This window comes from Corvus hawaiiensis, unplaced genomic scaffold (assembly GCF_020740725.1).
Source record: "Corvus hawaiiensis isolate bCorHaw1 unplaced genomic scaffold, bCorHaw1.pri.cur scaffold_236_ctg1, whole genome shotgun sequence".
In the NCBI taxonomy this organism is placed as follows: domain Eukaryota; kingdom Metazoa; phylum Chordata; class Aves; order Passeriformes; family Corvidae; genus Corvus; species Corvus hawaiiensis.
Window position 1 is genome coordinate 1 of NW_025963311.1, and position 54,625 is coordinate 54,625.

At 51.8% G+C, this 54,625-nt stretch overlaps 1 protein-coding gene and 2 long non-coding RNA genes across 5 annotated transcripts; all 3 read left to right on the top strand.

Annotated features, from left to right (window-relative positions):
- Positions 1-2,492: 2,492 nt before the first annotated feature.
- On the top strand, positions 2,493-45,071 carry LOC125320865 (E3 ubiquitin-protein ligase BRE1B-like; the record flags this gene model as incomplete). The annotated part of the gene is made up of 16 exons (XM_048293290.1): positions 2,493-2,693; positions 3,663-3,737; positions 6,306-6,425; positions 11,241-11,420; positions 18,381-18,516; positions 20,103-20,224; positions 23,308-23,367; positions 23,616-23,824; positions 25,085-25,202; positions 27,087-27,236; positions 31,926-32,138; positions 35,346-35,471; positions 37,549-37,689; positions 39,429-39,530; positions 41,960-42,184; positions 43,398-45,071. Coding segments are annotated over 15 exons (2,130 nt in total), but the record flags the coding sequence as incomplete, so codon positions are not given.
- LOC125320867 lies at positions 10,409-10,816 on the top strand. The gene is made up of 3 exons (XR_007201321.1): positions 10,409-10,524; positions 10,599-10,704; positions 10,778-10,816. It is a non-coding gene; the product is annotated as an uncharacterized LOC125320867 (long non-coding RNA).
- LOC125320866 lies at positions 35,680-36,830 on the top strand. 3 transcript variants are annotated; one of them, XR_007201319.1, is made up of 5 exons: positions 35,680-35,716; positions 36,024-36,118; positions 36,290-36,348; positions 36,503-36,533; positions 36,604-36,830. It is a non-coding gene; the product is annotated as an uncharacterized LOC125320866 (long non-coding RNA). The 3 variants fall into 3 exon arrangements; XR_007201320.1 differs by having other exon boundaries at positions 36,034-36,118; XR_007201318.1 differs by lacking the exon at positions 35,680-35,716 and having other exon boundaries at positions 35,988-36,118.
- Positions 45,072-54,625: the final 9,554 nt, after the last annotated feature.

Genomic DNA, 54,625 nt, shown 5'->3' on the forward strand with positions numbered 1-54,625 from the left:
TTTTGGGGGTGGATTTTGATGGATTTTGGGGTCATTTCATTGGTTTTTGGGGCAATTCCGTTGACTTTGGGGTCAAATTTTGGGGGGTCTTTTGGGATTTTTGGGCTTTTTTAACATTTTTGGGATTTTTTTTTTTTCTTTGTCCCTCCCGTGTTCCCAGAACCCCAAAATGCCAAATTTGGGCACTTTTGGGGTGGATTTTGGGGTCATTTCATTGATTTTTGCGCTGATTCCGTTGGGCTTGGGTCAAATTTTGGGGTTTCTTGGGGTTTTTTTTTGGGTTTCTTTGCCTTGTCCCTCCTCTGTCCCCAGAACCCCAAAATGCCGAATTTGGCTGTTTTGGGGTGGATTTTGATGGATTTTGGGGTCATTTCCTTGATTTTTGGGCCGATTTCATTGGGTTAGGGGTCAAATTTGGGGTGTTTTTTGGGGGTTTTTTTGAGTTGTTTTGGGGTTTCTTTCCCGTGCCCCTCCCCTGTCCTGGGAGGAGCCGGAGGGTGCCGAATTGGGGCCGTTTTGGGGTGGATTTCGATGGATTTTGGGGTCATTTCGCTGATTTTTGGGCCAATTCCGTTGGGTTAGGGGTCAAATTTTGGCAGTTTTGGGGTTTTTTGGAGTTTTTTGGTGTCGTCTTGGGGTTTCTTTGCCCTGTCCCTCCCCTGTGTCCCCAGAACCCCGAAACGCAGAATTGGGGCCGTTTTGGGGTGGATTTTGATGGATTTTGGGGTCATTTCATTGAATTTGGGGCCGATTCCGTTGCATTTGGGGTCAAATTTTGGGGTTTTTTTTGGGTTTCTTTGCCCTGTCCCTCCCCTGTCCCCAGAACCCCAAAATGCCGAATTTGGGCCGTTTTGGGGTGAATTTCGATGGATTTTGGGGTCATTTCATTGATTTTTGGGCCGATTCCGTTGCGTTCGGAGCTAAAATTTTGGGGGTTTTGGGCTTTTTTTAACCTTTTTGGGATTTTTTTTTTTCCTTCCTTTCTGTGTCCCCAGAACCCCAAAATGCCGAATTTGGGCAGCTTTGGGGTGGGTTTTGGGGTCATTTCATTGATTTTGCGCCGATTTCGTTACATTTGGGGGTCAAATTTTGGCGTTTTTTGGGTTGGTTTTTTTTCCCTGTCCCTCCCCTGTCCCCAGAACCCCAAAATGCAGAATTTGGGCCGTTTTGGGGTGGATTTTGATGGATTTTGGGGTCATTTCATTGGTTTTTGGGGCAATTCCGTTGACTTTGGGGTCAAATTTTGGGGGTCTTTTGGGATTTTTTGGGCTTTTTTAACATTTTTGGGATTTTTTTTTTTCTTTGTCCCTCCCGTGTTCCCAGAACCCCAAAATGCCAAATTTGGGCACTTTTGGGGTGGATTTTGGGGTCATTTCATTGATTTTTTGCGCTGATTCCGTTGGGCTTGGGGTCAAATTTTGGGGTTTCTTGGGGTTTTTTTTTGGGTTTCTTTGCCTTGTCCCTCCTCTGTCCCCAGAACCCCAAAATGCCGAATTTGGGCTGTTTTGGGGTGGATTTTGATGGATTTTGGGGTCATTTCCTTGATTTTTGGGCCGATTTCATTGGGTTAGGGGTCAAATTTGGGGTTTTTTTGGGGTTTTTTTGAGTTGTTTTGGGGTTTCTTTCCCGTGCCCCTCCCCTGTCCTGGGAGGAGCCGGAGGGTGCCGAATGGGGCCGTTTTGGGGTGGATTTCGATGGATTTTGGGGTCATTTCACTGATTTTTGGCCAATTCCGTTGGGTTAGGGGTCAAATTTTGGCAGTTTTGGGGTTTTTTGGAGTTTTCTTGGTGTCGTCTTGGGTTCTTTGCCCTGTCCCTCCCCTGTGTCCCCAGAACCCCGAAACGCAGAATTGGGGCCGTTTTGGGGTGGATTTTGATGGATTTTGGGGTCATTTCCTTGATTTTTGGGCCGATTTCATTGGGTTAGGGGTCAAATTTTGGCAGTTTTGGGGTTTTTTGGAGTTTCTTGGTGTCGTCTTGGGTTCTTTGCCCTGTTCCTTTCTTGTCCCCAGAGCCCCAAAATGCCGAATTTGGGCCGTTTTGGGGGTGAATTTCGATGGATTTTGGGGTCATTTCATTGAATTTGGGGCCAATTCCGTTGCATTTGGGGTCAAATTTTGGGGGGTTTTTTTGGGTTTCTTTTCTCTGTCCCTCCTGTGTGTCCCCAGAACCCCAAAATGCCGAATTTGGGCCGTTTTGGGGTGGATTTTGATGGATTTTGGGGTGATTTCGTTGATTTTTGGGGCGATTCCGTGGGCTTGGGGTCAAATTTTGGGTTTTTTTGGGCTTTTGGGGTTTTTTTGGGGATTTTTTTGCCCTGTCCTTGCCCTGTCCCAGGAGGAGCCGGAGGTGCCGAATTTGGGATGATTTGGGAGCAGATTCTGATGGATTTTGGGGTCATTTCGTTGATTTTTGGGCCAATCTCATTGGGCTTGGGGTCAAATTTTGGGGTTTTTGGGGGGATTTTTTTGTGCTTTTTTAATACTTTTGGGGGTTTTTTTTGCTCTGTCCCTCCCCGTGCCCGCCCCGTGCCCGCCCCGTGGGCAGCTGGCCGAGCTGCAGGACAAGGCCACGTCGGCCGAGACGAAGGTGCTGGAGATGGGCACCACCCTGGAGGGGCTGCAGTGGGACAGCGCCAAACTGCGCAAGCGCGAGGGGCGCCTCGACAGACACCTGGCCGAGGCCCTGGAGCAGGTGGGGGCACCCTGGGGGCACCTGGGCACACCTGGGATACACCTGGGGGCACCTGGGCGCACCTGGGGCACCTGGGATACACCTGGGATACACCTGGGGGCACCTGGGCATACCTGGGGGCACCTGGGATACACCTGGGATACACCTGGGATACACCTGGGCACATCTGGGATACACCTGGGATACACCTGGGCACATCTGGGGGCACCTGGGCACACCTGGGGATACACCTGGGATATACCTGGGCACCTCTCAGGGGCACCTGGGCACACCTGGGGTACACCTGGGGGCACCTGGGCACCTCTCGGGGGCACCTGGGCACACCGGAGATACGCCTGGGATACACCTGGGATACACCTGGGGGGGTCTGAGATACACCTGGGCACACCTGGGCACACCTGGGCACCTCTCGGGGCATCTGGGGACACCTGGGGGGGTCTGAGATACACCTGGGCACATCTGGGACACACCTGGGGGCACCTGGGCACCTCTCAGGGCACCCAGGGACACCTGGGGGGCACCTGAGATACACCTGGGAGGGGTCTGAGATATTGGGCACACCTGGGGCACACCTGGGCACCTCTCAAGGCACCTGGGGGCACCTGGGATACACCTGGGGTACACCTGGGGTACACCTGGGGGCACCCGGGGGGGTCTGAGGTACACCTGGGCACACCTGGGCACATCTGGGGGCACCTGGGGCACACCTGGGGGGCACCTGAGATTCATCTGGGGGCACCTGGGGGGGTCTGAGGTACACCTGGGCACACCTGGGACCCCATTTGAGGACACCTGGGGCAACCCTGGGCACACCTGGGCACACCTGAGGCTCACCTGGGCACATTTGGGGGCACCTGGGGGGGCACCTGGGGGGGCCTGCGATACACCTGGGCACACCTGGGGCTCACCTGTGCCCACCTGGGGCTCACCTGTGCCCACCTGTGCCCACCTGTGCCCACCTGTGCCCAGCTGACCTCGGGCTCGTACGGCTCCGGCAGCTCCGGGGGCTTCCAGGGGGGACAAATCACGCTGAGCATGCAGAAGGTACCGGGGGGGGTTTGGGGGCTTTTGGGGGGGATTTTGGAACTATTTTGGGGCATTTGGGGCATTTTGGGGGAATTTAGGGAGATTTGGGGCAATTTTGGGGCATTTTGGGGGCATTTTAGGGGAATTTGGGTGAGATTTGGGGGAAAAACTTGGAAGTATTTGGGGGGGGATTTGGGGCATCTTGGGGCGATTTGGGGGATTTTGGGGGGAAAATCCGGGGAATTTGGGGGGATTTGGGGAATTTTGGAGGCATTTTGGCAGAATTTGAGGGATTTGGGGGAGGTTTGGGTATTTTGTGGCATTTTGGGCAATTTTGGGGGGATTTTGGGAGGATTTGGGAGTTTTGGGAGGATTTTGGGGGAATTCTGGGGCATTTGGGGAGGATTTGGGGGAAAATTGGAACTATTCGGGGGGATTTGGGGCATTTTGGGGGGATTTTTGGGGAATTTTGGGGGGATTTTGGGGCATTTTGGGGGAATTTTGGGGGGATTTGGGGGATTTTGGGGGGGATTTTGGAGAAAATTTTGGGAATTTGGGGGGAATTTTGGGAGATTTTGGGGCATTTGGGGGGGATTTGGGAGGGATTTGGGAGATTTTTGAGAATTTAGGGGGAATTTTGGGGAGGTTTTGGGGGGATTTTGGGGGGGGTTGGGGATTTTTGGGGGGATTTGGGGCATTTTGGGGGGGGATTTGGGGGGATTTTGGAGAAAATTTTGGAAATTTGGGGGGATTTTGGGGGCATTGGGGGGATTTGGGGGATTTTGGGGGGAATTTGGGGGATTTTGGGGCACTTCGGGGAGATTTGGGGGAAAATTTGGAACTATTTGGGGGGATTTTGGGGGAGTTTGGGGTATTTTGGGCAATTTTGGGGAAGTTGGGAGAATTTTGGGGGGATTTGGGTGATTTTGGGGGGGATTGGGGAACATTTTGGGGGAGATTTTGGGGCGTTTGGGGGATTTTGGGGAATTCTGGGGGGATTTGGGGCATTTTGGGGGGATTTGGGGCATTTTGGGGGGATTTTGGGGGGTATTTGGGGGGATTTGAGGAGTTTGGGGGGTTTTGGGGGGTTTTGGGGGGGGATTTTGTAGATTTTTGGGAATTTGGGGGGGATCTGGGGGAGATTTGGGGCATTTGGAGGGGATTTTGGGCAATTTTGGGGGCATTTTAGGGGGATTGGGGGGAAAATTTGGATCTATTTGGGGGGATTTGGGGCATTTTAGGGGGCATTTTGGGGGCATTTTAGGACATCTTGGGCAATTTTGGGGGGATTTGGGGGCTTTTGGGCGGATACTGGGAATTTTGGGGGGATTTGGGGAGGATTTGGGGGGGCTTGGGGATTTGGGGGGATTTTGGGAATTTTTGGGGGGATTTGGGGTATTTTGGGGGGGACTGGGGGGGATTTTGTGGGGATTCGGGGAATTCTGAGGGGATTTTGGGGAGGATTTTGGGAGATTTTTGGGAATTTGGGGGGGATTTTGGGGAGATTTGGGAAGATTTTGGGCATTTGGGGAGGATTTTGGGGCATTTGGGGAGGATTTGGGGAATTTTGGGGGGATCTGGGGTGGATTTGGGGGATTTTTGGGGGGATTTTAGGGAGATCTGGGGGGATTTGGAGAGGATTTTGGGCAATTTTGGGGCATTTTTTGGCAATTTCTGGGTAACTTGGGGGATTGGGGGGCATTTTGGGGGATTTTTGGGGAATTTGGTGCATTTTGGGAGATTTTGGGGAGATTTGGGGCATTTTGGGGGGGCTTGGGGGGATTCTTGGGGGGATTTGGGATTTTTGGGGGGGATTTTGGGGAAAAATTTGGGGAATTTGGGGGGGGTTTTGGGGGATTTTGGGGGGACTTGGGGGATTTTGGGTCATTTTGGGGATTTTGGAGGAGATTTGGGGAGGATTTGGGGGATTTTGGGGTGGATCTGGGTGGATTTGGAGCGGATTGGGCCGGAATTTGGGCTGGAATTTGGGAGTTTTGGGGAAGTTTGGGAATTTTTGGGGAACCCCTTGGAACTTTTGGGGCGAATTCCGACATTTTTGGTCCATTTGTGCTCAGTTTGAGAAGCAAAACTCGAATTTGGGCTGGATTTGGGACAGATTTGGAGTCAAATTTTGGGGGGTTTGGGGGGTTTTTTGGCTTTTTTTGGGATTTTTTGGGAATCCCTGGAATCCTTTGGAATTTTCGGGTAAATTTTGACATTTTTGGGCCGTTTTTATTCAGTTTGAGAAGCAAAACTGGGATTTGGGCTGGATTTGGATGGATTTGGGCTGGATTTAGAGTGGAATTTTGGGATTTTTTGGGGAGATTTTTTGGGGGATTTTTTGGGAATTCCTGGAATCCCCTGGAATTTTTGGGGCCAATTCCACCATTTTTGGGCCATTTTTATTCAGTTTGAGAAACAAAACTGGGATTTGGGCTGGATTTGGATGGATTTGGGGCAGATTTGGAGTGGAATTTCGGGGATTTTGGGCAAATTTGGGGGTGTTTTTTGGAACTCTTCGGAATCCCTGGAACCCCCTGGAGTTTTTGGGGCGAATTCCGCCGTTTTTGGTGCCTTTGTGCTCAGTTTGAGATGCTGAACGCGGAGCTGGAGGGGAACCAGGACTTGGCCAACTCCCGCATGGCCGAGCTGGAGAAGCTGCAGCTGGAGCTGCAGGCGGCCGTCAGGGGCCAGGAGCGCCTCAAGGTCAGATTTGGGGACTTTTTGGGGCATTTTGGGACATTTGGGGACATTTGGGGACTTTTTGGGGCATTTTGGGGACATTTTGGGGTCATTTTGGGGTCATTTGGGGCCACGAGCAGCTCAAGGTGAGATTTGGGGACATTTTGGGGTCATTTGGGGGATATTTGGGGCCAGGAGAGACTGAAGGGGAGATTTTGGGGACATTTTGGGACATTTTGGGGACATTTTGGGGACATTTTGGGGTCAGGAGCGGCTCAAGGTGAGATTTGGGGACATTTTGGGTCATTTTGGGGCATTTTGGGGACATTTTGGGACAGTTTGGGGCCAGGAGCGGCTCAAGGTCAGATTTTGGGGACATTTTGGGACTTTTTGGGGACATTTTGGGGTCATTTGGGGCCAGGAACGGCTCAAGGTGAGATTTGGGGACATTTTGGGGACATTTTGGGACATTTTGGGGACATTTTGGGGTCATTTGGGGCCAGGAGCGGCTCAAGGTGAGATTTGGGGTCATTTTGGGGACATTTTGGGTCATTTTGGGACATTTTGGGACATTTTGGGGTCATTTTGGGGCATTTTGGAGACATTTTGGGACAGTTTGGGGCCAGGAGCGGCTCAAGGTCAGATTTTGGGGACATTTTGGGACTTTTTGGGGACATTTTGGGGTCATTTGGGGCCAGGAGCGGCTCAAGGTGAGATTTGGGGACATTTTGGGGACATTTTGGGACATTTTGGGGACATTTTGGGGTCATTTGGGGCCAGGAGCGGCTCAAGGTGAGATTTGGGGTCATTTTGGGGACATTTTGGGTCATTTTGGGACATTTTGGGACAGTTTGGGGTCATTTTGGGGCATTTTGGGGACATTTTGGGGCCAGTTGGGGCCAGGAGCAGCTCAAGGTGAGATTTGGGGACATTTTGGGACATTTTGGGACATTTTGGGGTCATTTGGGGCCAGGAGCAGCTCAAGGTGAGATTTGGGGACATTTTGGGGTCATTTTGGGGACATTTTGGGTCATTTTGGGACATTTTGGGACATTTGGGGCCATTTGGGGCCAGGAGCGGCTCAAGGTCAGATTTGGGGACATTTTGGGGCATTTTGGGGACATTTTGGGGCATTTTGGGGACATTTTGGGGCCAGTTGGGGCCAGGAGCGGCTCAAGGTGAGATTTGGGGACATTTTGGGACATTTTGGGGTCATTTGGGGCCAGGAGCGGCTCAAGGTGAGATTTGGGGACATTTTGGGACATTTTGGGATATTTTGGGGTCATTGGGGGCCAGGAGCAGCTCAAGGTGAGATTTGGGGACATTTTGGGGACTTTTTGGTGACGTTTTGGGACATTTTGGGGACATTTTGGGGCCAGGAGCGGCTCAAGGTGAGATTTGGGGACATTTTGGGACATTTTGGGACATTTTGGGGTCATTTGGGGCCAGGAGCAGCTCAAGGTGAGATTTGGGGACATTTTGGGGTCATTTTGGGGACATTTTGGGTCATTTTGGGACATTTTGGGGCCATTTGGGGCCATTTGGGGCCAGGAGCGGCTCAAGGTCAGATTTGGGGACATTTTGGGGCATTTTGGGGACATTTTGGGTCATTTTGGGACATTTTGGGACATTTGGGGCCATTTGGGGCCAGGAGCGGCTCAAGGTGAGATTTGGGGACATTTTGGGACATTTTGGGACATTTTGGGGACATTTTGGGGCCAGGAGCGGCTCAAGGTCAGATTTTGGGGACATTTTGGGACTTTTTGGGACATTTTGGGGTCATTTGGGGCCAGGAGCGGCTCAAGGTGAGATTTGGGGACATTTTGGGGACATTTTGGGACATTTTGGGGACATTTTGGGGTCATTTGGGGCCAGGAGCGGCTCAAGGTGAGATTTGGGGTCATTTTGGGGACATTTTGGGTCATTTTGGGACATTTTGGGACAGTTTGGGGTCATTTTGGGGCATTTTGGGGACATTTTGGGGTCAGTTGGGGCCAGGAGCAGCTCAAGGTGAGATTTGGGGACATTTTGGGACATTTTGGGACATTTTGGGACATATTGGGGTCATTTGGGGCCAGGAGCAGCTCAAGGTGAGATTTGGGGACATTTTGGGGTCATTTTGGGGACATTTTGGGTCATTTTGGGACATTTTGGGACATTTGGGGCCATTTGGGGCCAGGAGCGGCTCAAGGTCAGATTTGGGGACATTTTGGGGCATTTTGGGGACATTTTGGGGCATTTTGGGGACATTTTGGGGCCATTTGGGGCCAGGAGCGGCTCAAGGTGAGATTTGGGGACATTTTGGGACATTTTGGGGATATTTTGGGGTCATTGGGGGCCAGGAGCAGCTCAAGGTGAGATTTGGGGACATTTTGGGGACTTTTTGGTGACGTTTTGGGACATTTTGGGGACATTTTGGGGTCATTTTGGGGCCAGGAGCGGCTCAAGGTGAGATTTGGGGACATTTTGGGACATTTTGGGACATTTTGGGGACATTTTGGGGCCAGGAGCGGCTCAAGGTCAGACTTGGGGACATTTTGGGACATTTTGGGGCATTTTGGGGTCATTTTGGGGCCATTTGGGGACATTTGGGGCCGGGAGCAGCTCAAGGTGAGATTTGGGACATTTTGGGGCATTTTGGGGCATTTTGGGCCAGGAGTGGCTCAAGGTGACACCGGGGGACCTTGGGGGACACTGGGGGGGGCGGGGGGGGGGTGGGGATTCAGGGGTCACCCAGGTGTGCCCAGGTGTGCCCAGGTGTGCCCAGGTGTGCCCAGGTGTCACTCAGGGGTCACTCAGGTGTCACTCAGGGGTCACCCAGGGGTCACTCAGGTGTGCCCAGGTGTCACTCAGGTGTCACTCAGGGGTCACTCAGGGGTCACCCAGGGGTCACTCAGGTGTGCCCAGGTGTGCCCAGGTGTCACTCAGGGGTCACTCAGGGGTCACTCAGGGGTCACTCAGGTGTCACTCAGGGGTCACCCAGGGGTCACTCAGGTGTGCCCAGGTGTGCCCAGGTGTCACTCAGGGGTCACTCAGGGGTCACTCAGGGGTCACTCAGGGGTCACCCAGGGGTCACTCAGGGGTCACTCAGGTGTCACTCAGGTGTGCCCAGGTGTGCCCAGGTGTGCCCAGGTGTCACTCAGGGGTCACTCAGGTGTCACTCAGGTGTCACTCAGGGGTCACTCAGGTGTGCCCAGGTGTGCCCAGGTGTCACTCAGGGGTCACTCAGGTGTCACTCAGGTGTCACTCAGGGGTCACTCAGGTGTGCCCAGGTGTGCCCAGGTGTCACTCAGGGGTCACTCAGGTGTCACTCAGGGGTCACTCAGGTGTCACTCAGGTGTCACTCAGGTGTCACTCAGGGGTCACTCAAGTGTGCCCAGGTGTCACTCAGGTGTCACTCAGGTGTCACTCAGGTGCCCCCAGGTGCCCGCAGGTGACCCCAGGTGCCCCCGCACAGGTGGCGCTGCGCTCGCTGCCCGAGGAGGCGGTGAAGGAGGTGTCACTCAGGTGTCACTCAGGTGTGCCCAGGTGTCACTCAGGTGTCACTCAGGGGTCACTCAAGTGTGCCCAGGTGTCACTCAGGTGTCACTCAGGTGTCACTCAGGTGTCACTCAGGTGCCCGCAGGTGACCCCAGGTGCCCCCGCACAGGTGGCGCTGCGCTCGCTGCCCGAGGAGGCGGTGAAGGAGGTGTCACTCAGGTGTCACTCAGGTGTGCCCAGGTGTCACTCAGGTGTCACTCAGGTGTCTCTCAGGTGTCACTCGGGTCACTCAGGTGTCACTCAGGGGTCACTCAGGTGTCACCCAGGTGTGCCCAGGTGTGCCCAGGTGTCACTCAGGTGTGCCCAGCTGTCACTCAGGTGTCACTCAGGTGCCACTCAGGTGCCCCCAGGTGCCCGCAGGTGACCCCAGGTGCCCCCGCACAGGTGGCGCTGCGCTCGCTGCCCGAGGAGGCGGTGAAGGAGGTGTCACTCAGGTGTCACTCAGGTGTGCCCAGGTGTCACTCAGGTGTCACTCAGGTGTGCCCAGGTGTCACTCAGGTGTCACTCAGGTGTCTCTCAGGTGTCACTCGGGTCACTCAGGTGTCACTCAGGGGTCACTCAGGGGTCACTCAGGTGTGCCCAGGTGTGCTCAGGGGTCACTCAGGTGTGCCCAGCTGTCACTCAGGTGTCACTCAGGTGCCACTCAGGTGCCCCCAGGTGCCCGCAGGTGACCCCAGGTGCCCCCGCACAGGTGGCCCTGCGCTCGCTGCCCGAGGAGGCGGTGAAGGAGGGGTCACTCAGGTGTCACTCAGGTGTCACTCAGGTGCCCGCAGGTGACCCCAGGTGCCCCTGCACAGGTGGCGCTGCGCTCGCTGCCCGAGGAGGCGGTGAAGGAGGGGTCACTCAGCTGTCACTCAGGTGTCACTCAGGTGTGCCCAGGTGTCACTCAGCTGTCACTCAGGTGTCACTCAGGTGTCACTCAGGTGTCACTCAGGTGTGCCCAGGTGTCACTCAGCTGTCACTCAGGTGTCACTCAGGTGTCACTCAGGTGTTACTCAGGTGTGCCCAGCTGTCACTCAGGTGACCCCAGGTGCCCCCGCACAGGTGGCGCTGCGCTCGCTGCCCGAGGAGGCGGTGAAGGAGGTGTCACTCAGGTGTCACTCAGGTGTGCCCAGGTGTCACTCAGGTGTGCCCAGGTGTCACTCAGGTGTCACTCAGGTGTCTCTCAGGTGTCACTCAGGGGTCACTCAGGGGTCACTCAGGTGTGCCCAGGTGTGCCCAGCTGTCACTCAGGTGTCACTCAGCTGTCACTCAGGTGCCCCCAGGTGCCCGCAGGTGACCCCAGGTGCCCCCGCACAGGTGGCGCTGCGCTCGCTGCCCGAGGAGGCGGTGAAGGAGGCGCTGGAGTACAAGGTGCTGCAGTCGCAGTTCTCGCTGCTCTACCACGAGAGCCTGCAGGTGAAGACGCAGCTGGACGAGGCGCGGGCGCTGCTGCTGGCCACCAAGAACAGCCACCTGCGCCACATCGAGCACATGGAGGTCAGCCCGGGGCCGCCACGGGGTCAGCCCGGGGTCAGCCGAGGGGTTTGAGGGGTCACTGTGGGGTCAGCGAGGGGTTTGAGGGGTCTTTGAGGGGTTTGAGGGGGTCACTGTGGGGTCAGCGAGGGGTTTGAGGGGTCACTGTGGGGTTTAAGGGGTCATTGAGGGGTTTAAGGGGTCACTGAGGGGTTTAAGGGGTCACTGAGGGGTCAGCGAGGGGTCAGCGAGGAGTTTGAGGGGTCACTGAGGGGTTTGAGGGGTCAGCAAGGGGTCATTGAGGGGTCACTGTGGGGTTTAAGGGGTCATTGAGGGGTCAGCGAGGGGTTTGAGGGGTCACTGAGGGGTCGCTGTGGGGTCAATGAGGAGTTTGAGGGGTCAGCGAGGGGCCACTGTGGGGTTTAAGGGGTCACTGAGGGGTCAGCGAGGGGTTTGAGGGGTCATTGAGGGGTTTGAGGGGTCACTGTGGCGTTTAAGGGGTCATTGAGGGGTTTAAGGGGTTACTGAGGGGTTTGAGGGGTCAGCGAGGGGTTTGAGGGGTCACTGAGGGGTCGCTGAAGGGTCAGCAAGGAGCCAGCGAGGAGTTTGAGGGGTCACTGAGGGGTTTGAGGGGTCATTGAGGGGTTTGAGGGGTCACTGTGGGGTCAGCGAGGGGTTTGAGGGGTCATTGAGGGGTTTGAGGGGTCATTGAGGGGTTTGAGGGGTCACTGTGGGGTCAGCGAGGGGTTTGAGGGGTCTTTGAGGGGTTTGAGGGGTCACTGTGGGGTCAGCGAGGGGTTTGAGGGGTCACTGTGGGGTTTAAGGGGTCATTGAGGGGTTTGAGGGGTCACTGAGGGGTTTAAGGGGTCACTGAGGGGTCAGCGAGGGGTCAGCGAGGAGTTTGAGGGGTCACTGAGGGGTTTGAGGGGTCAGCAAGGGGTCATTGAGGGGTCACTGTGGGGTTTAAGGGGTCATTGAGGGGTCATTGAGGGGTTTGAGGGGTCACTGAGGGGTCGCTGTGGGGTCAATGAGGAGTTTGAGGGGTCAGCGAGGGGCCACTGTGGGGTTTAAGGGGTCACTGAGGGGTCAGCGAGGGGTTTGAGGGGTCATTGAGGGGTTTGAGGGGTCACTGTGGGGTTTAAGGGGTCATTGAGGGGTTTAAGGGGTTACTGAGGGGTTTGAGGGGTCAGCGAGGGGTTTGAGGGGTCACTGAGGGGTCGCTGAAGGGTCAGCAAGGAGCCAGCGAGGAGTTTGAGGGGTCACTGAGGGGTTTGAGGGGTCATTGAGGGGTTTGAGGGGTCACTGTGGGGTCAGCGAGGGGTTTGAGGGGTCATTGAGGGGTTTGAGGGGTCATTGAGGGGTTTGAGGGGTCACTGTGGGGTCAGCGAGGGGTTTGAGGGGTCTTTGAGGGGTTTGAGGGGTCACTGTGGGGTCAGCGAGGGGTTTGAGGGGTCACTGTGGGGTTTAAGGGGTCATTGAGGGGTTTGAGGGGTCACTGAGGGGTTTAAGGGGTCACTGAGGGGTCAGCGAGGGGTCAGCGAGGAGTTTGAGGGGTCACTGAGGGGTTTGAGGGGTCAGCAAGGGGTCATTGAGGGGTCACTGTGGGGTTTAAGGGGTCATTGAGGGGTCATTGAGGGGTTTGAGGGGTCACTGAGGGGTCGCTGTGGGGTCAATGAGGAGTTTGAGGGGTCAGCGAGGGGCCACTGTGGGGTTTAAGGGGTCACTGAGGGGTCAGCGAGGGGTTTGAGGGGTCATTGAGGGGTTTGAGGGGTCACTGTGGGGTTTAAGGGGTCATTGAGGGGTTTAAGGGGTTACTGAGGGGTTTGAGGGGTCAGCGAGGGGTTTGAGGGGTCACTGAGGGGTCGCTGAAGGGTCAGCAAGGAGCCAGCGAGGAGTTTGAGGGGTCACTGAGGGGTTTGAGGGGTCATTGAGGGGTTTGAGGGGTCACTGTGGGGTCAGCGAGGGGTTTGAGGGGTCATTGAGGGGTTTGAGGGGTCATTGAGGGGTTTGAGGGGTCACTGTGGGGTCAGCGAGGGGTTTGAGGGGTCTTTGAGGGGTTTGAGGGGTCACTGTGGGGTCAGCGAGGGGTTTGAGGGGTCACTGTGGGGTTTAAGGGGTCATTGAGGGGTTTGAGGGGTCACTGAGGGGTTTAAGGGGTCACTGAGGGGTCAGCGAGGGGTCAGCGAGGAGTTTGAGGGGTCACTGAGGGGTTTGAGGGGTCAGCAAGGGGTCATTGAGGGGTCACTGTGGGGTTTAAGGGGTCATTGAGGGGTCATTGAGGGGTTTGAGGGGTCACTGAGGGGTCGCTGTGGGGTCAATGAGGAGTTTGAGGGGGTCAGCGAGGGGCCACTGTGGGGTTTAAGGGGTCACTGAGGGGTCAGCGAGGGGTTTGAGGGGTCATTGAGGGGTTTGAGGGGTCACTGTGGGGTTTAAGGGGTCATTGAGGGGTTTAAGGGGTTACTGAGGGGTTTGAGGGGTCAGCGAGGGGTTTGAGGGGTCACTGAGGGGTCGCTGAAGGGTCAGCAAGGAGTCAGCGAGGAGTTTGAGGGGTCACTGAGGGGTTTGAGGGGTCATTGAGGGGTTTGAGGGGTCACTGTGGGGTCAGCGAGGGGTTTGAGGGGTCATTGAGGGGTTTGAGGGGTCATTGAGGGGTTTGAGGGGTCACTGTGGGGTCAGCGAGGGGTTTGAGGGGTCTTTGAGGGGTTTGAGGGGTCACTGTGGGGTCAGCGAGGGGTTTGAGGGGTCACTGTGAGGTTTAAGGGGTCATTGAGGGGTTTAAGGGGTCACTGAGGGGTTTAAGGGGTCACTGAGGGGTCAGCGAGGGGTCAGCGAGGAGTTTGAGGGGTCACTGAGGGGTTTGAGGGGTCAGCAAGGGGTCATTGAGGGGTCACTGTGGGGTTTAAGGGGTCATTGAGGGGTCATTGAGGGGTTTGAGGGGTCACTGAGGGGTCGCTGTGGGGTCAATGAGGAGTTTGAGGGGTCAGCGAGGGGCCACTGTGGGGTTTAAGGGGTCACTGAGGGGGTCAGCGAGGGGTTTGAGGGGTCATTGAGGGGTTTGAGGGGTCACTGTGGGGTTTAAGGGGTCATTGAGGGGTTTAAGGGGTTACTGAGGGGTTTGAGGGGTCAGCGAGGGGTTTGAGGGGTCACTGAGGGGTCGCTGAAGGGTCAGCAAGGAGCCAGCGAGGAGTTTGAGGAGTCACTGAGGGGTTTGAGGGGTCATTGAGGGGTTTGAGGGGTCACTGTGGGGTCAGCGAGGGGTTTGAGGGGTCATTGAGGGGTTTGAGGGGTCACTGTGGGGTCAGCGAGGGGTTTGAGGGGTCATTGAGGGGTTTGAGGGGTCATTGAGGGGTTTGAGGGGTCACTGTGGGGTCAGCGAGGGGTTTGAGGGGTCATTGAGGGGTTTGAGGGGTCACTGTGGGGTCAGCGAGGGGTTTGAGGGGTCACTGTGGGTTTAAGGGGTCATTGAGGGGTTAAGGGTCACTGAGGGGTTTAAGGGGTCATTGAGGGGTTTAAGGGGTCACTGAGGGGTTTAAGGGGTCACTGAGGGGTCAGCGAGGGGTCAGCGAGGAGTTTGAGGGGTCACTGAGGGGTTTGAGGGGTCAGCAAGGGGTCATTGAGGGGTCACTGTGGGGTTTAAGGGGTCATTGAGGGGTCAGCGAGGGGTTTGAGGGGTCACTGAGGGGTCGCTGTGGGGTCAATGAGGAGTTTGAGGGGTCAGCGAGGGGCCACTGTGGGGTTTAAGGGGGTCATTGAGGGGTCAGCGAGGGGTTTGAGGGGTCATTGAGGGGTTTGAGGGGTCACTGTGGCGTTTAAGGGGTCATTGAGGGGTTTAAGGGTTACTGAGGGGTTTGAGGGGTCAGCGAGGGGTCTAAGGGGGTCACTGAGGGGTCGCTGAAGGGTCAGCAAGGAGCCAGCGAGGAGTTTGAGGGGTCACTGAGGGGTTTGAGGGGTCATTGAGGGTTTGAGGGGTCACTGTGGGTCAGCGAGGGGTTTGAGGGTCATTGAGGGGTTTGAGGGGTCATTGAGGGGTTTGAGGGGTCACTGTGGGGTCAGCGAGGGGTTTGAGGGTCATTGAGGGGTTTGAGGGGTCACTGTGGGGGTCAGCGAGGGGTTTGAGGGGTCACTGTGGGGTTTAAGGGGTCATTGAGGGGTTTAAGGGGTCACTGAGGGGTTTAAGGGGTCATTGAGGGGTTTAAGGGGTCACTGAGGGGTTTAAGGGTCACTGAGGGGTCAGCGAGGGGTCAGCGAGGAGTTTGAGGGGTCACTGAGGGGTTTGAGGGTCAGCAAGGGGTCATTGAGGGGTCACTGTGGGGTTTAAGGGGTCATTGAGGGGTCAGCGAGGGGTTTAAGGGTCACTGAGGGTCGCTGTGGGGTCAATGAGGAGTTTGAGGGGTCAGCGAGGGGCCACTGTGGGGTTTAAGGGGTCATTGAGGGGTCAGCGAGGGGTTTTGAGGGGTCATTGAGGGGTTTGAGGGGTCACTGAGGGGTTTAAGGGGTCATTGAGGGGTCTAAGGTGTCTCTGAGGGGTCATTGAGGCGTTTAAGGGGTCCCTGAGGGGTTTAAGGGGTCACTGAGGGGTCAGTGAGGGGTCAGCGAGGAGTTTGAGGGGTCACTAAAGGGACTGAGGGCTCACTGAGGGGTCAGCCCGGGGTCGGCAAGGGGTCATTGAGGAGTTTGAGGGGTCACTGAAGGGACTGAGGGGTCAGCCAGGGGGTCAGCGAGGGGTCAGCGAGGAGTTTGAGGAGTCACTGAGGGGTTTGAGGGGTCACTGAGGGGATTGAGGGGTCAGCAAGTGGTCACTGAGGGGTCACTGAGGGTCAGCCAGGGGTCTGAGGGGTCAGCAAGGGGTCAGTGAGAAGTTGAGGGGTCACTGAGGGGTTTAAGGGGTCACTGAGGGGTCACTGAGGGGTCACTGAGGGGTTTAAGGGGTCACTGAGGGGCTTGAGGGGTCACTGAGGGGTCACTGAGGGGTCACTGAGGGGTCAGCCAGGGGTCTGAGGGGTCAGCAAGGGGTCAGTGAGAAGTTTGAGGGTCACTGAGGGGTCTAAGGGGTCACTGAGGGGTCACTGAGGGGTCACTGAGGGGTCACTGAGGGGATTGAGGGGTCACTGAGGGGTCACTGAGGGGTCACTGAGGAGTTTGAGGGGTCAGCCCGGGGTCAACCAGGGGTCAGCGAGGATTCCCAAAAAATCTCCACCCCAAAAAACCCCCAAATTTAAAAAAAAAAAAAAAAAAAGTTACCCCGCAAAAAATTGAAAGAAAATTTTAAAAAATCGGAAAAAATCGAAAAAACCCTCGGAAAAAAGTTGAAGAAAATCCCCAAAAACTTCAAAAATAGGCTTCTTAAAAAATTTAGAAAGCCTCCGAAGAATTTTAAAAAATCGGAAAAAAATTGAAAAACAATCGGAAAAAATCCAAAAAAATCGAAAAAATCTCCCAAAAATTCAGAAAATGTGCTTCTTAAAATTCAAAACTCTCCAAAAAATGAAATAAAATTGGAAAAAAATTGAAAAAAAATCAGAAAAAATTTGAAAGAAAATCGGAAAAAAATGGAAAAAAATCCCAAAGAATTCAAAATGTGCTGCTTAAAAAATTAAAAAATCCTCCAAAAATCAAAAGAAATCGTAAAAGAATTGAAAAAAAATCAGAAAAAAATCAAAAAATGAGAAAAAAAAAAAAAAATCCCAAAAAATCCCCCAAAAATTCAAAATGTGTTTCTTAAAAATTCGAAAACTGTCCAAAAAATGCAAAAAAAAAAAAATCAAGAGAAAAATTGAAAAAAAGTCGGAAAAAAATCAGGGAAAAATGGGAAAAAAATTGGAAAAAAATCGAAAAAAAATTGGAAAAAAATCAGAAAAAATCCAAAAAATTCCCCAAAAATTCAGAAGTGTGTTTCTTAAAAATTCAAAAACGCTCCAGAAATTTAAAAAAAAATCAGAAAAAAATCAAAAAAAAATCAGGAAAAAGTTAAAAAAAATAGGAAAAAAAATTGTGAACAAAATCGGAAAAAAACCGAAAAAAAAACCACCAAAAAAGCCCAAAAGTTCAAAAATGTGTTTCTTAAAAATTAAAAGATGCTCGAAAAAATAAAAATGGGGAAAAAATCAGAAAAAAAAATCGGAAAAAAATCGGGAAAAGTCTCAAAAAATTTCCAAAAATTTAAAAATATGTTGCTTTTGAAATTCAAAACTGGACAAAAAATCAAAAAAAAATCGGGAAAAAATGGGGGAAAAAAAAAAAATTTAAAAAATGTGTTTCTTAAAAGTTCGAAAACCCTCCAAAAAAAAAAAAAAGGAAAAATTTTTTAAAATCGGAAAAAATCAAAAAACTTGGAAATAAATGAAAAAAAAATCGAAAAAAAAATCGAAAAAGGATCGAAAAAAATCAGAAAAAATGAAAAAATAATCGAAAAAAATCGAAAAAAAATCGACAAAAAACCAGAAAAAAATGAAAAAATAATCGAAAAAAAATCAAAAAAAAAAAAGAAAAAAATTGAAAAAAAAATCGAAAAAAAATTGGAAAAAAATGAAAAGCAAAAAAAATTCGAAAAAAAAATAGGAAAAAATCGGAAAATAATGAAAAATAATCAAAAAAAAATCGGAAAAAAAATGAAAAAATAATCGAAAAAAATCGAAAAAAAGAAAAAAATGAAAAAAACGAAAAAAAATTGGAAAAAATCGGAAAAAAATGAAAAAATAGTCAAAAAATATCAAAAAAAATTGGAAAAAAATCAGAAAAAATGGAAAAAATAATCGAAAAAAATCAAAAAATGAAAAAGGAATCGAAAAAAAATTGAAAAAGATCAAAAAAAAATCGGAAAAATCGGAAATGAAAAAAATAATCTAAAAAAAGTCGAAAGAAAAATGGAAAAAAATGAAAAAAAAATCGAAAAAAAATCGAAAAAAATCGGAAAAAATCCAGAAATCCCCAAAAAATCCCCAAAATTCCCTGAAAATTTCCCAAAAACTTCCCGGCTGTCGGCAGAGCGACGAGCTGGGGGTGCAGAAGCGGCTGCGCACTGAGGTGATCCAGCTCGAGGACACCCTGGCCCAGGTGCGCAAGGAGTACGAGATGCTGCGCATCGAGTTCGAGCAGAACCTGGCGGCCAACGAGCAGGCGGGTGAGGGGGCACCTGGGGGGGGTTAAAGGGGGTTTTGGGGGCACCTGGGGGGCACCTGGGGGGGGTTAAAGAGGGTTTGGGGGCAGCTGGGAGGATCTGGGGGGCACCTGGGACACACCTGGGGGCACCTCAGGGGGGTTAAAGGGGGTTTGGGGGCACCTGGGGGGGTTTGGGGGCACCTGGGGGCACCTGAACACACCTGGGGGCATCTGAGGGGGGGTTGGGGGATGGTTTGGGGGCATCTGGGGGGCACCTGGGGGCACCTCAGGGGGGTTAAAGGGGGTCTGGGGGCACCTGGGGGCACCTGAACACACCTGGGGGGCATCTGAAGGGGTTAAAGGGGGTTTGGGGGCACCTGGGGGGGTTTGGGGGCACCTGGGAGAATCTGGGGGCACCTGGGGGGGTTTGGGGATGGTTTGGGGGCATCTGGGGGGCACCTGGGGGGGGTTGAAGGGGGTCTGGGGGCACCTGGGGGGATCTGGGGGGCACCTGGGGGCACCTGAACACACCTGGGGGCACTGGGGGTGGGGGGTTGGGGATGGTTTGGGGGCACCTGGGCGGATCTGGGGGCACCTGAAACACATCTGGGGGGCACCTGGGGGGGTTAAAGGGGGTTTGGGAGCAGCTGGGAGGATCTGGAGGGCACCTGAGCACACCTGGGGGGCACCGGGGGGGATTAAAAGAGGTTTGGGGCACCTGGGGACACTTGGAACGCACCTGGGGGCACCTGGGGGGGGGTTGGGGATGGTTTGCGGGCACCTGGGGGGATCTGGGGGCACCTGTGGGATCGTGGGGGGCACCCGGGGGCACCTGGATTGGGGCATGGGCTCACCAGGAGGTCACTCGAGGTCACCTGGGCACCTAAGACCCCCAAATTTGGTTTCCTGGGCACCTGAGACCCCCAAATTTGGAGGTTTTGAGCTCACCTGGGCACCTGAAAGCTCCAAATTGGCTTCCCAGACACCTGAGCCCCCCAAATTTGCCTCTCCAATGTCTCCGAACAGCTGAAACCCCCAAATTTGGCTCCCTGAACACCTGAAACTCCCAAATTGGAGCTTTTTGACCTCACCTGGGCCCCTGAAACCCCCAAATTTGGCTCCCTGGGCACCTGAGACCCCCCAAATTTGGGCTTTGTGAGTTGACATGGGCACCTGAGACCCCCCAAATTTGGGCTTTTCGAGGTCACCTGGGCACCAAAGACCCCCAAATTTGGTTTCCTGGGCACCTGAGACCCCCAAATTTGGGCTTTTTGAGGCTACCTGGGCACCTGAGACCCCCAAATTTGGCTCCCTTAGCTCCTGAGACTCCCAAACTCAGAGTTTTTGAGCTCACCTGGACACCTGAAACCTCCAAATTCGGCTTCCCAGACACCTGAGACCCCCAAATTTGGGCTTTGTGAGGTGACGTGGGCACCTGAAACCCCCAAATTTGGCTGCCTGAACACTGAAACCCCCAAATTGGAGCTTTTTGACCTCACCTGCCCACCTGAAACCCCCCAAATTTTGGACTCCCCGGATACCTGAGACCCCCCCCCCAAACTTGGCACCGCGAGTGGCCGCCCTCAGCTGGTGCCCGCCCTGTGCCAGGCCCCATCAACCGGGAGATGCGGCACCTGATCAGCTCCCTGCAGAACCACAACCACCAGCTCAAGGGCGACGTGCAGCGCTACAAGCGCAAGCTGCGCGAGGTGCAGGCCGAGATCGGCAAGGTGGGCGGGGCCTCGCCGGGATGGGGGCGGGGCCGGCGCTGGGGGCGGGGGCCTCCGAGTCCAGGGGTGGTCGGCGGTGTGGCTTTAAAGGGGGTGTGGGCCCTTTAAGAGTTGGGGTGGGGTCCTTTAAGAGTTGGGTGCGGCTCCTTTAAGAGTTTGGTGTGCTCCCTTTAATAGTTTGGTGTGGCTCCTTTAAGAGTTGGGGTGGTGGCCCCTTTAAGAGTTGGGTGTGGGCTCTATTAAGAGTTGGGTGTGGCCCCTTTAAGCATTGGGTGTGGGCCCTTCAAAAGTTGGATGTGGCCCCTTTAAGAGTTGGGTGTGGCTCTATTAAGCGGGCATGGCCACATTAAGGAGTGCAGCCCGTTTAAGTGTTGGGTGTGGTCCTTTTAAGAGTTGGGTGTGGGCTCCTTTAAGAGTTTGGTGCAGCCCCTTTAAGAGTTGGGTGCGGCCCCTTTAAGATTGGGGTGTGGTCCATTTAAGAGTTGGGTGTGGGTCCTTAAAAGAGTTGAGGTGGTTCCCTTAAGCGTTTTGGGGTGTGGGCCCCTTTAAGAGTTGGGCGTGGCCACATCAAAAGTTGGGTGTGGCCCCTTTAAGCGTTGGGTGTTGGCCCCTTTGAGAGTTGGGTGTGGCCCCCTTTAAGTGTTGGGTGTGGGCCCTTCAAAAGTTGGGTGTGGCCCCTTTAAGAGTTGGGTGTGGCTCTATTAAGAGGGCTGTGGCCACATTAAGGAGTGCAGCTCCTTTAAGAGTTGGGTGTGGCCCCTTTAAGTGTTGGGGTGTGGCCTCTTTAAGCGTTGGGTGTGGGCCCTTCAAAAGTTGGGTGTGGTCCCTTTAAGAGTTGGGTGTGGCCCCTTTAAGTGTTGGGTGTGGGCCCTTCAAAAGTTGGGTGTGGCCCCTTTAAGAGTTGGGTGTGGCCCCTTTAAGTGTTGGGTGTGGGCCCTTCAAAAGTTGGGTGTGGCCCCTTTAAGAGTTGGGTGTGGTTCTATTAAGAGGGCGTGGCCACATTAAGGCGTGCAGCCCTTTAAGAGTTGGGTGTAGCCCCTTTAAGTGTCTAGTACAGCCTCTTTAAGACTGGGGTGTGGTCTCTTTAAGAGTTGTGTGGGGGTCTTTTAAGACTTTGGTGTGGCCCCTTTAAGAGTTGGGTGTGGCCGCTTAAAGAGTTGGGGTGTGGCCCCTTCAAAAGTTGGGTGTGGCCCCTTTAAGCGTTGGGTGTGGCCCCTTTAAGAGTTGGGTGGGGCCCCTTTAAGAGTTGAGGTGGGTCCTTTAAGCATTGGGTTGCAGCCCCTTCAAAAGTTGGGTGTGGCCCCTTTAAGAGTTGGGTGCGGGTCCCTTTAAGAGTTGGGTGTGGCTCCTTTAAGAGTTTGGGTGTGGCTCTTTTAAGAGTTGGGTGTGGCTCTATTAAGAGTTGGGTGCGGCCCCTTTAAGAGTTGGTGGTGTGGCTCCTTTAAGAGTTGGGTGTGGCCCCTTTAAGAGCAGGGTGTGGGCCCCTTTAAGTGCTGGGCATGACCCCTTTAAGAACAGGGCCATGACCTCTTTAAAAACCAGGCATGGCCCCTTTAAGTACAGGGACATGACCCCTTTAAGAGAAGGGCCATGGCTCCTTTAAGAGCAGGGCCGTGACCCCTTTTAAGAGCAGGGCCATGGCCCCTTTAAGTGCTGGGCATGGCCCCTTTAAGAGGCAGGGCCCTGGCCCCTTTAAAAATGGGACATGACCCCTTTAAGAGCACGGCCATGGCCCCTTTAAGAGCTGGGCATGACCTCTTTAAGAGCAGGGCCCTGGCCCCTTTAAGAGCAGGGCCATGGCCCCTTTAAAAATGGGGACATGACCCCTTTAAGAGCAAACGGGCCATGGCCCCTTTAAGAGCAGGGCCGTGACCCCTTTAAGAGCAGGGCCATGCCCCTTTAAGTGCTGGGCATGCCCCCCTTTAAGAGCTAGGGCCATGACCCCTTTAAGAGCAGGGCTATGGCCCCTTTAAGTGCTGGGCATGGCCCCTTTAAGGGGCAGGGGCCATGGCCCCTTTAAGAGCAGGGCCCTGGCCCCTTTAAAAATGGGACATGACCCCTTTAAGAACAGGGCCATGACCCCTTTAAGAGCAGGGCCATGGCCCCTTTAAAAATGGGACATGACCCCTTTAAGAGCAGGGCCATGCCCCCTTTAAGAGCAGGGCCATGACCCCTTTAAGAGCAGGGCCATGGCCCCTTTAAGTGCTGGGCATGGCCCCTTTAAGAGCAGGGCCATGGCCCCTTTAAGAGCAGGGCCATGGCCCCTTTAAAAATGGGACATGACCCCTTTAAGAGCGGGGCCATGGCCCCTTTAAGAGCAGGGCCATGGCGCCTTTAAGAACAGGGCCGTGGCCCCTTTAAAAACGGGGCATGGCCCCTTTAAGAGCAGAGCCATGGCCCCTTTAAGTGCTGGGCCATGGCCCCTTTAAGAGCAAATGGGCCGTGACCCCTTTAAGAGCAGGGCCATGCCCCCTTTAAGAACAGGGCCATGACCCCTTTAAGAGCAGGACCATGACCCCTTTAAGAACAGGGCCATGCCCCCTTTAAGAGCAGGGCCATGGCCCCTTTAAGAGCAGGGCCATGGCCTCTTTAAGAGCAGGGCCATGGCCCCTTTAAGAGCAGGGCCCATGGCCCCTTTAAGAGCAGGGCCATGCCCCCTTTAAGAGGCAGGGCCATGCCCCCTTTAAGAGCAAATGGGCCATGCCCCCTTTAAGAGCAGGGGCCATGGCCCCTTTAAGAGCAGGCCCCATGGCCCCTTTAAGAGCAGGGTTTAAGAGCAGGGCCATGGCCCCTTTAAGAGCAGGGCCATGGCCCCTTTAAGAGCAGGGCCGTGACCCCTTTAAGAGCAAACGGACCATGATCCTTTTAAGAGCAGGGCCATGGCCCCTTTAAGAGCAGGACCATGACCCCTTTAAGAACAGGGCCATGCCCCCTTTAAGAGCAGGACCATGACCCCTTTAAGAGCAGGGCCATGCCCCCTTTAAGAGGCAGGGCCATGACCCCTTTAAGAGCAGGGCCATGGCCCCTTTAAGCCCCGGCCGTGCCCCTCCCCCCCCTTTAACCCCTCCCCTCTCTCTCCCCAGCTCCGCCTCCAGGCCAGCGGGGCCCCTCCCCCCCCCCTCCCCCGCCCCCTCCGCCCCTCCCCCACCCCCTCCCCCCCTCCTCCTCCAGCTCCGCCCCTCCCCCCGAGGAAACCCCTCCCCCCCTCCCCACCCCCGCCCCTCCCCCCCCCCCACCCCCACCGACGAGACCCCCAAAGAGGGCGTGGCCTCCTCCGGCCCCTCCCCCCACCAGGACCCCCCCAAAGCCGCCCCTCCCCCCAAGGAGGAAGAGGAGGAGCCCCCGGCCCCTCCCCCACCCCCCCAACCCCTCAGGCTCCGCCCACCCCGAGCCCCGCCCCTCCCTCTCAGCCCCGCCCCCTCAAGGACACGCCCCCGGCCCCTCCCCCACCGCCGGGAAGGCCCCGCCCCGAGCGGGGGATGGGCGGAGGGGGGTGGGGGAGGGGCGGCCGCGGGGGGAGCGGGAGCGGCCCAAGGGGGGCCCCGAGGAGGCCAAGAAGAAGGACTCGGAGGTGCTGAAGCAGCTGCGGGCCGAGCTCAAGTGAGAGAAATGCAAATGAGATGCAAATGAGATGCAGATGAGGGCGGCGGGAGGGGAGGTGGGGGGTGTGGAGTGGTTTTGGGGAGGTTTGGGGGGGGTTAGGGGGGTTTGGGGGGATTTTGGGAGGGGTCGGGGGTGTTTGGGAGGGAGAATTGGGGTGTTTGTGCAAATGAGATGCAAATGAGATGCAGATGAGATTTTAATGAGGGCGCCGGGAGGGGTCAGGGAGGGGAGGTGGGGGGGAGTTGGGAGAACTTGGGAAGGTTTTGGGGGATTTGGGGGGATTTTGGGAGGGTCGGGGGTGTTTGGGAGGGAGAATTGAGGCACTTATGCAAATGAGATGCAAATGAGGGTGGCGGGGGGTGGAGTGGTTTGGGGGGGGTTGGGGGGATTTTGGGAGGGGTTGGAGGTGTTTGGGAGCGAGAACTGGGGTGTTACGCAAACGAGATGCAAATGAGATGCAGATGAGGGCGGCAGGAGGGGAGGTGGGGGGGTGTGGAGTGGTTTTGGGGAAGTTTGGGGGGAGTTTAGGGGGGTTTGGGGGGATTTTGGGAGGGGTCGGGGGTGTTTGGGAGGGAGAATTGAGGCACTTATGCAAATTAGATGCAAATAAGGGTGGCAGAAGGGGAGGTGGGGGGGTGTGGAGTGGTTTTGGGGGAGGTTTGGGGGGGTTGGGGGGATTTTGGGAGGGGTTGGAGGTGTTTGGGAGGGAGAACTGTGGTGTTTATGCAAATGAGATGCTGATGAGGGTGGCGGGAGGGGAGGTGGGGGGGTGTGGAGTGGTTTTGGGGAGGTTTGGGGAGGTTTTGGGGGGTTTGGGGGGATTTTGGGAGGGGTCGGGGGTGTTTGGGAGGGAGAATTGGGGCGTTTATGCAAACGAGATGCTAATGAGGGCGGTAGGCAGGTGAGGGCGAGGGGAGGTGGGGGGGAGTTGGGAGAATTTGGGGAGGTTTTGGGGGATTTGGGGGGATTTTGGGAGGGGTCAGGGGTGTTTGGGAGGGAGAATTGGGGTGCTTATGCAAATGAGATGCAAATGAGATGCTGATGAGGGTGGCGGGAGGGCGAGGGGAGGGGAGTGGAGAGAACTCGGGGAGGTTTGGGGGGATTTTGGGAGGGGTTGGAGGTGTTTGGGAGGGAGAATTGGGGAGAACTTTTTGTGGTTTCGGGGAGGGAATTTGGGACCATTGGGGGGTGAAATGAAAGCGGTGGGGGCGACTTGGGGATGCAGATGAGATGCAAATGAGATGCAAATGACCCCAGGAAGGCGCAGGAGAGCCAGAAGGAGATGAAGCTGCTGCTGGACATGTACAAATCGGCCCCCAAGGAGCAGCGCGACAAGGTCACGCTCATGGCCGCTGAGAGGAAGAGCAAGGCCGAGGTCATTAGCATTAATTAACGCTAATTAGCGCTACTGAGCACTCTGGGATGGAGCCAGGGTGGTAATGAGGCGTTAACGAGGCGTTAATGAGGCATTAGGAGCGTGAAAACGGGAATAAGGGGAGGAAATTTGGGGGTAATGAGACGCTAATGAGATGCAATTTTAAGTTAATTAAGGGTTCCGAAGTGCCCTGCTGCAGGTGATGGGGTTAATGAGTTTAGCTCCGTAATTAATTATTAGCTGCTGAGCTCTTACTAATTAATGGCCGCTATTAATTAAATAATTCTGGGTTGATTACTAATTAGTTTCCGTTAATTAACGAGCTCAAGGAGCTGGAGGATCCAAAGATGGCTCTCATTAATGATCTCTGTTAATTAACTTCCCCCATTAACTACTTAGTCTCAGTTAATAAACTGAATTAACTAATTAGTTATCATTAATTGCCCTTCATTAATGAGCTGGTGGAGTAGGAGCCAAAGCTCTTCCCGCTAATTAACTGTTCTCTGTAATTAATGGCCGCTGATTAATTAATGACCCCATTATTTAACGATTTTTCTCTTAATTAGTGGCTGTTTGTTAATTAGTTAATTAATGGAACTCTCATTCCTTGGTTCATTAATTAGGTGGTAATTAATGGGTTAATTAATCAGTTGGAGGAGCAACAGCCAAAATTCATCCCGTTCATTTACTCATTAATCCATGAGCTCTTAGCAATTAATCATTCCTTAATTAGTTGTAGTTAATTAATTAATGGGTTAATTAATCCACCGGAAGAGCCGTGGGGGCATTGGAGGAGCAAGAGTGGCACCAGAGCCAAAACTCTTGCCTTTAATTAACTTCCCTAATTAGCCCATTAGCTGCTATCAATTAATTTGTTAAAAATTAATTAGTAATTAATGATTGTTAATTAGCTGGAGGAGCTGCGGGAGCGGCGCCAGAGCTGAAACTTCCTTCCATTAACATCCGTCATTAACCCATGAACTCTGGCTGGTTAATTGATTAATTAATAATTAATTATCAATGAGTGTTAATTAGCTGGAGGAGCTGCGGGGTCACTGGCGGGAGAGGGAGCGGCGCCAGAGCCAAAACCTCCCCCCATTAACTCCTCCCGTTAACCCGTGAACTTTCACTAATTAATTGATTAATTACCAACTAACTAAGGATTAATTAAGGACCGTTAATTAGCTGGAGGAGCTGGTGGGCGCTGGCAGGAGTTGGAGCGGTGCCAGAGCCGAAACTTCCCTCCATTAACAGCCGTCATTAACCTGTGAACTCTGGCTGGTTAATTGATTAATTAATAATCGATTAATAATTAATTCATAATTAATTAATAACTAATGAGTGCTAATTAGCTGGAGGAGCTGGCAGGAGTTGGAGCAGCGTCAGAGCCGAAACCTCCTTCCAATAACATAATTAATGAGTGTTAATTAGTTGGAGGAGCTGCGGGAGCGGTACCAGAGCCGAAACGTTCCTCCATTAACAGCCGTCATTAGCCCAGGAACTGTGGCTGGTTAATTAGTTAATTATTAATTAATTATCAATTAATGAGCGTTAATTAGCTGGAGGAGCTGCAGGGTCACTGGCGGGAATGGGAGCGGCGCCAGAGCCAAAACCTCCTTCCATTAACAGCCGTCATTGACCCATGAATTCTGGCTGGTTAAATGATTAATTAATTAATTAGTAATAAATAACAAATAATTAATAATTAATGAGCGTTAATTAGCTGGACAAGCTGGCAGTAGTTGGAGCGGTGCCAGAGCCAAAACCTCCCCCCATTAACTCCTCTCATTAACCCATGAACTCTGGCTGGTTAATTGATTAATTAATGATTAATTAATAATTAATTCCCACCCAATTAACGATTCATTAACGGCCGCTCATCAGCTGGAGGAGCTGCGGGGGCGCTGGCGGGAGCTGGAGGAGCGGGAGCGGCGCGAGAGCAAGAAGTTGGCGGACGAGGAGGCGCTGAGGAGGCTCCGCCTGAGCGAGGAGCAGATCGAGCACCTGCAGCGGCGCCTGGCGGCCACCAAACAGGTCAGGGACGAGCCCAGGATGGGGCAGGGACACCTGGGGGGGTGGGACACACGGGAGAGGGGTGGGAGAGGAGTGACAGGTGTGCATCGCAGGGCAATATGGCCGCCGTGACGTCACAGGGCAGTATGGCTGCCATGACATCACCGGGCACTATGGCCGCCGTGATATTGCGGGGCAATATGGCTGCCGTGAGATTGTGTGCTAATGTGGCTGCTGTGACATCACAGGGCAATGTGGCCGCCATGAGATCTTGTGCCAATAAGGCCGCTGTGACATCACAGGACTTTATGGCTGCTGTGACATCACAGGGCAATATGGCCGCCACGAGCTCAGAGGGCAATATGGCTGCCATGACGTCATGTGCCAATATGGCTGCTCTGAGACCACAGGGCAGTATGGCCGCCATGAACTCACAGGGCAATATGGCCGCCATGACATCGCAGGGCAATATGGCCACCATGAGCTCACAGTGCAATATGGCCGCCATGACATCACAGGGCAATATGGCCGCCATGAGCTCACAGGGCAATATGGCCACCATGAGCTCACAGGGCAATATGGCGGCCATGAGATTGTGTGCCAATATGGCCACCACGACATCGCAGGGCAATGTGGCTGCCATGACATCACAGGGCAATATGGCTGCCATGAGATCGTGTGCCAATATGGCTGCCCTGAGCTCACAGGGCAGTATGGCCACCGTGATATTGCGGGGCAATATGGCTGCCATGAGATTGTGTGCCAATATGGCTGTTGTAACATCACAGGGCAATATGGCCGCCATGAGATCTTGTGCCAATATGGCCGCCATGACATCACAGGGCAATATGGCTGCCATGAGATCGTGTGTTAATATGGCCACCATGACATCACAGGGCAATATGGCAGCCATGAGATCGCGGGGCAATATGGCTGCTGTGAGATCACAGGGCAATATGGCCGCCATGAGATCGTGTGCCAATATGGCCGCCATGAGCTCACAGGGCAATATGGCTGCCATGAGATTGTGTGCCAATATGGCCACCACGACATCGCAGGGCAATATGGCCGCCATGAGATCGTGTGCCAATATGGCTACCGTGACATCACAGGGCAATATGGCTGCCATGAGATTGTGGGCCAATATAGCCACCACGACATCGCAGGGCAATGTGGCTGCCATGACATCACAGGGCAATATGGCCACCGTGAGCTCCCAGGGCAATATGGCCGCCTTGACATCACAGGGCAGTATGGCTGCCATGACATCACAGGGCAATATGGCTGCCGTGAGATTGTGTGCTAATGTGGCTGCTGTGACATCACAGGGCAATATGGCCGCCATGAGATCTTGTGCCAATATGGCCACCATGACATCACAGGGCAATATGGCCGCCATGAGATATTGTGCCAATAAGGCCAATGTGACATCACAGGACCTTATGGCCGCCACGAGCTCAGAGGGCAGTATGGCTGCCATGACATCATGTGCCAATATGGCTTCTCTGAGACCACAGGGCAGTATGGCCGCCATGAGCTCACAGGGCAATATGGCCGCCATGACATCACAGGGCAATATGGCCGCCATGAGCTCACAGTGCAATATGGCCGCCATGAGCTCACAGGGCAATATGGCCGCCATGAGATTGTGTGCCAATATGGCCGCCATGACATCACAGGGCAATATGGCCGCCATGAGCTCACAGGGCAATATGGCTGCCATGAGATCGTGTGCCAATATGGCTGCCATGACATCACAGGGCAATATGGCTGCCATGAGATCGTGTGCCAATATGGCTGCCATGACATCACAGGGCAATATGGCCGCCATGAGCTCACAGGGCAATATGGCTGCCATGAGATTGTGGGCCAATATGGCCGCCACAACATCGCAGGGCAATGTGGCTGCCATGACATCACAGGGCAATATGGCCACCGTGAGCTCCCCGGGCAATATGGCTGCCATGAGATCGTGTGTCAGTATGGCTGCCGTGAGCTCACAGGGCAATATGGCCACCATGACATCACAGGGCAATATGGCTGCCATGAGATCGTGTGTCAATATGGCTGCCATGACATCACAGGGCAATACGGCCGCCATGAGCTCCCAGGGCAATATGGCCGCCATGAGATTGTGTGCCAATATGGCCACCATGACATCACAGGGCAATATGGCTGCCATGAGATCGTGTGCCAATATGGCTGCCATGAGATCACAGGGCAATGTGGCTGCTGTGAGATTGTGGGCCAATATGGCCGCCATGAGCTCCCAGGGCAATATGGCCGCCATGAGATCTTGTGTCAATATGGCCGCCATGAGCTCACAGGGCAGTGTGGCTGCTGTGAGATTGTGGGCCAATATGGCCACCATGAGATCCCATGCCAATATGGCTGCCGTGACATCACCGGGCAATATGGCTGCTGTGAGATCGTGTGCCAATATGGCTGCCGTGAGCTCACAGGGCAATATGGCCACCATGACATCACAGGGCAATATGGCCACCGTGACATAGGGTGTCAATATGGCCGCCATGAGATCCTGTGCCAATATGGCCGCCATGACATCTCAGGGCAATATGGTCGCCGAGAGATCTTGTGCCATATGGCTGCCATGAGATCCCATGCCAATATGGCTGCCGTGAGCCCTATGGGCAATATGGCTACCATGGCATCACGGTCCAATATGGCCGCCATGACATCTCAGGGCAATATGGCCGCCGTGAGATTGTGTGCCAATATGGCTGCCATTGCCTCACAGGGCAATATGGCCACCTTAAGTAATGGGCCAATATGGCCACTGTGACATCACAGGGCACTATGGCCGCCATGAGACACCAGGGCAATATGGCTGCCATGAGATCCTGTGCCAGTATGGCCGCTGTGAGCTGCCAGGGCAATATGGCTGCTGTGACATCACGGGACAATATGGCTGCCATGAGATCACGGGTCAATATGGCTGCTGTGACATCACAGGACAATATGGCTGCCATGACATCATCTGCCAATATGGCTGCTATGACATCACAGGGCAATATGGCAGCCATGAGATCACGGGTCAATATAGCTGCTGTGACATCACAGGGCAATATGGCTGCCATGACATCATCTGCCAATATGGCTGCCGCCATCTTGCCCCGCCCCCTCACGGCAGCCATCTTGCCCCATGGATTATTGTATCAGTGCACAGCAGCCATTTTGCCCCGCCCCCTCATGGCGGCCATCTTGCCCCACCCCCTCATGGCGGCCATCTTGCCCCGCCCCCTCATGGCGGCCATCTTGCCCCACCCCCTCATGGCGGCCATCTTGCCCCGCCCCCTCATGGCGGCCATCTTGCCCCGCCCCCTCACAGTGGCCATCTTGCCCCGCCCCCTCATGGCGGCCATCTTGCCCCGCCCCCTCACAGTGGCCATCTTGCCCCGCCCCCTCATGGCGGCCATCTTGCCCCACCCCCTCACGGCAGCCATCTTGCCCCACCCCCTCATGGCGGCCATCTTACCCCACCTCCTCATGGTGGCCGTCTTGCCCCACCTCCTCACGGCGGCCATCTTACCCCACCCCCTCACGGCGGCCATCTTGCCCCACCCCCTCATGGCGGCCATCTTGCCCCACCCCTTCACGGTCTCCATCTCTCCCCGCCCCCCACCAGTGGCCATCTTACCCCATGGATTGTTGTATTTCCTCATGGTGGCCATCTTGTTCCATTCCCTAATGGCAGCCATCTTGCCCCACCCCCTCACAGCAGCCATCTTACCCGACTCCCTCCTGGCAGCCATCTTACCCCACCCCCTAATGGCAGCCATCTTGTCCCCGTGGATTATTAGATCTCCTCCTGGCAGCCATCTTACCCCACTCCCTGACAGCGGCCATCTTGTCCCTGTGGATTATTATATCTCCTCCTGGCAGCCATCTTGCCCCGCCCCCTCATGGCGGCCATCTTGCCCCACCCCTTCACGGTCTCCATCTCTCCCCACCCCCCCCCGGCGGCCATCTTGTCCCCGTGGATTTTTGTATCTCCTCATGGCGGCCATCTTGTTCCATTCCCTAATGGCAGCCATCTTGCCCCACCCCCTCACAGCAGTCATCTTACCCGACTCCCTCCTGGCAGCCATCTTACCCCACTCCCTGACAGCGGCCATCTTGTCCCTGTGGATTATTATATCTCCTCCTGGCAGCCATCTTACCCCACCCCCTCATGGCATCCATCTTGCCCCACCCCCTCACGGCAGCCATCTTGTCCCCATGGATTATTGTATCGCCTCACGGTGTCTATCTTACCCCACCCCCTCATGGCAGCCATCTTGCCCTGCCCCCTCGTGGCAGCCATCTTGTCCTCATGGATTATTATATCTCCTCATGGCAGCCATGTTGCCCCACCCCCTCATGGCATCCATCTCACCCCACCCCCTGACGGCGGCCATCTTGTCCCTGTGGATTATTACATCTTTTCACGGCAGCCATCTTGCCCCACTCCCTCCTGGCAGCCATCTTACCCCACCCCCTGACGGCGGCCATCTTGTCCCTGTGGATTATTATATCTCCTCCTGGCAGCCATCTTGCCCCACCCCCTGACGGCGGCCATCTTGTCCCCGTGGATTATTGTATCTCCTCCTGGCAGCCATCTTGCCCCACCCCCTCACGGCAGCCATCTTCCCCCACCCCTTCACGGTCTCCATCTCCCCCCGCCCCCCGCCGGTGGCCATCTTGCGGCAGGAGGAGGAGGCGCTGCTGTCGGAGATGGACGTGACGGGCCAGGCCTTCGAGGACATGCAGGAGCAGAACCTGCGGCTGCTGCAGCAGCTGCGCGAGAAGGACGACGCCAACTTCAAGCTCATGTCTGAGCGCATCAAGGCCAACCAGATCCACAAGCTGCTGCGCGAGGAGAAGGACGAGCTGGCCGAGCAGGTGCTGGCCCTCAAGGCCCAGGTGAGGCCTTAGTGAGTCGTTAACGGGGCTTAGTTGTTGTTTAGCGGTTGTTAATAGCGTTTATTTGGTGTGTCGGAGGTGTTAATCGGCGCTAATGAGGGATTAATACCTGCTATTAGTTCTCTATTAGTGACTAATAGCTGCTATGAGGTCTGTAATAGTCATTAATAGCGTTTATTAGGTCTCTAGTAGCCGTTAGTGAGTGGCTAATAGCTATTAATAATTCTTTATTAGTCACTAATAGGCTTTATTAGGTCTGTAATAGTCACTAGTAGCGTTTGTTAGGTCTCTAGTAGCCATTAATGAGTGACTAATAGCCGTTAATAGTTCTTTATTAGTCACTAATAGGCTTTATTAAGTGTCTACTAGTCATTAGTAACATTTATTAGGTCTCTAGTAGCCATTAGTGAGTGATTAATAGCCGGTATTAGTTCTTTATTAGTCACTAATAGCCTTTATTAGGTCACTAAGAGTCATTAATAGCGTTTATTTGGTGTCTAATAGCCTTTAGTGAGTGACTTAATAGCCGTTATTAGTTCTGTGCTGCTTATTAATAGCCACTATTTGGTCTCTAATAGTCATTAATAGCGTTTATTAGGTGTATAATAGCTATTAATGAGTGATTAATAGCACATTAGGTGTGTTGGAGGTGTTAATAGGCGCTAATGAGTGGCTAATAGCCCTTATTAGTTCTGTGCTACTCATTAATAGCCACTATTAGGTGTGGCGGAGCTGTTAATAGGCGCTAATGAAAGATTAGTAATTATTATTAGCTCTGTATTAGTGACTAATGGCTGCTATGAGGTCGGTAATAGTCATTAATAGCGTTTATTAGGCGATTAATAGCCATTAATAGTTCTTTATTAGTCACTAATAGGCTTTATTAGGTCACTAGTAGTCATTAATAGCATTTGTTTGGTGTCTAATAGCCATTAATGAGTGACTAATAGTCACTATTAGTTCTGTGCTACTCATTAATAGCCACTATTAGGTCTCTAGTAGTCATCAATAGCGTTTATTAGGTGTTTAATAGCGGCTAATGAGTGGTTAATAGCTGTTATTAGTTCTGTGCTACTCATTAATAGCCACTATTAGGTGTCTAGTAGTCATTAATAACGTTTATTAGGTGTGTCGGAGGTGTTAATAGGCGCTAATGAAAGATTAATAATTGTTATTAGCTCTGTATTAGTGACTAATGGCTGCTATGAGGTCGGTAATAGTCATTAATAGCGTTTATTAGGCGACTAATAGCCATTAATAATTCTTTATTGGTCATTAATAGGCTTTATTAGGTCTCTAATAGTCGCTAGTAGCGTTTATTAGGTGTCTAGTAGCCATTAATGAGTGACTAATAGCCGTTATTAATTCTTTATTAGTCACTAATAGCCTTTATTAGGCCACTAATATTAGTAGCGTTTATTAGGTGTCTGATAGCCATTAATGAGTGGCTAATAGCCCTTATTAATTCTTCATTAGTCATTAATAGCCTTTATTAGGTCTCTAATACTTATTAACAGTCTCTATTAGGTGTCTGGTAGCTGTTAATAACCACTAATGAGTGACTAATAATTGCTATTAGCTATTAGCCATTAATAACCATTGTTAGGTCTTTAATAGTCATTAATAGCATTTATTAGGTGCCTAATAACCATTAATGAGTGACTAATAGCCGTTATTAGTTCTGTATTAGTCATTAGTAGCCTTTATTAGGTCTCTAATAGCCATTAATGAATGACTAATAGCATTTATTAGTTTCAAGCAATAATTAATAGTTTCTATGAGGTGCTTAGTAGCCATTAATGAGGGACTAATAACCGGTATTAGGTCTCTATTAGCCATTAATAGCCTTTATTAGGTGTCTAATAGCCACTAATAGCCATTAATAAATGATTAATAACCGCTATTAATCACTAATAGCCATTAATGGTTTCCTAATGGTCACTAATTGTTCTTAAATAGCCACTGATGACCTTCTAACGGTCATTAATAATATTTAAATAGCCATTAATACACCTAATGACACTAATAATTACTAATAAATGCCGAATAACGGCATGCTTTTTCCTAGTAATTAATTAATTTCGCTAATTAAGGGCTAATTAATTACTTGTGTGGGTGGAGGTGCAGCTGCAGGAGCTGGAGAAGACCACACAAGACCTAATAATGGTCTAATTAGCCCTAATAATTGGCTAATAGCGGCTAATAATGGCCTGATTTTTTCCCAATAATTGGTTAATTTTGCTAATTAGTAGTTAATTAAGGGCTAATTAATCACCTGGGCAGGTGGAGGCACAGCTGCAGGTGGTGCAGGACCCGGAGGAGACCTCCCAAGACCTAATAATGGCCTAATAGTGGTGTAATAATCCCTAATAATTGGCTAATAACTCCTTAATTTTGTCTACAGTTGCTGTAATTTCTCCTATTAACGAGCTGATTTTGCTAATTAGGGGTTAATTAAGGACTAACTGCTCACCTGGGCAGGTGGAGGCGCAGCTGCAGGTGGTGCAGGACCCGGAGGAGACCACCCAAGATCTAATAACGGTCTAATAATCACTAATAATTGGCTAATTTTGGCTAATACAGGCCTAAAACCATTGTAATTTCTCCTATTAACGAGCTGATTTTGCTAATTAGGGATTAATTAATGGCTAATTGCTCATCTGGGCAGGTGGGGGTGCAGCTTCAGGTGAGGCAGGAGGTCAAGAAGACCACCCAAGACCTAATAACTGCTAATAATTGGCTAATTTTGGCTAATAAAGCCCTAAAAACACTGTAATTTCTCCTATTAACGAGCTGATTTTGCTAATTAGTGGTTAATTAGTGGCTAATTGCTCACCTGTGCAGGTGGAGGCGCAGCTGCAGGTGGTGCAGGAGCTTGAGAAGACCACCCAAGACCTAATGATCACTAATAATCGGCTAATAACTCCTTAATTTTGCCTAGAAACGCTGTAATTTTGCTTATTAACGAGTTGATTTCGCTAATTAGGGATTAATTAGTGACTAATTGCTCACTTGGGCAGGTGGAGGCACAGCTTTAGGTGAGGCAGGACTCGGAGGAGACCACCCAAGACCTAATAACGGCCTAATAACCACTAATAATCAGCTAATAACTCCTTAATTTTGCCTAGAAACGCTGTAATTTCGCCTATTAACGAGCCGATTTCGCTAATTAGGGGTTAATTAGTGGCTAATTGCTCACGTGGGCAGGTGGAGGCGCAGCTGCAGGTGGTGCAGAAGCTGGAGGAGAAGGAGCGGGGCCTGCAGAGCGCCCTGGGCGCCGTGGAGAAGGAGCTGAACCTGCGCTCGCAGGCGCTGGAGCTGCACAAGAGGAAGGTGAGGGGGGAGGGGCTCAGCTGTGCCCAGGTGTGCCCCCAGGTGTGCCCCAGGTGTGCCCAGGTGTGCCCCAGGTGTGCCCCCAGGTGTGCCCCCAGGTGTGCCAGGGTGAGCTCAGGTGTGCCCAGGTGTGCCCCCAGGTGTGCCCCAGGTGTGCCCCAGGTGTGCCCAGGTGTGCCCCAGGTGTGCCAGGGTGAGCTCAAGTGTGCCCCGGGTGTGCCCAGGTGTGTCCAAATGGATCCCAGGTGTGCCCAGGTGTGCCCAGGTGTGCCCCCAGGTGTGCCCAGGTGTGCCCCAGGTGTGCCCCAGGTGTGCCCCAGGTGTGCCCCCAGGTGTGCCAGGGTGAGCTCAGGTGTGCCCAGGTGTGCCCCCAGGTGTGCCCAGGTGTGCCCCCAGGTGTGCCCCAGGTGTGCCCAGGTGTGCCCCAGGTGTGCCAGGGTGAGCTCAGGTGTGCCCAGGTGTGCCCCCAGGTGTGTCCAAATGGATCCCAGGTGTGCCCAGGTGTGCCCAGGTGTGGCTCAGTGGTGCTCAGGTGCCCCCAGATGCTCCCAGGTGTGCCCAGGTGTGCCCAGGTGTGCCATAGATGGCTCCTGATACCCCCAGGTCTACCCCAGGGGTCCTCAGGTGTGCCCCAGGTGTGCCCAGGTGTGCCCATGTTTGCCCAGGTGTGCTGTAGGTGCCCCCAGGTGTGCCCAGGTGTGTCCAAATGGATCCCAGGTGTGCCCAGGTGACCCAGGTGTGGCTCAGTGGTGCTCAGGTGCCCCCAGATGCCCCCAGGTGTGCCAGGGCAAGCTCAGGTGTGCTGTAGATGCTGCCAGGTGTGCCCGGGTGTGCCCAGGTGTGCCAGAGTGAGCTCAGGTGCCCTGGGTGTGCCCAGGTGCGTCCAGATGGATCCCAGGTGTGCCCAGGCGTGCCCATGTTTGCCCAGGTGTGCTGTAGGTGCCCCCAGGTGTGCCCAGGTGTGTCCGAATGGATCTCAGGTGTGCCCAAGTGTGGCTCAGTGGTGCCCAGGTGCCCCCAGGTGTGTCCAGGTGTGTCCAAATGGATCCCAGGTGTGCCCAGGTGTGCCAGGGTGAACTGAGGTGTGCCCAGGTGTGTCCAAAGGGATCCCAGGTGTGCACAGGTGACCCAGGTGTGGCTCAGTGGTGCCCAGGTGCCCCCAGGTGTGCCAGGTGTGCCAGAGTGAGCTCAAGTGCCCCAGGTGTGCCCAGGTGTGTCCAAATGGATCCCAGGTGTGCCCCAGGTGTGGCCCAGGTGTGCCAGGGTGTGCCCCAGGTGTACCCAGGTGTGTCCAAATGGATCCCAGGTGTGCCCAGGTGTGCCGTAGATGCCCGCAGGTGCCCCAGGTGAGCCCAGGTGTGCCCGCAGGCGGTGGAGGCGGCCCAGCTGGCCGAGGACCTGCGGGCGCAGGGCGAGCACGTGCAGGCGCGGCTGCGGGAGCTGCAGGTGTGCCCAGGTGTGCCCAGGTGCCCCTAGGTGTGCCAGAGTGAGCTCAGGTGTGCCCAGGTGTGCCCCAGGTGTGCCCAGGTGCCCCCAGGTGTGCCAGAGTGAGCTCAGGTGCCCCAGGTGTGCCCAGGTGTGCCCAGGTGTGTCCAAATGGATCCCAGGTGTGCCCAGGTGTGGCTCAGTGGTGCCCAGGTGCCCCCAGGTGTGCCGGGGTGAGCCCAGGTGAGCTCAGGTGCGCCCAGGTGTGCCATAGGTGCCCCCAGGTGCCCCAGGTGTGCCCAGGTGTGCCCAGGTGTGCCAGGGTGAGCTCAGGTGTGCCCAGGTGTGTTCAAATAGATCCCAAGTGACCCCAGGTGTGCCCAGGTGTGTCCGAATGGATCCCAGGTGTGCACAGGTGACCCAGGTGTGGCTCAGTGGTGCCCAGGTGCCCCCAGGTGTGCCAGGTGTGCCAGAGTGAGCTCAGGTGCCCCAGGTGTGCCCCAGGTGTGTCCAAATGGATCCCAGGTGTGGCTCAGTGGTGCCCAGGTGTATCCCCAGGTGTGCCAGGGTGAGCTCAGGTGTGTCCAGGTGTGTCCAAATGGATCCCAGGTGTGCCATAGATGCCCCCAGGTGAGCCCAGGTGTGCCCGCAGGCGGTGGAGGCGGCCCAGCTGGCCGAGGACCTGCGGGCGCAGGGCGAGCACGTGCAGGCGCGGCTGCGGGAGCTGCAGGTGTGCGCGGCCGAGAACCGCGCGGCCAAGGACAAGGAGTCGCTGAGCCTCAAGAGGGCGCAGGTGAGCCACCCCCGGGGGGGGAAAATCGGGGAGTTTCGGCAAATTTGGGGGGGTTTGGGGGGATTTGGAGGGATTTTTGGGAATTTTGGGGGAGTTTGGGGAAGGATTTGGGGGGAATTTAGAGGAAATTTGGGGCATTTGGGGGGGGATTCGGGGGGGATTTGGCAAAATTTGAGGGGATTTAGAGGGATTTTGGAGAGATTTGGGGGGATTTGGGGGGGATTTGGGGGGGTTTGAAGGGATTTTGGGGGAGATTTGGGGGGAATTTAGAGGAAATTTGGGGCATTTGGGGGGGGATTTGGGAAAATTTGAGGGGATTTCGAGGGATTTTGGGGAATTTTGGAGAGATTTTGGAGGATTTTGGGAGGCTTGAAAGGGATTTGGGGGGGATTTGAGGGGATTTTGGGGGGTTTGAGGGGGATTTGGGGTATTTGGGGGAGTTTGGGAAGTTTGGGGGGAATTTGGGGGGGGAATTCGAGGGGTTTGGGGAGTTTTTGGGGATTTTGGCGAGGTTTGGGGGGGATTTTTGGGGAGATTTGAGGGATTTTGGGGAGGTTTCAGGGATTTAGGAGAGATTTGGGGAAGTTTGGGGGGATTTGGGGAAATTTGGGGCAGGTCTGGGGGGGATGTGGGGGGTTTAGAACGAATTTTGGGGGATTTTGGGGAGATTTGAGGGGATTTCGGGGGTTTAGAGCAGATTTTGGGGGATTTGGGGGGAATTTGGGGGAGTTTGAGGGGATTTGGGGAATTTCAAAGGGGATTTGGGGGAATTTTGGGGGGGGTTTAGGAATTTTTTGGGTAATTTTAGGGGGGGTTTTTTTAGGGTCTGTATCGCGACATATCGCGACATATCACGACGTCTGTCGTGACAGGAGGAGTTGTCGAGGCTCCATCCAACCCTGGAGAATCCGCAGAAGATCTTTAGGGATTTTTTAGGAATTTTGGGGGGATTTTTTTGGGCTCTCTATCGTGACATATCGCGACGTATCGCTGCCGCCTCTGTCGCGACAGGAGGAGCTGTCGGGGCTCCTTCTGACCCTGGAGAATCCATGGAAGATTTTAGGAATTTTTGGGAATTTTTAGGAATTTTGGGGGGGGATTTTTTGAGCTCTCTATCGCGACGTATCGCCGCCGCCTCTGTCACGACAGGAGGAGCTGTCGGGGTTCCATCCAACCCTGGAGAATCCATGGAAGATTTTTAAGGATTTTTAGGAATTTTTAGGAATTTTGGGGGTTCTTTTGGGGCTGTCTATCGCAACATATCGTGATGTATGGCCGCCTCTGTCGTGACAGGAGGAGGTGTTGGGGCTCCATTCAACCCTGGAGAATCCATGGAAGACTTTTAGGGATTTTTAGGAATTTTTTAGGAATTTTTGGGGGTTTTTTGGGGCTCTCTATCACGACGTATCACGACATATCGTAATATATCGCCGCCTCTGTCGCGACAGGAGGAGCTGTCGGGGCTCTTTCCGATCCTGGAGAATCCATGGAAGATTTTTAAGGATTTTTAGGAATTTTTTGGAATTTTGGGGTTTTTTGGGGGGCTCTCTATCGCGACATATCGCTGCCGCCTCTGTCGTGACAGCAGGAGCTGTCGGGGCTTTTTCCGACCCTGGAGAATCCGTGGAAGATTTTTAAGGATTTTTAGGAATTTTTGGGGAAATTTTGGGGTGTTTTGGGGCTCTCTATCGCGACATATCGCGACGTATCGTGATATATCGCCGCCTCTGTCGCGACAGGAGGAGCTGTCGCGGCTGCGCCGGAAGCTGGAGAAGCAGCGCAAGGTCGAGGTTTACGCCGACGCCGACCAGATCCTGCAGGAGGAGATCAAGGAATACCGGGTGAGGACCTTCCGGGACCTTCTGGGACCTTCCGGGACCTTCTGGGACCTTCCAGGACCTTCCGGGACCTTCCAGGACCTCGCGAGGGTCTTGGGAGGCCTCGGGTGACCTTGGAGGACTTGGAGAAGGTTCTGGAGCATTTTGGGGTGGAGCTTCCAGGACCTGGGGAGGGTCTGGAGGATCCTTGGGGGAACCTTCGAAGACCCCGGGTGGATCTTCCAGGACCTGGCGTGGCCCTTCAAGGACCTTGGATGGGTCGCGGGGGTCTTCAGGGGGCTCCGGAGGGTCTGGGGCGGTCTCAGGGGACGTTGGGTGGATCTTCCAGGACCTTGGGTGGTCTTGGGAGGCCTTGGAGGACTCTTGGGTGACCCTGAGTGACCTTTGGGTGGGTCCTGGAAGATCTGAGGTGACCTTGAGTGACCTTTGGGTGACCTTGACCAACTCCAGTTGACCTTGGGTGACCTTTGGCTGACCTTTGATTGACTTTGGCCTACTTCAGTTGATCTTGGTTGACTTTTGCTGACCCTTGGTTGACCCTTGGATGACCTTTGGTTGACCTTGGCCAACTCTTGTTGATCTCAAAGAACTCCTGCTTGACCTTGAATGACCTTGGCTGACCCCTGGTTGACCTTGGGTGGCCTTGGCTGACCCCTGGTTGACCTTTGGTTGACCTTGACCAACTCCAGTTGACCTTCGCTGGCCCTTGTTTGACCTTCACTGACCTTTGGGTGACCCTTGCTTGACGTTGACCAACTCCCGTTGACCTCAGCTCGTGCTTGACCTTGAATGACTTTGGCTGACCCCTGGTTGACCTTGGCTGACCCTTGGCTGACCCCTGGTTGACCTTGGCTGACCCTTGGCTGACTCCTGGTTGACTTTTGGTTGACCTTGATCAACTTCAATTGACTTTGACTGACCCTTGGTTGACCTTTGGTTGACGTTTGGTTGACCTTGACCTACTTCAGTTGACCTTGGCCAACCCTTGGTTGACTTTCACTGACCCTTGGATGACCTTTGGGTGACCCTTGCTTGACATTGACTGAGTCCCATTGACCTCAAATGACTCCTGCTTGACCTTGAGTGACCTTGGCTGACCCCTGGTTGACCTTGCCCAACTACCGTGGACCCTTGGCTGACCCTTACTTGACCTTGACCGATTCCTGTTGATCTCTAAGGATTCCTGCTTGACCTTGAATGACTTTGGCTGACCCCTGGTTGACCTTGGCTAACCCTTGGTTGACCTTGGCTAACTCCTGTTGACCTGGGATGACCTTTGGGTGACCCTTGCTCGACCTTGACCGAGTCCCATTGACCTCAAACGACTCTTACCTGACCTTGAGTGACCTTGGCTGACCCTTGGCTGACCCCTGGTTGACCTTGGCTGACCTTTGGTTGACCTTGACCAACTTCCGTTGACCTTTGGCTGACCCTTGCTTGACTTTGACCAACCCCGTTGACCTCAACTCTTGCTTGACATTGGATGACCTTTGCTGACCCCTGGTTGACCTTGACTAACTCCAGTTGACCTGGGGTGACCTTTGGGTGACCCTCACTTGACCTTCACCAACCTTTGCTTGACCTTGACCGACTCCCGTTGACCTCAAACGACTTCTCCTTGACCTTGGATGACCTTTGGCTGACCTTTGCTTCACCTTGGCTGACCCTTGCTTGACCTTGACCTTGACCAATTCCTGTTGACCTCAAACGACTCCTGCTTGACCTTGAATGACTTTGGCTGAGCCTTGGCTGACCCCTGGTTGACCTTGGCTGACCTTTGGTTGACCTTGACTGACTCCAGTTGACCTGGGATGACTTTTGGGTGACCCTTGCTTGACCTTGGCCGACTCCCATTGACCTCAAATGACTCCTGCTTGACCTTGAATGACCTTGGCTGACCTTTGATTGACCTTGGCTGGCCTTGACTGACCCTTGTCTGACCTTGATCAACTCCAGTTGAGTCCAGTTGACTTTGGCTGACCCTTGGTTGACCTTTGGTTGACCTTAACCTATTCCAGTTGACCTTGGTTGACCTTTGCTGACCTCTGGTTGACCTTGGCTAAGTCCAGCTGAGCTGGATGAACTTTGGGTGACCCTTGCTTGACCTTGACCAACTCTTGCTTGACCTTGACCAACTCCTGTTGACCTCAATTCCTGCTTGACCTTGAATGACTTTGGCTGACCCCTGGTTGACCTTGGCTGACCTTTGCTTGACTTTGACTGACTCCAGTTGACCTGGGATGACTTTTGGGTGACCCTTGCTTGACCTTGACCGATTCCCGTTGACCTCAAACGATTCCTGCTTGACCACCAATGACTTCTCTTGACCTCGAGTGACCTCGCTTGACCTTGAGTGACCTCGCTTGACCTCGAGTGACCTCTCTTGACCTCGAGTGACCTCTCGCTGACCCCTGGGCCGTCCGTCCCGCCAGGCCCGGCTGACGTGTCCGTGCTGCAACGCCCGCAAGAAGGACGCGGTGCTCACCAAGTGCTTCCACGTCTTCTGCTTCGAGTGCGTCAAGAGCCGCTACGACACGCGCCAGAGGAAGTGCCCCAAGTGCAACGCCGCCTTCGGCGCCCACGACTTCCACCGCGTCTACATCAGCTGAGCGGCCACCGGCCACCGGCCACCGCTGGTCATCCCTCGCCCAGTTATGGTCACCCCGTGGTGATCAGTGGTCACCCATGACCACCTGTGGCCACCCAGTGTCCATCCCTTGGTGACCCATGATCACCTCTGGCCACCCCACGTTGACCTAGGGTTCCCCATGGTGACCAATGGCCACCAATGACCACATCTGACCACCCTGTGTCCATCCCTTGGTGACCCATGATCACCTCTGGCCACCCCACGTTGACCTAGGATCACCCATGGTGACCAATGGCCACCAGTGACCACCTCTGACCACCTTGTGTCCATCCCTTGGTGACCAGTGACCACCTGTGGCCACCCAGTGTCCATCCCTTGGTGACCCATGATCGCCTCTGGCCACCCCATGTTGACCTAGGATCACCCCTGAGCACCCATGGCCACCCCATGGTGACCAATGGCCACCCATTACCATCTATGGCCACCCTGTGTCCATCCCCTGGTGACCAATGACCACCTCTGGCCACCCCACGTTGACTTAGGGCTCCCCATGGTGACCAACGGCCACCAACGACCACTTATGGGCACCTTGTGTCCATCCCTTGGTGACCTATGACCACCCCATAGTGACCAGTGCTCACCTATGACCACCCCATGTTGACCTATGGCCACCCCTGACCACCTTTGACCACCCTGTGTCCATCCCTTGGTGACCCATGACCACCTCTGGCCACACCACATTGATCTAAGGTCACCCATGGTGACCAATGGCTACCCCTGACCACCTCTGGCCACCCCATGTTGACCTAGGATCACCCCTGACCACCCATGGCCACCCCATGGTGACCAATGGCCACCCATTACCATCTATGGCCACCCTGTGTCCATCCCTTGGTGACCCGTGACCAGCTCTGGCCACCCCACATTGACCTAAGGTCCCCCGTGGTGACCAATGGCCACCCATGGCCATGTATGACCACCCAGTGTCCATCCCTTGGTGACCCATGGCCACCCCATAGTGACCAGTGCCCACCTATGACCACCCCATGCTGACCTAGGGTCACCCCTCACCACCCATAGCCACCCCATGGTGACCAGTGGTCATCTCTGATCCCCTTGTGTCCATCCCTTGGTGACCAGTGGTCATCTAGAACCACCTCTGGCCACCCCGTAGTGACCATTGCCCACCTGTGGCCACCCCCCAATGCCCGGTGGTCACCTGGCTATGACATCAGCTGAGCGGCCACCGGCCACCGCTGGTCATCCCTCACCCAGTTATGGTCACCCCGTGGTGATCAGTGGTCACCCATGACCACCTGTGGCCACCCAGTGTCCATCCCTTGGTGACCCATGATCGCCTCTGGCCACCCCACGTTGACCTAGGGTTCCCCATGGTGACCAATGGCCACCAATGACCACCTCTGACCACCCTGTATCCATCCCTTGGTGACCCATGACCACCTCTGACCACCCTGTGTCCATCCCTTGGTGACCAGTGACCACCTGTGGCCACCCTGTGTCCATCCCTTGGTGACCAATGACCACCTCTGACCACCCTGTGTCCATCCCTTGGTGACCAGTGACCACCTGTGGCCACCCTGTGTCCATCCCTTGGTGACCAATGACCACCTCTGACCACCCTGTGTCCATCCCTTGGTGACCAGTGACCACCTGTGGCCACCCTGTGTCCATCCCTTGGTGACCAATGACCACCTCTGACCACCCTGTGTCCATCCCTTGGTGACCAGTGACCACCTGTGGCCACCCTGTGTCCATCCCTTGGTGACCAATGACCACCTGTGGCCACCCTGTGTCCATCCCTTGGTGACCCATGACCACCTCTGGCCACCCCACGTTGACCTAGGGTCCCCATGGTGACCAATGGCCACCCCTGACCACCTGTGGCCACCTCATGTTGACCTAGGATCACCCCTGACCACCCATGGCCACCCCATGGTGACCAATGGCCACCCATGACCACCCTGTGTCCATCTCTTGGTGACCCCTGACCACCTCTGACCACCCCACATTGACCTAGGGTTCCCCATGGTGACCAGTGGCTACCAATGACCACCTCTGACCACCTTGTGTCCATCCTTTCATGACCTATGACCACTCCATAGTGACCAGTGCCCACCTATGACCACCCCATGTTGACCTCTGGCCACCCCTGACCACCTCTGACCACCCCTGTGTCCATCCCTTGGTGACCCATGACCACCTCTGGCCACCCCATGTTGAGCTAGGGTCCTCCTTGACCTCCCGTGGCCACTCCATGTTGACCACTGGCCACCCATGAGTATCTATGGTCACCCTGTGTCCATCCCTTGGTGACCCATGGCCACCCCATGGTGACCAATGGTCGCCCCTGGTCACCACTGACCACCCTATGATGACCCCTGAGCCTCCTCTGACCACCCTGTGTCCATCCCTTGGTGACCGATGACCACCTCTGGCCACCCCATATTGACCTAAGGTCCCCCATGGTGACCAATGGCCACCCATGACCACCTATGACCACCCTGTGCCCATCCCTTGGTGACCAATAGTCATCTATGACCACCCCATGCTGACCTAGGGTCACCCCTCCCCACCCATAGCCACCCCATGGTGACCACTGGTCATCTCTGACCACCCTGGGTCCATCCCTTGGTGACCTGTGACCACCTATGGTCACCCTGTAGTGACCAGTGACCACCTCTGACCACCTTGTATCCGGCCCCTGGTGACCCCTGACCACCTGTGACCACCCTGAGTCCATCCCTTGGTGACCCCTGACCACCTCTGGCCACCTCATGTTGACCTAGGGTCACCCCTGACCACCCATCACCACCCGATGGTGACCAATGGCCACCCATGACCACCCTGTGTCCATCCCTTGGTGACCAATAGTCATCTATGGCCACCCTGTAGTGACCATTGCCCACCTATGACCACCCCATGGTGACCAATGGTCATCTGTTGCCACCCCAAAGTGTCCGTCTATGGCCACTGATGACCACCTGTGGCTACTTATGGTGACGGCTGAAGACGCGTGGCCATCGCTGACCACGCCAAGGTCACTCCTGACCACCCCAAAGTGACCCCTGACCACCCCAAAGTGTGCCCTGGTCACTGATGGTCACTCCTGACCACCCTGAAGTGACCACTGGTCACTGATGGTCACCCTTGACCACCCCAAAGTGACCACTGACCCCCCCAAAGTGACCACTGGTCACTGATGGTCACTCCTGGCCACCCCAGCGTGACCCCTGACCACCCCCAAAGTGACCACTGGTCACTGATGGTCACTCCTGGCCACCCCAGCGTGACCCCTGACCACCACAAAGTGACCACTGGTCACTGATGGTCACTCCTGACCACCCCAAAGTGACCACTGGTCACTGATGGTCACCCTTGACCACCCCAAAGTGACCACTGACCCCCCCAAAGTGATCACTGGTCACTGATGGTCACTCCTGGCCACCCCCAGCGTGACCCCTGACCACCACAAAGTGACCACTGGTCACTTATGGTCACTCTTGGCCACCCCAACGTGACCCCTGACCACCCCAAAGTGACCACTGGTCACTTATGGTCACTCTTGGCCACCCCAACGTGACCCCTGACCACCCCAAAGTGACCACTGGTCACTTATGGTCACTCTTGGCCACCCCAAAGTGACCCCTGGCCACCTCGAGGTCAACTTTGGCTCATCCCAAGCCGTCACCACTCCCTGCCCCCCCCCCAAATCCTTGACCTTTGACCCTCCCCTTGACCCCTGAGTGACCCCTGGCCGGCCCCGCCCCCTTTCCCCTCCCAGCCAATAAAAACGCTCGGAGTCGTTCCCACGCTTCCCGTGGAGTTTTTGGGGGGCCTGAGTGGTCACTTGGGGTCATCTGGGGTCACTTGGGGTCATCTTGGGGTCATCTGGGGGGTCCTGGGTCATGGGTCATCTGGGAGGTTCCAGGGTCATTTGGGGTCATTTTTGGGGGGTCCTGGGGTCATCTGGGGTCATTTGGGGTCATTTGGGGGGTCCTGGGGTCACTCTGGGGAATTCTGGGGTCATTTGGGGGTCATCTGGGTGGTCACTTTGGGTCTCTTGGAGTCATCTGGGGGCTTCTGGGGTCACTTGGGGTCACTTGAGAGGTCCAGAGGTCACTTGGGGTCAATTTGGGGGTCCTGGGGTCATTTGGAGGTCCTGGGTGGTCACTTGGGTCACTTGGGGTCATCTGGGGGGGTCTTGGGATCATTTGGGGATCCTGGGTGGTCATTTTGGGTCACTTGGGGTCACTTGGGGGCTCCTGGGGTCACTTGGGGTCATCTGGGGTGTCCTGGGGTCACTTGGGGTCATCGGGGGGTCCTGGGGTCGCTTGGGGGTCCTGGGGTCACTTGGGATCACTCTGGGAGTCCTGGGGTCACTTGGGGTCACTCTGGGGGGTCCTGGGGTCATTTGGGCGATCCTGGGTGGTCATTTTGGGTCACTTGGGGTTATCTGGGGAGTCCTGGGTCACTTTGGGGTGTCCTGGGTCACTTGGGTCATCGGGGGGTCCTGGGTCATTTGGGGGTCCTGGGGTCACTTGGGATCACTCTGGGGAGTCCTGGGTCACTTGGGGTCGCTTGGGGGTCCCTGGGGTCACTTTGGGGGTCCTGGGTGGTCACTTTGGGGTCACTTTGGGGGTCCTGAGTGGTCAGTTTGGGATCACTTGGGGTCATTTTGGGGGTCCTGGGTCACTTGGGGTCACTCTGGGGTCGTGGGTGGTCACTTTGGGTCACTTGGGGTCACCTGGAGGGTCCTGGGGTCGTTTGAGGGTCCTGGTGGTCACTTTGGGTCATCTGGGGTCATCTGGGGGTCCTGTGGTCACTTTGGGGTCCTGGGTCACTTGGGGGGGGTCCTGGGGTCACTTGGGGTCACTCTGGGGTCCTGGGGTCACTTGGGGTCACTCTGGGGGGGTCCTGGGGTCATTTGGGGGTCCTGGTGGTCACTTGGGTCACTTGGGGTCACTTGGGGGGTCCTGGGGTCACTTTGGTCACTCTGGGGTCACTTTAGGGGTCCTGGGGTCATTTGGGGGTCCCAGGGGTCACTTGGGGTCACTCTGGGGTCACTTGGGGTCATTTGGGGGGTCCTGGGTGGTCACTTGGGGTCACTTGGGGTCACTTGGGGGGGTCCCGGAGGTCATTTGGGTCACTTTCGGCGCTGACCATCGAGTCCGGCGGCCTCGTGGCCGGAGCGGCTCCTCCGTGGAACCATCGAGAGGAAGGGGGCGGGCCGGAGAGTCTCCCGCCGTTGCCATGGAGACGCCGGAAGCCGGAAGTGGCGGCAGCCGGAAGTGGCAATGGAGCGGCCGGAGGGTAACGGGGAAAGGGGGGGGGGGGAACCCCAAAATCACCCTAAAATCATCCCAAAATCCCCCAAAATCACCCCAAACCACCCAAAATAATCGCCCCAACCCCCAAAATCCCCCCAAACACCCAATCGCTACGACCCCAAAATCCCCTCCAACCCATCAATCCCGAAGTCCTAAAATGCTCCAATCCCCGAAATCGCCCCAAATCACCCCGACCCCCAAAATCCCCCCCAAATCACCCCCAAAATCAACCCCGACTCCCCAATCCTCCCAAATTACCCCAAAATCCCCAACCCAACGTCTCAAATCAGCTCCGGACCCCCAAAATCCCACCCGAGCCCCAAAATCGCCCCAAATTCCCCCAAATCCCAAATTTGTCCCAATTTCCCCCCAAAATCGCCTGAAGCCCCCGAAAACCCCATGAACCCTCCCCAAATCCCAAATTCCCCAGATCCTCCCAAAATCCCAAATTCCCCCCAAGCTCCTCGAAACCGTCCCCAAAACCCCCAAAATTCCCCAAAATTCAGAAAAAAATCCCAAGAAAATTCCTAAAATCCAAAAAAAATTCCCCCCAAAAAATCCCCCCTAAAATGCCCGAAAATCCCAAAAAAAATCCCAAAAAATCGCAAAATATTCCCCAAATATTCCCAAATTTTTCCGAATCCCCTTTAAACCGCCAAAAATCCCCCCCCAAAAAATCCCGAAAATTCCTAAAAATTCCCCAAAAAAAACCCAAAAAATCGAAAAAAATCCCCTTAAAAATTCCCCAAAAAATAAAAAAAAATCCCAAATCTCCCCAAATCCCCCCCAAACTCCCCAAAATCCCCCAAAAATAAAAAAAAAACCTAAATTTCCTTTAAAATCCCCAAAAGATCCCAAATTCCCAAATCCCCAAAAATCGCCAAAACATCCCTAAAAAAAAAACAAAAAACCCAAAAAAATAAAAAAAATATCCCCAAAAAATCCCAAATTCCCAGATTTCCCCAAATCCCCCAAAATCTAAAATAAATTCCAAAAAAAAACCCCAAAAAATCTAAAAAAAACCCTTAAAATTCCCCAAAATCCCCCAGAAAAATCAAACAAAATCCCCAAAAAATTCCCAAAAATTCCCACATTTCCCCAAAAATCCCAAAAAATCGCCAAAAAACCTAAAAAAAAAATCCCCCCAAATCCCCCAGAAAATAAATTTTTTTAAAAATGCCAAAAACCTAAAAAAGAAATCCCAAAAAAACCTAAAAAATTCCTCAAAATTTCCCAAAAAAATCCCCAAAAAATCCCAAAAAAGTCCCCAAAAATCCCAAATTCCCAGATTTCCCCCAAATTCCCCCAAAAGCCCCAAAATCACCAAAAAAATCCCCCCAAAAAATCCCCAAAATTCGCCAAAAACCTTTGGGGAAAAAAAAACCCCAAATCCCTAAAAATTCCCAAAATTCCCCAAACAATCCCCAAAAATCCCAGATTTCCGGATTTCCAAAATTCCCCAAAATCCCCCAGAAAATAAAAAAAAAAATTTTTTTAAATCGCCAGAAACCTACAAAAAATCCCAAAAATCCCCAAAAATCCCCCCAAAATCCCAAATTCCCGCATTTCCCCAAAAACCCCCAAAGCCCCCCAAAAATTCCGAAAATCCCTAAAGAAAAAATCCCAAAAAAAACCCCTAAAAATTCCAAAATATTGCCCAAAAAAATTCCAAAAAACCCCCAAAAATCCCAACTTCCCAGATTTCCCCAAATCCCCCCCAAATCCCCAAAATCCCCCCAAAAAATCCCCCAAAATTCCCAAAGAAATTCCCCCAAAATTCCCAAATTTAAAATCCCCCAAAACCCCCCCAAAAAATCCCAAAAAATCGCCAAAAAACTGAAAAACATCCAAAAAAAAAACCTTAAAAAAATTCCAAAAAATTCCCGAAAAATCCCTGAAAAATCAAAAAAAAATCCCAAAAAAAATCCCCCAAAAAATCCCAAAAAAATCCCAAAAAATTCCCCAATTCCCAATCCCCCAAAACCCCCCAAAAATCCCAAAAATCGCCAAAAATCAAAAAAAATTCCCGAAAAATCCCTGAAAAATCAAAAAAAATAATAAAAAAAAAAAATCCCAAAAAAATAAAAAAAAATCCTCAAAAAATCCCCAAAAATTCCCCAATCCCCAAATCCCCCAAAACCCCCCCCAAAAATACCCAAAAATCGACAAAAATCTCAAAAAAATCCCGAAAAATCCCCGAAAAAATCAAAAAAAAATCCCAAAAATTCCCAAAAAATCCAAGAAATCCCCAAAAATTCCCAAAAAATTCCCCAATCCCAAATCCCCCAACCCCCCCCCAAAAATCCCAAAAAATCCCCAAAATCAAAAAAAATTCCTGAAAAATCCCTGAAAAATCAAAAAAAATCAAAAAAAATCCCCCAAAAAATCAAGAAAAAATTAAAAAAAAATCCCCAAAAAATTGCCAAAAAATCCAAAAAATCCGCAAAAATCCCAAAAAATTCCCAAATCCCCAAACCCCCCCCCAAAACCCCCCCAAAAAATCCAAAAAAATCGCCAAAAAAATCCAAAAAAATTCCCAAAAATTCCCCAATTCCCAACCCCCCCCAAACCCCCCAAAACATCCCAAAAATCAAAAAAAATTCCCGAAAAATCCGTGAAAAATCAAAAAAAATCCAAAAAAATCCCCAAAAAAATCCCCAAAAAATCCCAAAAAATTCCCAAAATTCAAAAAATCCGCAAAAATCCAAAAAATTCCCCAATTCCCAAACCCCCCCCAAAACCCCCCAAAAAATCCCAAAAAATCGCCAAAAATCGAAAAAAATTCCGAAAAATCCGAAAAACCAAAAAAAATCCCAAAAAATTCCCAAAAAATCCCCAAAAAATCCCAAAAAATCCCCAATTCCCAAATCCCCCAAAACCCCCCAAAAAATCCCAAAAAATCCCCAAAAAAATCCCAAAAAAATCCCAAAAATTCCCAAAAAATTCCCAAAAATTCCCCAATTCCCAAACCCCCCAAAAAATCCCCAGAAATCGCCAAAAATCAAAAAAAATTCCCAAAAAATCCGTGAAAAATCAAAAAAAATCCAAAAAAATCCAAAAAAATCCCCCAAAAAATCAAGAAAAATCCCAAAAAATCCCAAAAAATCCCCAAAAAATCCCAAAAAATTCCCAAAATTCCCCAATTCCCAAATCCCCAAAACCCCCCAAAAATCCCAAAAAATCGCCAAAAATCCCCAAAAAAATCCCGAAAAATCCGTGAAAAACCAAAAAAAAAAAATCCAAAAAAATCCCCCAAAAAATCAAGAAAAATCCCCAAAAAAATCCCCAAAAAATTCCCAAAAATCCAAAAAAATCCGCAAAAATCCCAAAAAATCCCCCCAATCCCAAACCCCCCCAAAACCCCCCCAAAAAATCCCAAAAATTGCCAAAAATCAAAAAAAATTCCCGAAAAATCTGTGAAAAACCAAAAAAAATCCAAAAAAATCCCCAAAAAATCCCAAAAAATCCCAAAAAAATTCCCAAAAATTCCCCAATTCCCAAACCCCCCCAAAACCCCCCCAAAAAATCCCAAAAAATCACCAAAAATCAAAAAAAATCCCGAAAAATCCTGAAAAATCAAAAAAAAATCCAAAAAAATTCCAAAAAATATCCAAAAAAATTCCCAAAAAATCCAAAAAAAGTCCCAAAAAATTCCCCAATTCCCAAATCCCCCAACACCCCCCCAAAAATCCCAAAAAATCGCCAAAAATCAAAAAAATTCCCGAAAAATCCCTGAAAAATCAAAAAAAAATCCCAAAAAATCCAAAAATCCCCAAAAAAATTCCCAAAAAATCAAAAAAAAATTCCCAAAAAATTCCCCCAATTCCCAAACCCCCCAAAACCCCCCCAAAAAATCCCAAAAAATCCCCAAAAATCAAAAAAAAAATCCCCAAAAATCCCTGAAAAGTCAAAAAAAATCTAAAAAATCCAAAAATTCCCAAAAAAATCCCAAAAATTCCCAAAAATCCCAAAAAAATCCCAAAAAATCCCCAAAAAATCCCCAAAAAATTCTTAAAAAATTCTCCAATCCCAAATCCCCCAAACCCCCCAAAAATCCCAAAAATCGCCAAAAATCCAAAAAAATTCCCGAAAAATCCCTGAAAAACCAAAAAAAATCCAAAAAATCCAAAAAATTCCCAAAAAATTCCCCAATTCCCAAACCCCCCCAAACCTCCCCAAAAATCCCAAAAAATCGACAAAAATCTCTAAAAGAATTTTGAAAAATCCCCGATAAATAAAAAAAAAATCCCAAAAATCAAAAAAAATCCAAAAAAATCCTAAAAAATCCCAAAAAATTCCCAAAAAATTCCCCAATTCCAAATCCTCCAAAACCCCCCAAAAAATCCCAAAAAATCGCCGAAAAATCCCCCAAAATTCCCGAAAAATCCTGAAAAATAAAAAAAAATCTAAAAAAATCCCAAAAAAATCAATAAAAATCCCAAAAAATTCCAAAAAAATTCCCAAAAAATCCAAAAAATCCCCAAAAAATCCCAAAAAATTCCCCAATTCCCAAATCCCCCAAAACCACCCAAAAAATCCCAAAAAATCGCCAAAAATAAAAAAAAAATTCCCGAAAAATCCCTGAAAAATCAAAAGAAAATCCAAAAAAATCCCCCAAAAAATTCAAAAAAAATTCAAAATATTCCCAAAAAATCCCAAAAATTCCTCAAAAATTCCCAAAAAATTCCCCAATTCCCAACCCCCCCAAACCGCCCAAAAAAATCCCCAAAAATCGACAAAAATCTCAAAAAAAATCCTGAAAAATCCCTGAAAAACCAAAAAAAAATCCAAAAAATCCCCCAAAAAATTCAAAAAATCCAAAAAATTCCCAAAAAATCCCAAAAATTCCCAAATCCCAAAATTCCCCAATTCCCAAACCCCCCCAAACCCCCCTAAAAAATCCCCAAAAATCAAAAAAAATTCCCGAAAAATCCGTGAAAAACCAAAAAAAAAATCCAAAAAAATCCCCCAAAAAATTCAAAAAAAATCCCAAAAATTCCCAAAAATCCCCAAAAAATTCCCAAAAAAATCCCAAAAAATTCCCAAAAATTCCCCAATTCCCAAACCCTTCCAACCCCCCCAAAAAATCCCAAAAAATCCCAAAAATCAAAAAAAATTCCCGAAAAATCCGTGAAAAACCAAAAAAAAATCAAAAAAAAATCCCCCAAAAAAATTCAAAAAAAATCCCAAAAAATTCCCAAAAAAATCCCAAAAATTCCCCAAAAATTCCCAAAAAATTCCCAATTCCCAAACCCCCCCCAAACCCCCCAAAAAATCCCAAAAATCCCCAAAAATCAAAAAAATTCCCGAAAAATCCGTGAAAAACCAAAAAAAAATCCCCCAAAAAAATCCCCCAAAAAATTCAAAAATAATTCAAAAAAATTCCAAAAATTCCCAAAAAATTCCCCAAAAATTCCCCAATTCCCAAACCCCCCAAACCCCCCAAAAAATCGCCAAAAATCAAAAAAATTTCAAAAAAAAATCCGTGAAAAATCAAAAAAATCCAAAAAAATCCCCAAAAAAATCCCCCAAAAAATCCCAAAAAATCCCAAAAAATTCCCAAAAAATTCCCCAAAATTCCCCAATTCCCAAACCCCCCCAAACCCCCCAAAAAATCCCAAAAAATCGCCAAAAAGCCAAAAAAATTCCCGAAAAATTCCCAAAAAATCCAAAAAAAATCCAAAAAATCCCAAAAAATTCCAAAAAATTCCCCAATTCCCAAACCCCCCAAAACCCCCCAAAAAAAATCCCAAAAAATCGACAAAAATCTCAAAAAAAATCCTGAAAAATCCCCAAAAATCCAAAAAAAAATCCCAAAAAATCCCCAAAAAATTAAAAAAAAAAATCCAAAAATTCCCAAAAAAATCCCAATAATTCCCAAAAAATTCCCCAATTCCCAAACCCCCCCAAAACCCCCCAAAAATCCCAAAAAAATCGCCAAAAATCCAAAAAAATTTCCGAAAAATCCCTGAAAAACCAAAAAAAAATCCCAAAAAATCCCCAAAAAAATTCAAAAAAATTCCCAAAAAATCCCAAAAATTCCCCAAAAATTCCCCAAAAATTCCCCAATTCCCAAACCCCCCAAAACCCCCCAAAAATCCCAAAAAATCCCCAAAAATCCAAAAAAATTCCCGAAAAATCCGTGAAAAGCCAAAAAAAAATCCAAAAAAATCCCCCAAAAAATCCCCCAAAAAATTCAAAAAAATTCCCAAAAAATCCCAAAAATTCTCCAAAAATTCCCCAAAAATTCCCCAATTCCCAAACCCCCCAAAACGCCCCAAAAATCCCAAAAAAATCCCCAAAAATCAAAAAAAATTCTGAAAAATCCCTGAAAAACCAAAAAAATCCAAAAAAATTCCCAAAAAATTAAAAAAAAATTCAAAAAAATTCCCAAAAATTCCCAAAAATTCCCCAAAAATTCCCAAAAAATTCCCCAATTCCCAAACCCCCCCAAACCCCCTAAAAAATCCCAAAAATCCCCAAAAATCGAAAAAATTCCCGAAAAAATCCGTGAAAAACCAAAAAAAAATTCCCAAAAAATCCCCCAAAAAATTCAAACAAAATCCCAAAAAATTCCCAAAAAATCCCAAAAATTCCCCAAAAATTCCCAAAAAATTCCCCAGTTCCCAAATCCCCCAAAACCCCCAAATCCCAAAAAAATCGCCAAAAAGCCAAAAAAATTCCTGAAAAATTCCCAAAAAATCCCCAAAAAATCCAAAAAATCCCAAAAAATTCCAAAAATTCCCCAATTCCCAAACCCCCCAAAACCCCCCCAAAAAAATCCCAAAAAATCCCCAAAAATCAAAAAAAATTCCCGAAAAATCTGTGAAAAACCAAAAAAAAATCAAAAAAAATCCCCCAAAAAATTCAAAAAAAATTCCAAAAAATTCCCAAAAAATCCCAAAAATTCCCAAAAAATTCCCAAAAAATTCCCCAATTCCCGAACCCCCCAAAACCCCCCCAAAAAATCCCAAAAAATCGACAAAAATCTCAAAAAAAAATCCTGAAAAATCCCCAAAAAAACCAAAAAAAATCCAAAAAAAATCCCCAAAAAATTAAAAAAAAAAATCCAAAAAATTCCCAAAAAATCCCAATAATTCCCAAAAAATTCCCCAATTCCCAAACCCCCCAAAACCCCCCAAAAAATCCCAAAAAATCGC